A 72089-nucleotide genomic window follows, 5' to 3' on the forward strand; every position below is an offset into this window, starting at 1 on the left:
ACTGAAGAGATCTATGTACTGTACAGTCAATACTGCTTGATCTTCTTGGATCAAGCCAGCTTTTAAAGAGGCAGATATTAAGTGACTCATTCATTAAAAGTTGCAGTGTATTTTCTGCTACATTTCTATGAATTCAAATAGAAGTTTTTAAAGCAGCCTGCTGACCTGGGAAAAGGACCTTCCAGCAATTTTGCTTCCATCTTTTGCAAACTGATGTAAGCTGATGTTGTCAGAATGTCTTTTATAGAGAGAAGGGCTTTTCAAGGAGCAGTGTAACTTCAAAGTACAGATACCTTTTGATTCCCATTGACATCAGTGGGAATTAAAGTTTTCCTGCATTGTACAAAGATCAGGCCAGTGACTGGAGAAGTTTCAATGTATGAATGATTACACATAAGCTTTCTCATGGTTCTTAGGAACTGAAAGTTGTATCATGTCAACCAGGAGCTTAGAGTGACACAACAATTTTGAGATTTGAGGTCTGACCTATCAACTTCACCTATAGTAATCAAACTTTTAGTCCTCTAAGACCATTAGGCATTGAAAGCTTTGGCTAGGTCCTTAGCTGGTGTAAGTTTGCATAGTTCTAGTGAAACTACACTTGTTTATACCAATTGAGAATCTGACCCACTCAGTACAGTGGTAGTTTCCTTTTGAGAGGAATTCAAGCCACAAGCTTTACATAGGGGGAGGGATAGCTCAGTGGTTTGAGCATTGGCCTGTTAAACCCAGGGTTGTGAGTTCAATCTTTGAGGGGGCAATTTGGGGATTGGTCCTGCTTTGAGCAGGGGGTTGGACTAGATGATCTCTTGAGCTCCCTTCCAAATCTAATAATAATCTGGATTTTGAACATCCCAAGTTATGCAGGGTTATTGTTTATGCATTACTTTAAAATAGCCAGGAGCCATATGCAAAAGTTGGAGCTGAAGCCAAGTTCAAATTGAAGGTGTTGTTGTCCAAGACCCCAGTTTTCCCCTAAAGTTGCAATTTAGCCTGGCTTAGGTACCTCTATTTATTTTTATGAAGATGGTGTGTCCCATTCTTTAAAAGCAGAAATCCTTTGCCAGGCTGACAGAAATTTATGGCAAAGCAATCTCATTGCTTATTCATTGTATTTACAACTCCCATACAAGGAAAGTGTTTTCCTGACCCAAGTAAAAAAAGTTTTACTATTTTGACAGTGAAAAAAAGTATATTCCTTATTTTATTTCTGTTTCAGTGAAAACATTCAAAGCGCGATCCAATCTTAAAGAGCCAGGTAACAAAAATTTCAATCATGCTGACGGTTTCGCATTTCACATTAGTTTAACTCAACTAAAACACTGTTTTAAGTAAACTGTAACAACTTTATTCTAATGTTGGCTATTAGTTTAATTCAACTAAAACACTGTTTTATGTAAACTGTAACAACTTTATTCTAATGTAAATAGACTTTCAGGAACAGCCCAAACTTACAGCTGCAGAAAACACTTCCATAAAATGCTTAGGTTTTTTTGCAACACTAAGCATTTTATGGAAGTGGTTTTTGTAGTTAATTTATTCCCTCTCACTGATCAGATAAACACCCTTTTGTGAACTAATTTTACCCAAGGATTTGAGGAGTTTTATTAGCCAGCAGACAGCAACAGATCACATATGAAGTGACGTTCTGTACAATGTTGTGCAACTGCAATCCTTCATCACTGTGACATTGTATCAAAGTTTGCCAGGAATAACCAGACTGAAAACTTTTCATTCTTCCCCAAAAGACTAGCTACTTTAATATCTGTTGAACCATGTAAATTAGTTACTTCAGTCTAGAAGTCGGGGGTCAATGGGCCTTTGTATGCAGAGTCCTCTCCAACTGCCACCTTTTGCCTTTTGAGACAAGTAGCTAAAGTGTGGCTTTAATAATTTCCATTGAAGACATTTACTGTTAATTCATTTAAGAAGGGATACAAATACTTATGTTCTAGCAGAGATAGGTTCATGCATAATTATGCCTATCGCAGGGGTGTTTGGGTCTGCCCTTTGAAGCTTACTCCCATTTTTATAAAGTTGGCTTTGATCTGAAGTTCCTCAGGCTGGGAGCGTCCTAACCCAAAGTTTTAGTTTGGACACATCTTATGTGTCATTGAAAAAAAGGGGTTCTTTCTTCCTTCTGTGGTTGTGTGTGTTCCTCTTGCAGTCCTCAATGGAGGTGTGTAAAGGAGACACATATCCCATAATACAATAATTGCAATTAATACAAGTTTTAAACTCAGAAGCTTTCTCTGATCCAACACACTTTTGAACATATTCTTGATTTAACAAATTAATACAAGTAGACTCCATTTCCGCAGAATTTAATCACTCACTCATTGTTTTGTATGTCACTTTTGACTTCACAATTCTATGTGGACAACTCTCACCCAAGGAGCCGTACATTAGTTTTCTTCTGTTGGGCAACAGTCTCCTTTTAAGCTGACATCAAGCGAGTTCTAAAACATTCCTTTCAACAATAGAACAGCTTAGTTTTCAGTGAATAACTCCTTGTTTACTGCCACATAGAGAAGTGTCTCACCTCCTCTCCACTTTCTCCCACAGGTAGCTAGCAATTCTGTCATGTGGTTAATGGTAGCAAAAAGGGACAAATTCAGTATGACTCTTGATAAATAGCTAACTCAGCTTAAGCTGTTACCCAGACTCCTGGGAAACCAATATGGCCTCCCTGAGTGACTAACAGGGCAAATGTCTGACATACAGTTATTCAGACTGTGTACAGATAAAACAGTCTGTATTACAGAAAATGGAACACAGTCAAACCTGGGAAAACACTGGAACAGAACAGATATGCAAATTCTCCCTTCTAGTAATTTTGGCAGGTAATGGTCTATTGGCCACCTCACTCACCTGTCAAACTTCACCCACAGTTTGGATCAGTGATCAACAGCAGTTCAAGTCTCTTGGCAGGTCTGTCTCCAGTCTCAAGGAAGCTGCTTGCCAGGTTCCTTTTGTAGGCACCAATCACCTAACCCTGTTTAATGAATCTGCTTTATATGGTGTTGGGTAGGTGGAGGCCCCATTGGAGCCCACTCAGTTCTGCTAAACAATGTACCATCTCAGCGTAGAGTTCTCAGACTGTGCTGTGTCTTGCTCCAGAGTCCCCACAGGAGGGAAGCCAGGTGCAATTAGTACTCTTGCAGAGTCCTGGCTGCTTGAAAATGAGCTCTTTGAGTAAGGTAAGAACTCTTTCCCTTTCTTATGCCTTTAATCGCAGAACTCTGGAGCATGGACAGCAGCAGTGCATGTTTCTGCAGCTTGCCTCCAAGCAATATGCCATAAGCATGCTGACAGGCCCACTTTTCACACCATCTCCACAGAGTCTGGAAAGGCAACCCAACAAGTCAGCTAAATATAATGCACATGTATTGGCTATGTTGCATTTCCAATCAAAATTATGCATGGAATCTTGTGCACTGGTAAATTAAAATTGTCTGTTGGCTTCCATTCCCAGAGACAGTAAATCCAATTACTAGTCTGTTTTTTTCATTTTCACAGCCGTTCTTTGAGTTGCTAACCAGAGAACAGATAATTTTAATCTAGGAATTTAAATATCTTCCATATGGTACCCAACTGTGTCATTTTGGGGCATTTGTTTTGAAGATTGAGAGTTACTAGGGCTTTTCAGGAATAGGCCATGGAAAACAGAGCAAATATTCCTCAAAAGTCAGACCCAATCTCACTAGCCATCTGTGGTGTTTAGATGTGCTTGTAATTATTAGAACTGGGAGCACTGGTTACTGGGAGTCTGAAAGGACAGGAAACAGGAGGGAGAGGGGAGGAGTTGAGGAGGCTGAGTGAGAGTTACAAAGGGTGCAGCAGCAGCTTGGTACAGAGGTTTCCACCGTAAAATGAAGTCCTGTTGAAGTTGTTAATAACTTGCCTGGTTGATACAACATCATCCAAGTGCTTTTAGTGCCAAGACTTTGCTAGGGCTACATGGAGTATAATATAGACCCAAAAAGAGTCAAGACTAATTACAGCATTGAGCGGCAGCTGAGTCCTAATAAGATTGTATTACTTGCACCTGGGAAAATGATCAAAAGAATATGAAATACGGTAGCTATGTCAATTTGGGGAAGATGGTCCCTATAATAAACAAGTAGTAGTACTGTAGTGAAACTGCAAAGCAAATGCCTATTTATATTAATATTTCTTTAGCACATTATTTTTAGGTAGAGGAACAAAACCCCAACCACATTTGGTAAAGACTGCATATTTTAATGTCTAAGTAGATTTATGATATAGTGTAAATATTCAATGACATCCTAGGCCATCAAAGCCAAATCTGAGATTATATTAAAGAAGATCTAAACAAAAATTTCACACAAAGGGGAGAAAAAATCTGTATTTGTTTCCACTGGGAGTTTCTCCTCTATTCCTTTCTGATATGGGTATGTACTTCATTCAATCACATTCTAACTTATAGGTTCCCTCTATTTAAAACACTTGTTCTCTGAAAGACATAACTTTTGGACAGGAAATAGTGACACAGAAGCTGAAGTGGTACCATTTTCTGTGACAAAGTGTGACTTGAATGGCTGCTGCATTCTCTCAAAGCACATACATATATTTTTATATCTCTTAAACCATTAAGTTCAGACTGGTTCTGCCTCTTTAGAGACAAAATGATAGAAGTGCTTAATGGGTATTTTAATTATCCCTTTACCCAGGCTTTCTAGCCAGTGCCCAAAGTGAGTAGAAATTGCTCTCTTTAGTAGTGATGAACTCTATTTGGGCATGGGAGGAATAAACACAATCAATATAGTAGCCAGAATGGCTATTAGCGGCTATGCTATCCTTCAACTTACATGCTTTATCTTCCAGATATAGTACTCAAATACCAAGACAAACTCAGTTTCATTAGGAGTATAGACCTGCCCAAGATGCTCACAAAAGACTATTTCATATCAGAAACCTGAACACTGAGGGACAATAACGTCAGGCCTTCAAAGAAAGTTGACTCCCAAAGGGCTCCGTAGAGAACTGTCTGTACTGGATAGTCCCTCAAAAACATCACTTTTCTTCACATCTATAAAGCAAGTCAAGTTACTTCATTGGATCTAAAAGCCTCTGTTCACCAACAAAACAGCTTTCCACTTAGTAAAATGACATTTGCTTCCCCACAGGGAAGGCTGGGGTTGGGTATATTCCACTTGCTGACATGTTTTGTCAAGTTGAATTGAATTTTACCTACAACTGTTCAGAACAGAAAGCTCTAAGAGGGAAGGGAGCTAGACTGTATGAAAACACATTAAAAAAATAGATAAGCTGGCATTTGACACACCACTCATATATGGATAGGATAGTATTCAGTTTTTAAATTTGGCTTCTTATCAAAGATATTTAAGTGGTCCCCATTACTAGGGTATTGGGTCACACTTGTGGGAAGGAAATGCTATTATCTCCATTTCACAGATGGGGCACTGAGACTCTATGGTCGTAGTGGGCAATCTGTGGCCCAACAGGGTAATCCTCTGGCGAGCCACCAGATCATTTGTTTACATTTGCACGGCTGCCCCCAACTTGCAATGGCTGCAGTTCACCTTTCCCGGCCAAGGGGAGCTGCAGGAAGCGACAGCCAGTATATCCCTGTGGCCTGCGTCGCTTCCCGCAGCTCCTATTGGCCGGGAACGATGAACCATAGCCACTGGGAGCTGCAGGTGGCCATGCAAATGTAAACAAAACAGTCTTGTGGCCCACCAGCAGATTACCCTGATGGCCCGCGTGGCACTGGTTGCCCACCACTGCTCTTAGGGCATGTCTACACTACAAAATTCAGTCAACCTAATTTATGTCAGCATACAGCAACTGCACTAATTGCATTGCTTGCATATTTCTACACTTTGCTCCATGTGCCATCTCACCATGAGTATTTGCACCAATTGAACTGTCAATGTGGGTCATTGTGGGACAGCTTCTGAAAACCAGAAACAGTAGATATAAGCACCAGTGTCTACACTGATACAGCATCAACCTAGCTGCATCACCTCCATGAAATGCAGAGTAAATGTTGGAGTTAAGCCAGTGTAATGGGTGAGTTATGTTGGCGAGAGCAAAATTTTAGTGTAGACATTTAGAATTACATCAGCAAAAACTTCCTTGTGTTGGCCTATCTCCGTAGTGTAAACAAGGGCTAAATGAGTGGACCAAGTTCACTCAGCTAGTCTGTAGCAGAGCAAGGAATTGAATCTAGTTCTCCAAAGTCCTAGGCTAGGGCCATAACCATAGGATCATTCTTCCTCAGAAGGGATAAATTAGTGAGAACTTTAATGGTTGTATTTTTTTCTGCAGTGTTGTGCAATGCTCATTTCAGTCTGTGGGAGAAGGTGAAAGAGGAATGGGAGTTCTCTTGAAGATGGGAGGCATGGTCATCTTGCCTAGGAGACATGGCTTTAGAACGCATCGCTACCACTGACTCACTGTGTAATCTTGGGCAAGTTTCTTTACTGCTCTGTTCTTCATGTTACCCATTCCTGGAACCATCCAGGAAATAACCACAGACACTTGAGCAGTACTGAGGGTTAACTTATTGCTTCCCTTATTTGTGCAGTTATACTCACACACACAACTCATTCATGCTGGCAGACTGAAGGCCCGGATGTTGATTTCGGTGACTAAGGGTGGCCAAGCCACAGCTGCCCAGAGATCGAACCGCTAGGCAACAAGAATCCCCTGAGTCCCTTCCAGTCTGCAGGAGGGCGTCCGGTCCGGTCCGGTCCCGAGTTAACATACTGTTACATTTCCTTGTTGGTAACCCGAACTGGCTGCTCATCTCGAAATTTACACCTTCCCCACGGTAATGTCATGGTACCATAAAAGGCGATCTTTGTTTTGCCATTGGCTGTCATTCACACTATCTCACTTATTCCTTACATTAATTGATTACAAATACAACTGGTGATATAGAGCAATACAGCTTTATGCAAGCATCTAACTTTCCGTTGCTGTTTGTGGTTTTGTAACAGCATAACAGGAAATTATGCAGATGGTATTCAAAAGAGAAAATGGGAGTGGGAGGGTTAGGGTGGCTGCATCTAGCTACACTTCATTATCCCCATCTTACAGATGGGAAAATAGAGCTGATACCTTGTTGTACAGAACTTCATTAATACTTTGAGATTTCTAGACTTAAAAGTACAATATATATATTGTTATTAAAAGGAGAAGACAATGCTCTTCAAGGCTGGCCTTAGAACAGTAAGGTACATTCTGGGAGAGGATATCAATGATCTGCCCACCTCCACTGAGTCACACCACCGCCACAGAAAATTAAGCCTGCCTGCTCTTTCAATGAAAAACACTCTGGTCTAAGTAGCCCCACCTCTGGGCTGCCAAACATCCAAATCACCCTTCTCCTAGTCCCTCTGTATGGACGTGTCTCAGTACTCATGGATCTCTTACTTGCTGAGCTTCTTCCCATAGTGATTTCTGAGGTCTAGGCTCCCACACAGTTTACGTTACACAAGATTCCACAAAACTTAGGGCTAACTCTAGAACTCAGTCACTGACAACCAAGCCCACAAACTGTCAGTCTTTTCTAACCAGAGAGCTGCAAGACTCGGTGTGCCAAACAATATTCTTTATTCTTCCCCCTCTTACTCTTACGGGCTCTGTGCAGGAATAAGAGTTCAGTGGACCCAGGAGTGGCTCCTCTGTTTTAGGAATAAATGAACAGTTACCATCTTACGAGTCTAGAGAGATCAGTTTGAAGCGAATTGATGGTCAGTTCATTTTGTCATGGTTAATTGTTCTTTTTATGTCAAAACTATAACCACCACCATTACCCTGGTGGGCAGGTCAAGGACTGAAGGAGCAAAGATAGAACCTGAAATTCCATCCAATCCCTACCTCTGATTCCTCCAGTTCAGGATACTGGTAGATTACTGTAGAGAAGCTTGCACCAATACCAGCCATGTTACACTTGTGTAAACAGAGGATTGTTTTCCAGAGGATTATTCCAGCACCTTTCACACATACTAGGGGCCAGATCCAATGCTCATTGACTTCAATCAATCTTATACAAGGAAGTCTGTGGAATCAGCCTGATCCAAACCTCAATAAAATGGAATAGAGAAGAAAAAAAGCTCAAGTATTTTATTTAGGAGGAGCAGCAATCCTAAAAACAGAGCCTATGCCAGATAAACAAGGCAGGAGCTTCTCTGCTCCCATTAAGACACTTTGTACTTTTCCATTTTAAGCTACTGTTTTGTTTCTGTTGCACAGAATTTTTCTACAGCTCAGAACAAGTCAAACAGATGCAAGTTATAAAAAAATCTTTTATACATACACAAGCCACACCAAAAAGGTCAGCATTATGCAATTACACACACCATTTAAAAAACAAAAACAAAACAGGCATTGATGAGGTTACTTTATTTCACAGCAATGTATTGTTCACGTGACCTGTAACAGCATTACTACATGATTAGGCTATGTGGGTCATTCACAGCTATAAAAGAAATTTACTAATTTTACATATACTGGTAATTTAAGAGAAGAAGTTCTAGAAGTATTTTTGTTTAATACCCAGGAGCTTTGGCTAACAATATGGAATTAAAACCCACAACATTTCTTTCCTGAGCAATCTGTTTTCTTCAAGTTCTGAGAGGGCAAAAATGTGTCTGAAACCCACTGTCTGAAGAAGACATGCCCTGTGGGGGTTCCTATCATAGGGTGGGTGACTGGAGGGTCTACACAATGGCAGAACTCTAGTTCTGCTCTTAACACTCCTTGCATGAAGTCATACATGGAGCCCCTAAAGAATTTGGCTTTGTGCCACACAGCAAGCGACCACCATTTTGATAGTCACTTCCCAAATCCTGCCTCCTCCTTGCACAGTGAAGTCCTCAGTTCTGCTGCCATGGAGCCATTACAACAGTGGTGGGCAACCTGCGGCCCATCAAGGTAATCTGCTGGCAGGCTGTCAGATTGTTCAGTTACATTTGCACAGCCACCCGCAGCTCCCAGTGGCTGCGGTTCGCCGTTCCCGGCCAATGGAAGCTGCGGGAAGTGGCAGCCAGGCCTGTGCCACTTCCTGCAGCTCCCATTGGCTCGGAACGGCAAACCACGGCCACTAGGATTTGCGGGCAGCCATGCAAATGTAAATAAATGGTCTGGTAGCCTGCCAACGGATTACCTTGACAGGCCGTGGGCCGAAGGTTGCCCACCACTGCATTACAGCCGTGGAAGCAGAAGTAATAAATTGCTAGAAGCTTCTAGAATCTAGGATTTTAACCTCTATTTCCAGATGAGATCTGACTACAAATCAACATATCACTTAGCAACATTCTAGGCTCTCTCCCTTCTTTTATTCTCAACTGCTTTCTTGATTTTTTTCCCTTTGTGTGCTGGTTTATAGCTATAGTAAAAGTTAACATCCACTATTGCAGAAGTTTACAATACAATGGAATTACAGCTTTGAACACACCCTGGACATCCCTCTTACAGGATAGTTCAGAATCACCCACAAAGTTCCACAGTTTGGGGGCAGTGCCAGGGTCTCTGGGATGTCTGCACAGAAGGCGTTGCTGCCTGCATGCTGGAGGGCAGCCCATGTGTGGATGCATGCTGTGCAACGACCATCTTTTCAGTAGTGCTCAACTCCTCCCCTTGTGACATTTATGGCCACATTTTTAGACAGTGAATGTTCAAAATGCCAAGCTCTTTTGAAAGTCTGGAAAGTTATTCTGATATCTACAGGAGAACAAAAGCTCTCTTTATATATATATTTATATATAAAAATCTAGCCCTTATTGTGATGCTAAGCACATCTGAAAGTTCTAGCCATAGCAGCAATTTTTTTTCTTCAGTGGAAAGGTATCTGGGACCATGTTTGCATATCTGGGTGCTTTGCAAATCCAGAGAATTTATGGTAATCCTTGCTCTTCGTTTTTTAAATTTTTATTTAAGTCGCTTCCATGATTTGTTATTTCAGAAGACAATGAAATTGTCTTGATTAAATATTCTTCATAATTTAAATTTTTAGGACTGGATAGCATTCCTCTTGGTGAAGACTATACCTCACAAGGAATCTTGGTTCCAAAGTGTTTTAAATTTCTTGTCAAAGGGGCACAAAAAAATTGAGACATGAGTGAGGAGTTGCCAAAAGGATGGTTTAAGCTTATTTGCTGTATCAATTCATCTTTCCAAACCACAATGAAAAGTTCAAAAAAGTAAAAACACAAGTTTAAATAAAGCTCCTGTTAAAACTGAACCGCTAACAGAATTATCAATAGTATGACTCCCACATCACCAGAACATAGTTTATCTGTAGCCTAATCCTTTGACCTGAAGGAGCCTTGGGTATTCCATATAGAAATTGAATATTCTATACCATGTGTCAAACAATACTTTTTGACTAATGACTGAGATAGCTGCATTAATGTACCTAATAGAATGTTTTCCAGATACAATCAGGTGCTGTCCATGGGGAGGTTTGGGTGCATGTCCCATATTGACTACTCTCTTTCCATATCATAACAGTATGTGTTTCTGAGGAGGACAAGACTAAGATAAGAATGGTCATTTGTGGCTTACATAGGAACAGTGTAGCTGGTCTCACCCATTTATAATTTTCTTATAATCCATATCATACCCAGTCTCTTATCAAAATTAATCTCATTAAAGTCGCCTTCTTGATTTAGTTTACTAGCTTGTTACTCTTCTAAGCTTCTCTTGGGTGAGTGGGAAAATCTAGCATGCTTTTTTTTAATACATGTGTAAGTTACATTTTGTGTTATTACTGGGGAATATTTGTTATCTAAAGCCAGCGTGCAAGTGTATTCAGTGTATTTTCCAGACTACTGCTCTAGAAACTAGAAATAGGAAGATGGTGTGATAGTTAATTAAGTTATAGAATTTTAATTCCTATCTTCTCCCACTGAGTTTGAGAGTTTCCTCTAGTAAAAGTTACTGTAATTATTCCCTTTCCTTTGTTTATAAAAGGAGAAATCCTTGAGCTGCAAGTAGAGCGGATGTGAGACCTAGGATTAAGTCAGCAATTGAAAGGAATATCACATTTATACATGCAAAGCCAGTTTATTATGTACTTTCCCTTCATTAGCAAAGCTTATCCTGTTTTGCAGCTGTTTAAATTCAGTGGACGGGTATTAATCTGTTTTCAGCTAACATTCATATCCAATATCATACACCTCTTGAGCTTAGGGTGACCAGACAGCAAACATGACAAATCGGGACGGGGGTGGAGGATAATAGGAGCATATATAAGAAAAAGACCTGAAAATCAGGACTGTCCCTATACAGTCGTGACATCTGGTCACCCTACATGAGCTGATACTAGAGCCCAGGGCCTTCTATTGCAGGAAGAACACAAACTCCTGCTATTTGAGCTAAAGCTATTTGGAGACTATAGATATATACTTAAAGTTACTGTGTAACACAGCCTGATCTGATGAATTTTGTGCCATTTTAATATCTGCTTAACTGGTCCAGTTTGTTTTTATGCAAGATAAAAGTCTGTTGCTGCATACAATAGAAACAAAATGGTTCTAGTTTAGCCACATAAAGATGACTTCCAGCATGTTAACTACGGGGAGTTGGGTTGTTTGTTTAAACTGAACTCTACTTTTTGTTGGCTCCAATTCAATTTCCCATTTTCTCTGGCGCAGGCTTTTGTCTAAATCTTAGGCGTCCCTAGCATACAGACTCAATGTTTTCATGGGAGACGTCAAAAGGAAACCACAGCATGATGCAAAAAGGAAGCAGTTCAGAGACATTTCTCACACCTACCCCCTGCCAGCCTCCATTATAGGAGGTGGAACTAACAGCTATGCCTCCTAACAGGCCACAGCAGCTGCTACCTCTTCTCAACTCAGGTCATTGTCTTCCTTTTGCAGCCAATGAAGAAGCTGGTCATCATCCTTTCATTATCCACAGCAGAACACCTTCAACAGGTGAGACTGAAGAAGCCCCACATCAGAATCTCTTGTATCTCAGTAGTTAGAGCACTCAGCAGAGGATACTCCTCTGCTCAAATCCCCCACCACCCTCACCCAGCAGAGAGGGGGGGCTTGAACCAGAGTATCTCACACCCTATCTGAGTTCTCTAACACTAGCTTAAAAGTTTGAAGTTGGGCACCACCAACTTTTGAATGGGATCCAGCTAGTAGGCAGCTGCTGAGCACACCTACCAGAAAGAGCCTCACATGCAAGTCAGGCGGGCAAAAGCCAATCTTCCCCAGTTCCTGGATTGATCTGGGGCTTAGGTGGGAGATAGGCACTGGACACCTAAAGCGTGACAGCAGACATGCCCCAAAGACAGAAACATAGATGACAAGGGAACTTTTACCCTGAAAACTTGGGCTCCTGCACTCACTTGGTGCCTAAGGTGTTCAACAGGAGTTCTGTAGATCACAGTGGAGCTGAAATGGGGACTTAAATGCCTAAGTGGATTTGTGGATCTTGGTCATAAACCCAACACTTTCCTTCCAACAAGTTCTGGGGACCTCTCCCCCACCACACACACACTTTCCCTTCCACCCAGGAGTCTTGGTCTCAATTCATAAGCATACTCTTTACTTTCGTGAGCATGGGCTCAGGTGTGAAAGCCCTGACTCTTTAATCAAGATTTGAGTTTGGGATTCAATGTGAATATTTAACCTGGGACTAGTGATAAACTTGACATTCTGGCTAAATTCCAGTTTGGGTAACTACATTCTGACCCCCTCCAGTCCCCTCCTCCCCCTCTTCCACCATGGGATGTGGTATTTCTTCATCTCCAGTTCTGAACTGTCAGCAGTGTTACTATTAAACAGCTGCCATGTCCCACCCTATGGACAACTGCTAGAATAATCCCTGTGTACATAGAAGTATGCAAAACTCTTTGGGCATTCTTGGGGATTAAAGATTCTAGAGTTTTAAGGTGCTAGGTTATTAGCTAACTGGCCCCCTTTTATTGAGGAAGAGTTAAAAATCTTGTAGATGCAGTAACTAAAGAGCATTTGAAAACAAAAACTACATATAGGTTATACTAGATATTTCTGGCATAACTGAGTGAGACAAATATTCTGATGGCCAAAAAAATAATCTACATGAAAATGAGCAAAACTGTGTATCCTATGATGAGCTTTTCACCTTTTCCTGAAATTGTCCAAGAGCCAGATCCCAACAGCTGCACTTTTTCTGGGAACTTTTTCTACACTGCTCCATCCCATATACCTTGGCTCTCAGATGCCTTAAACAAAAACAAAAAACACAGAAGAAAACAAAAAGAAAGTCACATCCGTCAGAACTCTCAAAGGTGCTCCAATAAAGGATGGGGTCCATTCATGTAACAGGTCAACCTCCAAACCAGAGATTAAATTTATGAAACCAGGCTCTAACTGAAAATAAATGTCAGCCCAAACTGCCTCTGAACAGGAAAGGCAGGGGATAGACGTGAAGGTCAGATGATTGAATCTGTTTTATGAGCTGCATTTTTGCGAACAGAAAAAGCTCGTATAAGGTCCCCATTTCTCCAAGCTTTTGGGGTGATCTGATCAATGTCATCCAAAAAGTTCTAAAAAATGATAATCATTCTGTGGTTACACTATTATGGGCCAACTAAGAACTAGACACAGCTTATCTGGCACCCTGCCTCCCTCCAACTCGCACCTGCTCCCACTTGTTTATCTGAGCAGTCTGGCTGGCTGTTAGGCATTATCACAAAATAAGTGCTAAAACCTAAATCAAGTGTTCCACTATCAGCCTCTATTCATGGGCACTCACATGCACTTCAATAGCCTACCGTTCCAAAGACAAACGTAAGGGTATGGCCAGTATTGTTCAAGACCAGTACTGCTAGTCATGGTTACTTTTCAAACTGGGAGGAAACTATCCCTGCAAGTAATGTAAGAAATGATCTGGATTATCTTCAGGGATGACATTCTCCTGAAGTAAAAGTCACAAAATGTCTGACAGAGTTGCCCTTTTCATAAGTCACTGAAGTATTAAAACTGAGTTTCACCCTTGAGACTAGAGGAAGAGATCATATCATCCGCAGACAATGCAAGACAGAAGGGCACCTAATCAGAGCTTCATAAATAGCATTAAGGTAAAGTTGAAAATAATCTGTCAGTGGAAGAATCTTACTTTTGATTAACACTGCTCTTAAAAAAAACAACAAAAAACAAAACCCACCCTTCTAAGCTTCCTAATTCTATCCTTCATGAACAGCCTAGACGGACATTAACAAGCTGCTGTACAATGGTATCAAACATTTAAAAGAAGCTGAAAGGTATTTGTTCAAAGTATTAGCCTGAACAGAAAAACTGCTTTTTCAGATATTAGAGGAAGTGATTTATTTAAAATCACTGACTTGCCTAAGGTAAGATCCTCCTTTGACAAGCCCAGTGCATCTCCCTTTGGATTTCTGAACTACAAAACAAGCATTATCAGTAAAATAGGACTTGACAAGCTTAACAACTGCAACATAATTGGAACTTGGGACACATAATTAAGCAATAAGATCCAACATGCCAAGCTTTGCTGGGGAATAATAATATACTTCAAGTAGTATTAAAAGATATGAGGCTGACAGCTGATGCCCTTTAACCACTTAATTCCCTAGAAGGCCACAGTTTATATTATCTTTAATGAAATGGGACAGACTTATTATAAAAGAAATAGTCACAGCCATTATTATGTTGTGCCTTATTGACATGCTTGTGACTGTGAAATCCCTTCAGAAGCCTTCATTTGAATTTTAATTCTAGTTCATTTTTTGTTGCAGAGTCTGTTTAAACTCTCATGGGAGTCAATAGAAAAATCACCCTCTGACTTCAAAGACACTGGATCAGGGCCCAAAGCAGTATTATATATAAGGCTAATTAGACATATATAAAACCAGTATTTTCAGGGTGAAAGTTGGTAGACGTGGTCTCAGTCTGAAGTTCTGATTTGGTCAGATTTGTTTCTAGGAAAACGCCGTTGGAATTTAGTAGGCTCTTTAGTGCCCAACTAAAAAGCTAACTCCATTTTAGAAATTTAAAAGCCAAACACTTATTTCCCTCACTCCTCCTTTTCTATTGTTTTATGCACATCCCCAAGAGCTAGGGAAGAACTATTCCCATTTTATAGATGGAAACTGAGCCACAGGTTACATAAAATGACTTATCCAAGGTGACACTGAGCTTGTGACTGAACTGGGAGTTGAATTGAGGTTTCCTGAAACTCACTCCATTGCCTTATGCACCAGCCCATTTCCAAATTAGCTATGCAATAATTGCATGAATCGCAATACTCATCAATCTCACTGCCCATTTTATCAGCCTGCCTCCTCAAGAGCCAGAAAGAATATTCCAGTTGTCACTCCAATATAGGAACAAATCTGCATTCCAGTAGGACACCTGCACAAACATTGGAATATTCTCATGAGAGAGAGTACTCTTGACCTCTAAGGGAAACCACTGGAAATTCCACATGCAGAGGTCTTACAAAATTAGGGGCAAATTGTTTTAATATGTCACACAAGAAGTTTTCAGCTGAAAGTGAGAGTCATTCACTGATAATCCACAGAAACACTTTCTTGCTCTTCCCACTGTACCTTAAATTAGTGGTGGGGAAAAATCATTACAGCTTTTACATTTATTTTGCTGAGTGTCCAAACCAGAACACGCCATCCTTGTAGTCCAGAACAGGATAGCTACTGACAACACTGAATGTGATATTGAGGTATAATGTATCTGCAGTAACACTTGCAGCCTTTAATTATGTATTAAGCAATTCACAGTCTTCATTTGGTGGCAGTAACTTTCTATTTTTACATCTTTCTGATGTGCGTACCTGTTTAGAGAGCCTTTAGAGTTTGTGGTGTCTAGTTTGGTGTAATTAACAGCCAACCACCCATGGTGGCACTACGCATAGGCAGACTAAACAATTGCTTAAGGCGCTGAGCAGCTTGAGGGGGTCCAGATTTAGCATTACCCCTAAAATATCATTCATCTTATTTAATATGGATTTTTTTGAACAAGTGTATGAGTATGTGTTATGTTGGTATGTTTTTGTTTGTGGGAATAATGCAATTAATATTTTTAGAGTGTGAATGAGGGGTAAGAGGGGCCGCAAATCTTCCTACTTAGTGACCCCAATGGGCTAGCACTAAACCCATCCACTCTAATGCTGCACTAGGAGCTTTCCAACAAACTTTATTCATCCACTTCCATTCAGAATGTAACATGAACAATAGTTCATGTACCCCAGGGTAGCAGCATCAAGGCAAAACACTGCACTAGAGGAATTTGTAGGGACACTATAGTAAAATAGCCAAATTCTGCCATCAAATTTATCAATATTATTTAGCACCTAGGAGCCCCAATGTGCTGGGTGCTGCACAAGTGTATCCCCTATGCTTCCACATTGGCTTTAGCCAAGTTGCATGGATGTAAGTGAGGGCAGTACTGGCTCCATGAGCCTGACCCCTGTTGCTGAGCATCCATAAGGCCAAAGGAAGTGTTCAGTATCCTTTAAGAACAGACCCAATAAGTGTAATCTTAGGATAAATACATTTTAAAAGCCTTGCTTCATCCTGGAGCCAACTTGCCCTTTTCAGCTAGCCTGAGGCTGCAGGGAGCACCAGATATCTGCTCCTAAACAGGACCTTGGTGGGGGTGTGACATTCCCCTCTGATGTTATCTGGACCAGTGATGTGCTAGGTCACTCCAATTCTTGACTCTGGGAGCCAGCCTTACCCTGCTCTGCTGTGAGAGCCCCCACTCCTGGGCTGTTCACACACAGCGTCTGGGGGTGACTCACTCAAGAGTCCAACAGAGTCTTTGTTGTTAAAATCATAGAACTGGAGGTCAGGAGGTCATCTAGTCCAATCCCCTGCTCAAAGCAGCACCAACACCAACTAAATCATCCCAGCCAGGGCTTTGCCAAGCCGGGCCTTAAAAACCTCTGAGGATGGAGATTCCACCACCTCCCTAGGTAACCCATTCCAGTGCTTCACCACCCTCCTAGTGAAATAATGTTTCCTAATATCCAACCTAGACCTCCCCCACTGCAACTTGAGACTATTGCTTCTTGTTCTGTCATCTGCCACCACTGAGAATTGACTAGCTCCATTTTCTTTGGAACCCCCCGTCAGGTAGTTGAAGGCTGCTATCAAATCCCTCCTCACTCTTCTCCTGCAGACTAAATAACCCCAGTTCCCTCAGTCTCTTGTCATAAGTCATGTGCCCAGCCCCCTAATCATTTTCATTGCCCTCTGCTGGACTTTCTCCAATTTGTCCACATCCTTTCTGTAGTGGGGGGCCAAAAACTGATGCAATACTCCAGGTGTGGCCTCACCAGTGCCGAATAGAAGGGAATAATCACTTCCCTTGATCTGCTGGCAATGCTCCTACTAATACAGGCCAATATGCTGTTGGCCTTCTTGACAACAAGAGCACACTGCTGACTCATATCCAGCTTCTTGTCCACTGTAATCCCCACATCCTTTTCTGCAGAATTGCTGCTTAGCCAGTTCCCAGCCTGTAGCAGTGCATGGGATTTTTCCTTCCTAAGTGCAGGACTCTGCACTTGTCCTTGTTGAACCTCAGATTTCCTTTGGCCCTGTCAAGGTATTTTTCCCACTTTGAACTTTAGCATCCAAAAGTGGGGACCTGCATGGACCCTTCCAAGCTTAATTCCTAGCTTAGATCTGATAGCGCTGCCACCAGCCAAAATATAGTGTTTGGCACACTTTCTGTTCCCCCAAAACCTTCCCTGGAGAACCCAAGACCCAAACCCCTTGGGTCTTAAAACAAGCAGAAATAAACCATCCCCCCTCCTTTCCCCCTCCCAGACTTTCCTGTCTCTGGGTACCCTGAGAGGCTACACTGATCCAAACTCCTTGGATCTTAAAACAGAGAGGAATAGACCTTCCCTCCCCCTCCTTTCTCCCCACCAATCCCTGGTGAGTTCAGACCCAATCCCCTTGGGTCTTAGACAAGGGGGAAAAATCAATCAGGTTCTTAAAAAAGAAAAGCTTTTAATTAAAGAAAGAAAAAGTAAAAATTATCTCTGTAAAATCAGGATGGAAAATGTTTACAGGGTATTCAGCTCACATAGACTAGAGGGACTCCCCCTCCATCCCCAGCCTGAGATTCAAGTTACAGCAAACATAGGTAAAAATACTTCCAGCAAAATACACATTCACAAGTTAAGAAAACAAACATAAGACTAATCCGCCTTTTCTAGCTAGTACTTACTATTATGAACATGAGAGACTGTTTCAGAAAGATTGGAGAAACCTGGGGTGCACGTCTGGTCCCTCTTAGCCCCAAGAGCGAACAACGAACAAAACAAACAGCACAAACAAAGACTTCCCTCCACCAAGATTTGAAAGTATCTTGTCCCCCCATTGGTCCTCTGGTCAGGTGTCAGCCAGGTTCACTGAGCTTCTTAACCCTCAACAGGCAAAAGAGACATTAACCCTTAACTATCTGTTTATGACAGGTCCAGTCCTCCAGTTTGTCTAGGTCACTCTTCTGGACCCTGTCCCTACCCTCCAGCGTATCTACCTTGTTGCCTAGGCCCGTGTCCTTTGTTCCTGTGAGGCTGGGCTTGTCCCATACATGCCCTGATGAGGTGTGAATGGCCCCTCTGCATCTGGAGAGTTTTTGCCTGGGCTTGCTTTGAGCCATGAGGATACATTTTCAGCCTCATAACTACATACATGAAATTATAACCTATAACATTACTGTAACAATGACTATAGCATTGCTATACCACCAATGCTCAGTGCATCATGAGCCTTCTGAAGACACCTGACATTACAAACTTTGCATTAGATACCATACAATCATTTTACAAGGATGAACACGGGGGTGCTGGGTGTTCCCCCAAGGTACAGAGCATCACAGGGGAGCTACCTACATTATCCTACTATTCTGTGTGCGGACATGAAGAGCCAGAAAGTGTAGTATTCCAGCTTTTTCTTTTCTCTACATATGTTGTCATCTCTCAAACATTTCCTGGAAGTAAAGTTCCTACACATAAGCATACTATAATATATGTATAATACAGTCATTCTCTGGGGAAGCTATCGATCCTACATACCTACAGTATGGTCCTTCTGTTGAAAAACCAACATGAGGCCAGCCTTAGACCCTAAAGGACCCAGTGCCTTTTGTAAGTTTGACTCAGTCTTTTAGTGATGTTCCTGAACTTCACTAGTCTGAAGTAAGTCTACTGGGACACAACTTCCTGGCTCACTATGCAGACTACTGCAAGTTCTTCCTCCCTCAAGTCACTCAGTTACTCAATATGACTAACACTTGCTGATGCCAAAGGAAATGAGGTACATATTAAACATGAAATACTTCCATGTAATACCCCAAAGTTCTAAACTGTATTATGCTAATTTAAAGTACAACATAACTATAGTATGATGAGTAGAACAAGAGTAAAAGATTAGATTTCTGGAGAGCCCTAAATGAATGAGGAACCCAAGACTCAGCAATGCAGGCAAATAGAGCCTTAGCATTACTCTGGCTTCTCAGCATGTTTCGTAAAGGTTTGTTTCACACAGCTTTGCTTGCCTGCCCCATCACTTTGCTAGTCAACTAGTATTGTTCAGATTTATCTGTTACATAAAGCAGGACAGAAAGCTGAGTTCCTCCATTTTCTTATAGAAGCTGAATCTACAAGTGGACCCAAGATAAAAATCTTGATTCCCAATTTCAAACTGCTCTGCACTGGTCCTAGGTTTTGGTGCTGGCCATTATGAAGATAAAAATCAGCTGTCAAATTCAGATCTAGGTCCAAAATCTGAACTCATTGTCCCACCTGAAGTTGGAAATACTAGATCAGGAGCTTTGGTTTAGGCTTCTTTCTAACTGCCACACATTCTACAAATGCCAAACTTGTTTTAAAACATTTAAGTACATAAATCAAACACTTTCCACAGGAGACATCAATATTTCCTGCTCCAAAACACCACACCGTTTCCTTACAGTAAGTGGCTAATGTTACTGCAGAGTGATTGACAAGTTTGTTGCTTCTGAATAGGAGTTGGTATATTAGCCCTGTACACCACAAATAAGTACTGTAATGCAGTGATTCTCAACCAGAGTACACATATTCCTGGGGGTACGCAGAGGTCTTCCAGGGGGTACGTCAACTCATCTAGATATTTGCCCAGTTTTACAACAGGTACATAAAAAGTGCTAGCGAAGTCAGTACAAACTAAAATTTCATACAGACAATGACTTGATTATACTGCTCTATGTACTTACTTTTCAATGTATAGTATAATATCTAGATTCCAATTGATTTGTTTTATAATGATATGGTAAAAATGAGAAAGTAGGCAATTTTTCAGTAACAGTGTGCTGTGACACTTTTGTATTTTTAGGTCTGATTTTGTAAGCAAGTAGTTTTTAAGTGAGGTGTAACTTGGGGGTATGCAAGACAAATCAGACTCCTGAAAGGGGTGCAGTAGGCTGGAAAGGTTGAGAGCCACTGCTGCGTATGTGTGCAAACACGTCCTTCCCTGTCCCTTTCTTGGATGGGATCAGAACTGCTCAACTGTGTGTCAGACTCTATAGTGTCATGAGTTTAAGAGCAGCAAAGAGTCCTGTGGCATTGGCTGCATCCAACGAAGTGGGTATTCACCCACGAAAGCTCATGCTCCAATACGTCTGTTAGTCTATAAGGTGCCACAGGACTCTTTGCTCTTTTTACAGATCCAGACTAACATGACTACCCCTCTGATACATGAGTTTAAGAGAGATTCCTCCTTAGCTTAGGGGGTAAGTACCTGTGTTTTTTAGATCAGGAATATTTTGCTAGTTGCTCTGAAGGCCTGAGTAGCCATGGTGTGCAACAGTGACATCTGTGAAGTTTCTAGGTAGTGATGGCTCTATTGAAATGACATTGAGCAAAAGAAAGCAAACAGGGAATATATTTTCAAGGATCTTTGGGGGCAGGATGCAGCCCCTCTAACATGGAAGCACATAGCCATTAAGGTTAGAAATATAAATGAGAATATTTGGCAAGAAAAATTGGGTTAAGGAGGGTATGATGGGAGCTGTGAAACATCTATCAACCCATCTGTGACCCTGCCAGACAAGATGCCAGCTCTTCCCGAGGTTTTATGCCTCACCCAAGCACTAACAAATTCATTGCGGGAAACCAGTCTGTTCCATCTGTGCGTTAGTATGGGTGAGATGAATATTGAACCTATAACAATGAGTTTATGACATGCTTGTAAATTGCTACATTCATTAATCTCATTTATAATTTCCTGTATCACCTGCTATAAGGTAAGTTTTTGCTTTGTAATAGTAAGAAAAAAAGAATGTTTGCTTTGAAACGGTGAACCCAGTCTGAAGGGATTGTCTCCTGCCCACCAAGAAGGCTTATCAAAACTAAATGGGCCACCACAATACAAATACTTTGTTAGTTGTCCCCTTGCACCCGCAAGGAGGCTACCTGCAAAAGGGCTGGTCCCAACAGCTTGAATTCTGGAAGAAGGAAATAAATATAGCTGACAAGAAATTCTCATCTCTTTTGCTGTTTGGACCCTCACAGGGCTGGAGCTACAAAACTGACGCCGAGATCCCCAGGGTGAACCTGGCTTAGCCCTAAAAAGACATTCAGAGCTGGCAGATTTCTACATCTGTCACCTTTTAAAACCAAAACCTAACTCATTTGTGTATATGTAGACTTGCATGCTTTAATCTTGATATAACTCCTTTGTTTTCTTAGTTAATAAATCCTTAGATAGTTTACTATAGGATTGGCTGTAAGTACTGGCTTTGGCATGAGATCAAAGATACAAATTGACATGGGGAAAGTGACTGGTCCTTTGGGACTCAAAATAACCTGAATAGTTTGTGATCTTTGATGGATAGCAACCATCTATCAGTAAGTCCAGCTTGCCTGAGTGGCAAATTAGACTAGAATGCTCACAGGGACTGAGACACTCCATGGTAAGACTGTTACTGCTTCAGGAGTTCATATTTGTTACTGGGTCAGTGAAATCCAATTATAGACCATATCACCAATTTGGGGTCTCTGCCCTGCTTCCTCACAGCCTACCCAGAGTTTGACACCCACGATCATGAACCTCTCTGAATAGCACGACACCATCTTTGTGAATCTGCGCTATCTGGAGTATAAATGAAATGAGCCCCACTCTGATTTCAGATAGATTTTGCTAAGCAAACTATTCACAAACAGTTACAAAGAACTGCAGTGGAGGGCAGATTTTGGGGAAGGAGGATGGAATTCCAGTTCAGACTTTTGTGCAAGTGTAATGTCTCATCATTTGACCAGCTGAGTGAGGGGTCCCACTCTAATATGCAAATAGTGCCTATGCACAGAGTTGGTGAGAAACCAGAATTTCTGTTCTGTGGGAATTTCTCACATTTGTTTTTGATCTGCACTGGAACACGATGAAGTTTCCCAGAGAATAAAAAAGTTGATTTGTGACCACCCAAAACATTCAAACACTGAAATGTTTCATTTCAATGATGAAAAAACAATGTAATGTTAACTAATTAATATATTAGAGTCAAAATGCAATTAATGGAAATAAAGGCAAAATTAAATGATTTTACCCCATTGAAATGGTGTACAGCATTGTTTAAACTTGTTTGTTTCATTTCTGTGATTCCTTGTGTCTACCCTGCCTCTTCCAATCAAAAGTCTTGTTGAAATTAGCATGTTCTTGGTACATCTTTTTATTTTGACAGAGCTGTAGTTTTGGACTGAAAACTGTTGACTGAAAATTTTTTGGCCAGCTCCACCTATATGGAAGATAAGCTCTGCTACTCCACCTAGTGGAAAGAGCTCAGAGCAACCCAGCTCTTGTAATGAAGAAGTGACGGGACAAGGTTCTAGATCCTGTGTATTTGGATGACCCCATTAACTTTTAATTCTATTTTATATAAAAACACCACTGAAATGTATCTGCTTCCAGAGAGGAAATAGCAACCAACTGGCAAACAGCACATTGCACAGAAGTGTGAGGAAAGGAATATTTTGCAGAGGACATCAGGACAGTCATTGAGATGGGGATCCTTAATGTATATTCAGGACTCTTTAAAAAAAATAAAAACAAACAAACACTTAAATCAAGGGATCTGATTCCTAAACAAGCTAAGTGTGAAATAGCTGAGCACTTGATTTTCATCTGACTTTAATTAAATATACTAATCCAGCAGTTGCATAGGCAAATTGTTATCTGAGGCCATTTGCACATGCTGTTATAAGGTTTAAGCAGTCAGGGACAGCAACTGTATATTGTATGCTTACCTTGATTAAAAATCATGCCCATGGCATCTATGAAATAATGGTTTCCATACAGAAGTACCAGGGATGCCTTTTGCTTAGTTTTTGTGGAGACGGTCAGGAGCACCAATGAAAAGACTCTTGAAAATCTGATGGGTTCTAAAATATGACACCCTATGAATCTGTCTACTCACATTACAATCTTTCTCCAAGCTCCCCTGAAGGCTTTGCAGCCCTGCACAGCCATTAACATGAGCTAGTGCCTAAATGGAACAATTAGCCCCTCTCTTAGGATGATCAGTTACAGTCACATGCCCCGACCCCCAGATTTGCTGTGGTAAGCATGCTCAGTAACATCTGTCGAAGCCACTGCCCTCACTCTGCTGTCACTCCCCACCCCACATCAGCAGCTACGGGTCATCTTTGGGTTATTCTCAGGATTTCTGAAGCAGCAATCTCTAGAGAGAAGCATGAGGAAGTCTGTAGGAATGAGTTGCCTATGGCCCTGCACAGACGAAGCAGATGTGTAGAAATGAATCATTTTCCAGAGAATCGTGATCAAATTGGATCACGAGGGATATCTGATTCCAAAAGAAATGTCCCTGATTGCCATTAGTGTGTTTCCAATGATGTTTGAGGAACATACAGAGCTAGTATGGAAATAAAAATCCAGCTAGTATGCAAGAGCATACTTTAATCTAAATTACATCATATGGAATCCAATTTATTTCCAATGTAAATAATGAATGACTCCTGCCACCCCACATTCCGCATGTTCCACAAGCTTTGGCTTTAATGGGAAAGAGATAAGGCTCTACATTCAGGGAATGCATGCAGCTCAGTATTCAAACTTTAAAACGGAGGGGCCACATGCTGTTTCCAAAACACTTATTTGCATGCTTCCTCTATGGGTCTCCTGATGACAACCTAAATCCTGACTGTTCTTCAGCAAGCCATTAATCTCCCAGATAGCAACTTCCTTGAATTCCATGTAGCAATAAAGAATAAGAGTACTTTCAGAGTCTAATGTGAAAAGAGGCCAGAGGAGAGGGGCGCAGAGAGGGGCCTTAATTTTAAGAGATGTCCTCCTGGCATCTAACACCCTAGGCCCTAGTGCTGTCTGCATAGTCATCCTATTTAGGGTCTGATCCTGTTCTCACTGAAGTCTATTGGGGCCATTGATTTCAGGGGGGAATGAGATCAGCCCCTATAAAGTCAGGCTCAGCAGAGAAGAAAGGGTAGATTATCTGAAGCATCTAGTTTCCACTGAGCTCAGCAGCAAAGAGGGAAAGAGCAGCAAACATTTTAAGGAGGGAATCTAGAGTTCACGGAAGAACTAAGTCAACAGCCCTGGAAACTGAAGCTCAGCCTCCACAGAACAAACAACACAGGCAGTGGATGAGAACTCTTCCCCATTGATGGGATTCGTCACTTATCTGATTAGACCACCTTTAGGCGTGAGAGTCACTAGCCCCCTTCTGTCCTGGACCTCTCCGCTGAGGCTACGTCTTCACTACCCGCCGTATCAATATATCGATACATGGATATATCGATCTCCGAATGCGCTTATATCGATTCCGGAACTCCACCAACCCCAACGGAGTTGCGGAGTCGACATGGGGAGCCACGGACATCGATCCCGCGCCGTGAGGACAGTGAGTAATTCGATCTTAGATACTTCAATTTCAGGTACGTTATTCACGTAGCTGAAGTTGCATATCTGAGATCGATTTTCCCCCGTAGTGTAGACCAGCCCTGAGCCTGTGAACAAGGGCATCTGCTGTGCTGCAGACACTACCTGTCTAACAAAGGCTGCGTTCAGATCACTGACCCTGTCACATAAATCAGCAAAGAACTATAGATGGTAACTACTACTAGCCTGGTTTTGCAGATGAACTGGTGGCCTGTAGTAGAATTACAATTCAGAATCTCACATTGTGACAGTAAGTTTACCAAGCCCCTGAGCCATCCAGCCTCTTATAAAATTGATGTTAGCCGTATATCAGCATGATCTTTACCCAATAGGTATGTAAGCACCTTCATAATTATTCAAAAGAGGGAATAGCAGTAAGTATTTGAAATGCCAAAGGAATGGGAGGCATTTATGTTCACAGCAGATTGAAATGTCCTAAAACTATACCCTCCATATTGGTAAAGAGATAAGGAGAGGCCTGACACTGAATTCCTAGCCCTACCGCTCAGGAGAAATTAGACACCTCAAGAACACACAAAAGGAGAGACATTCCCTCACTGTACCTTTACTAGTTGAAATTAGTAAAGTTCTCAGTAGAAATACCTGAGGGAAAATCAAGAATATATGGAGGGGAAGCCTCCAGCAGTTTCACCTATGCTCTACCCCTACACACACCCATCTCGCAAGCATCCCTTATAATGGGACACTTGTAATCCCAAAGTTCCACATCAATGTAATGCACTGGGTAGGGGTTACTCCCCAGCTTGGGCAATCCCGCCTGGCCAGGCATGATACAACAGCCTCTTAGACTTTGGTGTTCCTTATCCACAGTCCCGCCAAGCCTACGGTGGTTTTCCCCTTTTCACGATTCATCCCTCTGGCCAGGTTGCTTATAGTCCCAACACATTTTGGGATAATAAAAAGAGTCCCACAAAATAGAAGCTTAGTGACCTTATCTGAGGCCTACAACCTCACCCTGGATTCAAAAGCTCTTCTCCTCCCATGTCCTCACATCAAGTGCACTTTTACATCTTCTTCCTTGAAAGACAGTAGGTGAACACACACACTCTCTCTACTCTGGGTTCAAGCCCAGGGGTACTGTATTAAGCAGCTAAGTTCTGCTTCTTCAAACACACTGCTGTTTCCCCAAACCACTTCCTACCTTCATCTGCAACCAGACACTTCCACAGATCAACTCCTTCTGGTGCTTTCTCTCAGGAAGTTCTAGCTCCTTGGGCCACTTCTTATCAGTCTGTGGCTGATAGAGATGTAAGGGACTATTGTCCTCTTACTAAAACACAGTGAGGGGTTGTTGTTTTTTGTTTTTTTGGTTGTTTTTTTTTTGGTGGGCTAACTCCCAGTGCCAAAAGAAAGGGGAAGAGTTGATGGGAAATCAAGACCCTGAGACTGACAATCCCCAGGAACAATGGGGAGAAGCCAATGCTCCAGATTGCCTGTTTGACAACCTATGAGCTGGAATTGCCAGGGTCGGACAGAGTGGGGCTGAGCTAAGGAGAAAGCAGGGGCCCAAGCTGAGCTGGGGAACTGCTGTGCCAGATCCAGAGGGGCCAGAAAAGCAGCCCAGGGAGCAGATCCTGTTCTGGGAGCAGAGCTGCAGCCACAGAGCCAGAGACACAACACAGAGAGAGCAGACCCTGTGCTGGGAGAGGTCTGTAGCACAGAGCCAGAGGGGCCAGAGAAGCAGCCCAAGGGCTGGAGGCAGAGCAGCAGCAGCAGTGCTGAGGCAGAATGGAGCTGGGGCTAGAACAGGAGCTAGGACTGGAGCTGGAGAAGTCTGGAGCCGGGTACAGTGAGCAACTGGCGCCAGCCAAAGGGGGACCCTGGGCAAAGGGCCCAATGCAGAAAGACACCCCCAGCCAAGAGTCCTTGCAGCTCAGACTGGGAGGGGAATCTTAACTCGATGGGGGGCTGACATTGGGAAGAAGGATCCCACCACCCAAAGCCCAGGAGTGTGTGGCCACCACCAGAGCAAGTGTCCAACCCACAGCATCCCTGCAGCACAGCCAGGGTCTGAGAAGGAGGCCTGGGACTTACAAGGAACAAACTGTGAACTGCCCTCACATTCCAGAGACACTGTTTGTAACGTTCCCTGCCACAGAGCAGCGTGATATGTTTTCCTTTAACCTTTCCCATTTTTCCTTATTCTTTTTAAAATTAATTGCTGATTAAATAAATTGTATTTGCTTTAAATTGTATGTAATGATCAGTGGGTCAGGGAAGCGCCCAGTGCAGAGAGAGTACCCCAGTGTGGGGACATCCTAGCCCCTGTCCTAGGTGATCACAGCAAGGTTAGGGGTTGAGCCCCCCAGGAATCCTGGGCCCAGCCTTGTTGGTGTTACAAGGACTCTGCCAGACAGGAGAGTGAAAAGAGAGTCCTCAAGGGCAGGGAGGCCTCTGGGTAAAAGAAGTGGGAGCAAGGACTCAGATTCTTCTGCTAGCCCATTTCACCAGGGTAGTGCAGAAGCCAGGAAAGTTTCCCCGCAATAGCAGGCCCATTCCCCTGCTCACACAGAGGCTTTTAAGGTTCCCTGGTAGCACACAGCTCCTCACAGGCTATGTCCTCAACAGATACCCAGAAGGCTTTTTCCTAAATGCCTTTCCCTAGCAGCTCCTCTTCTTAGGAGCACCTCAGTTTAGTAGCATCTGAGCTCTGGTAGCTTTCTGTCAAGTCCAGGTGCTCGTTAGCTGCTAACCAGCCACAGAGGCAGTTAAATACATCTAGGTGGGCCAAGAAGGAGTCAATCTCCTTCAAGAAGCCTGTCATGAATAGGCTGGGCCCTAACTGCCCTTAAAGAGGCCAGCCTCCCTATGATCTGTCCCTTCACTTTTATTGATAAAAATGATTTACATGAGAAATACAGAACCATGCAGATGAGGCTATAAAAAGAGTCTTTTGCAATAATGGAAGGAATTCATCAGCATTTTCAGTTTCCTCCATTAATAATTTGTGTCCCTCTTATTATGGGTCTTTGTCAAACACCGTGTCCCACCTTTGGGCCTTCACAAAACAAGGGGTATGGGTGCATACACACAATCAAAAGAGTAAGACAAAGAATAGGGTAGGTCAGAGTACAAATCAGGCCGTTATCCATCTAAGTGCCACGTATGTGTAACCCACACACATTCTGGGTGTGGTGTTCTGTCCCATCTGGTGGCACCAAGACCACTTAAAGACAGAGAAAATGAGTCTGCTCTGCAGCCTTAGCTAACAGCCAGTTGGCTTTTAGCTCATGCTTAGAGGCGCATGCACTAAGGTCTGGAGGCCCGAGGTGCGATCCTGACCGGGGAGTGTCGATGTTATATATACACCTACAATCCATTGGCAAATGCAAAAATTTGAGCACAAGCAATATGCCCACAAACCAGGAAGTTGGGCCAAGGCCTAAAGCATCACTATTACTTGCTAATACAGTACAGTGGCCCTCAATGACAGTTAACTGCCACCAACCATGTTTTCCTCATGTAAAGACTCACAGCAAATACAGAGCCCACCTCTTCAACCTGAGTTACATTCATTCCACCCACAACTTGCTAAATCCAGATAACATTTCATAGAGAGACTCAATCCTCAGTAATTCTACTGGGCTAAGAACAGTTAATAATAAAATGGGGAACAAGTGCCTCAGAGCAATATTGTTGCTGTTTCTTCAGTGGAAAAATATTATTAATGTTCTTTAAGAAAATAGCGCTTCAGTGACTATAACTTATGTGCCATGATTATGTATCACCCATGTGTCACACTGGAGCTGCAGAGAAAACGTTACTCCTGCTGATCAAACCTAACAGCTGCATGACAGATTTCTTGGTATTGCTCAATTTAGAATCCTATGTATGTAGCAATGGCTCAGACAGTAACATATAGGAAGACAAAGCAGGGCGATTCACAAACCTTGCACAGGAACATCATGTAATGGTGTATGTGTAGAATCACATGGGGAGCATTGCAGCAAGCAGGGATGCTCACTCACCTTCCCCTACCGCTGCTGCCAAAGACTTCTTTGCTGATTGTTACAGGAGCAGCAAAGTTCTAACCCTGCTAATAGGCTGGATTGTAATTTATCAGCATCATTAGACTATAGCTGCCGCTGTGATAGAAAAATGGCAAAGGGTCACTTTATAGTGTTATGTATCTATACGGAAAATGCCTACAATGATGCCCTGTTAAGGTCTTAAGAGAAAGACTGTAATAATCAGTGCAGCCAGCACCTCTACCATAACAAGTATTACAGGGCATTTTGGGGGGCTGTGTGGCTAATATTCTAGAATAATATTTGTCTAAATATTTATAGGGCTTCATTCACCATAGTGTCTGAGCACCTCCAATGGATTTAAAAATAGAATAATAACAACAGTTGCTTTCTGATTTGTCCTTCCCAGACTGGAGGAAGCCTGGCTTGATAGGTTTACAGTTTTGTGTGTTGAGTGAGTGTGGTGTGTAGGCATGGGATAGAGCACCTCTTTGTGGGAAAGCAATGTGAAGCAATGAGATTTGCATTTAGTTCCGAGAAGAGTGAACTCTGTGGTCATTCTGACATCATGCAGGAGTGAATTCAAGAGCTTCCTGTGAAAGTTCTGTCTCCCACATTCACACCTCCTTCTACTGATTGGCACTTTCATTGTTTCAGTGGAATACCGCTGCCATGGGAAGGGAAGATTCTAGGACCAGTCCCATGGGAGATTTTGAATGTCACAACCCATCTTAAACAGAGCTCTGTGATCAATGGTGAGCTGAAGTGATGTGTTCATGTGCAGTAGTGTTGTTAAGCAGTTGAGTTTGAACCAATTGGAGGTTTTTCAGAATGTGTGATTTCTTTGCTAGACATAAAGAGTGTCACTCTATTTATCTTAGGTAATCCTCTGGCAGAATTACTGTATTATCTGAGCACCTCACACTCTTAAATGTTTTTATTCTCATAACACCTCTCTGAAATAGTGAAGTGCCATTACCCTATTCTACACATGGGGAAGGGAAGCATGGAGGGTAAGTGACTTTCCCAAGGTCCCACAGGAAGCCTGTAGCAGAGCATAGAATTGAACCTGGGTCTGCTAAATTCTAGTCCCTGCTCTTTCCCACTTCCTCCAGCAGAGGCCCCAGGTCTCCCTTGGCTGGGGAGTCCCTCCTCTCTCTTACAGCATATGAGCTGATGCCACCAGGAGTCAAGTTCTCAGCGGACCCCTCTGTACTCCACTACAGAGGAACAGACTCCTCGTGCACCAGGTTGAAACACTTTTTGGCCTGGTAGCTCTTCGGTCCAGATAAATGGGCATTTCTGTGGCACTGCAACCCCATGTGCCAAGTTGCAGCACCACTCATTAAAATTTGACCCAGCTGCCCCTCAATGGCATTGCAACTGCACAGCTGAGGCAATACTCCAGCCTGCTCTGGTAGCAGCTATACTGATTTAGCGAGGGACCACTGCTTAAAAGTGGTCACATCATGTCCCCTTCCCTCTCCAATACGGCAGCCTATGTAGGGTGACCAGATGTCCAAATTTTATAGGGACGGTCCCGATTTTGGGGTCTTTTTCTTATACAGGCTCCTATTACCCCCCACCTCCTGTCTCAATTTTTCACACTTGCTGTCTAGTCACCCTAAGCCTATGGGTCTTTGAGCAAATACAAAAACCTTTGGGAGGTATTTGCAACCCTTAGACCACCCTAATTGGCTAAAACACCAAGGGTACGTCTAGACTACCCACCTTATCAGCGGGTAGAGATTGATTTCTTGGAGATCGATATATCGCGTCTCATCTAGACGCGATATATCGATCCCCGAATGTGCTCCCGTCGACCCCGGAACTCCAGCAATGCGAAGGGCGGTAGCGGAGTCAACAGGGGGAGCAGTGGATGTTGATCCCGTGCCGTGAGGACGAGAGGTAAATTGATCTAAGAGACTTTGAGTTCAGCTACGCTATTCACATAGCTGAAGTTGCGTATCTTAGATTGATCCCTCGCCCTCCCCCCACTCCGTAGTGTAGACCAGCCCCGAGAAAAAGGGTGAGTTTGCTCAGTGCTTAATTTGTAATGAAAGAGGTGCTGGAGCTCAGCAATTTTTTTACTGTGATAACTGACATGGCAAGTCCAGAAGTGCTGGGGCTCAGCCCTGGCACAAATTAAGCATTGATCTGGCTATTATTTCTGGCCCAAGTGTATGTGAAGATGGAAAAAAATAGCAAAACTAATTTATCAAATGTGTCCATAGGTAAAATACACTCTGTGATTAAACAACCAATGGTTTGGTCAGCTCTAGTCATTCTTCTGGCTCTCCAGTCCAAGAATTTGCATTTCTTACTCGGAATAATGTGGATCCAGACTAATAACACTGCTTCTCTGAGAAAGAAAAGAGCTTTCAGATGAAACCACAGCATCTAAATAGTTTAGCCAATACATGTCTGAGCAAGAAATAACATAGGGCCACTGTATGGCCCAGCTGTGCTATCGTTTTATTCCATGATACTGGGCAAATTGCTGAGGTGTCCTGTGCCTCATTTTACCTAGCTATGATAACACTGACTTACCTCAGAGCAGCGCTTCCTTCATATTTATAAATGCTCTGAGATTCTTGGGTGAAATATTCTATATAAAGGCAAAGTATTATTGTACTTTATCTTGACTGAAAGCATCAGTGAGGATGCCTCTGTTACACTCTTAAGAGAATTATATATTTGAGGCCTGTGTATCAAATATTCTGGAATAATGTATTTATGCAGGTACTTACGTGGTTGCCATCATGGTCGCATCTGAGCACTATGTGTTTAACAATAGAAATAACATTCAGAGTCTCTCCTAATCTCTGTTTCCATCCTTCCCAGCCTGTAGCAGAATGGACTTGATTAATTTATAGCTTTATCCTCATATCCCCCCAGGCAATTGGAAGCAGGAAGCTTCCGCAGAGCTGGACTCCTGATGTGCAGGGAGCATATGGGGCCTGTGCAGATTGCAAACATCCTGTGTCCCAGTGCAGTAGACCTACAGCAGCACTGCTCCAGGTAGGGTTCTCTATGTTGGCAGAGACACCGGCAGGATTTCCTCCTTAATTATTACCTAGATTGTATCTGTTGCAGATGAGAGAATTACCTATATGGGGTGAGTATAACCCATTCTTTGGCCTTAGGTCCCAACATCCGTCAAGGAGCATTACAAATCCGCATGCTGAACTTGCTGCTGTATTTTATTCAACAGGTGATCCCTGAGCTAGTTTATGAATAAAAACCACACATTGTTCCCTATAGCTAATCCAGCAAATAGATGACATATAGTGCTGCCATGAAATGTGTGCCTAATTAATATGTTCATTTCAGAGAGGAGGATACAAATAACTAGTGTGTTGGGCTAGAACCTTCTACATTTGGTCAGATTATAAGCCATTTATCATTATCTTCCAGCTCAGGCATATTAGCCATGAATCTGACCTAACTGGCTTGCGGGAAATATCCACACCATTGAGGAGTATAACTAAATCAGTATTTTTTCCTCTAGCTGCCTGTGGACTTTAAAAACTAATTAAACTGAGAAAATATTCTCTCTTTAGTTCACAGTTTGTAACGAGCTTCCTTTATTTTGAACCAATAATGAATGGTAGCCTTAAGGTCACCAAGCAGTCTGTGAAACATCTTTTCTTTCTGTGTCATTGCCAATTAACTTTTTAAGCTAGATGCTTGTTTATTAGCTTTTTCCTCGGCAAATCTAAGTATTAATTTAAACAAAGACCAAAAGCAAAGGAAGTAGATAAATGTAAAACTATAGAGTATATTTTCCCCCTAGTTCTGCACAGTACCAGGATAGGCTAGATGTCTATCAGGTCTTTGTCAAGGTGGTCATATTATCCTTCACACTTATTAGCTGGCTTCAGTATAAACAGATCCCAGATATCTTTATATCTCATTTTCATTTTTCAATTTATTGTACTGCAATTTAAGCCCAGAAACAATCTAAACTTTTGTTGCCAAAGTTGAGCTGTATTTTTTTTTCTTTCTTTCTTATCTCCAGGGCTGTCAGAAGTCATTCATCAGGTTCACTGATGTGGCCACAGAATAGTGAGAACCAGACACTGCAATATGGTTCAGTATGGAAGCTGGAACTTTATTTAACTCGTATCTAACAGGGGAAACCTCGCCAAACTCCCCAGTTCCACTGCAACTTTCAGCAGATACCAGTGGCCCCGATGCACTATTAGCCGGAGGATAATTGTGATGGCCAGGTCTGATCTATTCCCTCAAGCCTGCCAGAGGACCCTGACTTGACTCCAGAGTCCTGACCAGCTCCTCTCCTCCAAGCTGGAGGAGAAATGAGATGAGGAGAGCCACAAGCTGCACGGGACAGATGCAAATACCCTCACTATGCCATGTGAATGCCCAACACCAATGCCCAGGCAACCCACTGGTTTACCAGGACCTCAGTCAGATCCTTCCTAACCCCCCACCATCACAGTGGAGCCTGCCAAAGTTGAGACAATTTTAATGTAAACCTCCCAAACCAGACCTACATGATGTTGAGTGGAAGGGGAAAAAACCCACACTGCAGTTTGCTGCTTTTTGCCAAATGATAAAAATCCCTTCCAGCCCCCCAAACTGTCTATTAACCAAGCCCCCCTCACAGTGTCTCCTGAGCCCCAGCAAATAGATGAAGGATGGGGCTGAAACAGGGAAGCCCACAATATCTATGCCACCGAGGTGGAAGACTGTATGAACACTTCCTCTCTGTCCACTAATACCACACAGGAGCCCAGCACCTCCCCCGACGGCAGTAGCTGTGAATGGGACAGGTCCAGAGGCTCAGCCCACATGCAACCTGTGATGCTTCCCTCCTCCTGTGCCAGTCACCACAAGGATGGTACAGAGGGGAAAAAGAGAAGAAGCAGTCCCCAGAGGCTGAAGGTGAAGGGACGGAGCTATGAAGGGAGTGTTTCCACTGCTTCCAGCCCCACCATAGCTAATGGAGTGAGCAATTTCATAACATGCTTAGCTCATAGTAGTTTACTAGCTGCATTTACAGTATAGAAACCTGTAACTCTGCCTTTACCAGCAGGCATCACAGTGAAAACACAGTCATTTCTAGGGGTTTTGTAAGATAAGCATGTGTGGCACTATCTCAAAGGGCCAAACTGTGCCAACCTTCTTCACCTGGAGTAGTACCTTACTCTACGAGTAGCCCATCTGGTTTCAGTGGAGCTACTTAGAAAGTAAGGTCCTGTTGAATGTGAGTGACACAATGTGGTCCTAAATCATTAGTGAAGTTATCTTAATTTGAAGTGAACATTCCAACTACAGTACAAATTATTGCTGAAAAATATGGAATAGCTGTTGGTGTTTAATATTCCTGTTTAAAATAGCAAGCAAATCTCAGTCATTAAAATCAAAAAGTAATGTAGTCTGAGCAGTAAGATATAGTAGAAAAGCATTTAAAACCAAAACTGCATATTAGTTTGGAGATATCTGATAAAGTAATAATAATAAATAATACAAATTTCCATTTAGATGTATAGTATCTGTGGATCTGAAAGCTCTTTGCAAAAGGTAGGTACAGAATTCCTATCCCATTTTGTATGGGGGGTGGGTGCTTCAGAGGTGCAGACAGAATGAGTTGTTCAAGACAATATCAGAATCAGAAAAAGAACCTAGAATGCCTGATTCCCAGTTCTGTGTTCAGTCCACTATCTCCTTCCACACACGGAGATATCGGAACTCAATTAAACAAGAAGCTAAGGAAAGGACCCATTACTGGACATCTGTTTGGAGTAGTGAACAAACATTATTCCCAGGAAAGGTGTCTTTTTATTTAAATAAAAATTAGTGCCAGTAAAAACAATAAACTATAAATATATAAGACAATTATATACAACTCAGTATATACACCATTTTTACAGCTACAAATACATTTATACTAAAATGAAAGGATGGAGGAGAAAGCAATGGAAAATGTGACAACTCACGTCAGTCTCAGTTGGAAAGTTTCAGGATTCAAGTGATTCCAGGCAAAGTGCCAAACTTAATTTGGCTTCTTACAAACTTAAACAGCCCCCTTTGGAGTAAATCTATCAAAAGTTTTTATGGTCTGATCTAAAGCTCAATGAAGTCAATGGAAAGAAAATCACTGACTTCAAGAGGTTTTGGATCAGGCCCCTAGTGACCAATAGAGCTTTTTCCAACCACAGATATCCCCTGCTGTATAAGAAGGCAGAAGTTATATGTCTGTATAGCCTCTCCCATTATATTAACCCTTCAAAGTGAAAACAGAGCTCCCACTGCTAAACAGCAGGAGTATAGAGGGCTTTTGCCTCAGTTAATTTCTGCTGTTGTGTTCATGTTTTTCAAACTGTCTCTCAAGCTCTAATGCCAATGGATAAATCACAGAGCTATTTTAACTCAGGAAATATGTAGGGACATTTTATAAGCATATTCCTGTGCAGTGCTTTAAGATTTCAGTTCTTTTCTGTTCTGCGTAAGAACTAATCTATGCATAATGTTATAATAAAATTTCATGCATGACTGAAGTAATCATACTTTGATACAATATTAACCTTTGCTTATTTAGAAAAAATGAAATAATTTAGTAGCTAATGCATTTGTAAAACCACACTGCCATTTGCTGAGGAAAAGTGTTACAACAGTGGTTAAAAAAAATTACTGATCACAATATAGAAATGCATGTGCCACATGCAAGCCAATAGTGAAAGAAAAAGGAGCAGACAAAAAATGCAACCTGATGTTATCTACATTGGTTTCAGTGGAAGGGTCAAATTCTCTGATGGTGTAAATGGGCACAGCTTCCTAGACTTCAATGGAGAATTTCGCCCTGAAGGCTTAGGGTAAAATCCTGGTCCCCTTGAAGTCAAATGGGAGTATAGCCATTGACTTCAGTTCGGCCAAGGTTTCATCCTTAATAGTTAAAATTCTGCTCTGAGTTATACCCCTGAAAGACCATTTATTTCAATTCAGTGCAACAGAGCAGAGCTAGCATTTCTAGCTCTTACAGTTTGTAGCAAAGATCTTTTAACGTGTTTTGCACTGAAAGATCTCTGACTTTTGCAATCAAATTTATATTGCTAAATGCACATTTCTAATTGGTCATGTGAAGTCTCAGGCATCTTCAAGTAAAACTGCAGTGATCTGTGGCTTGCCAGAAGGAAACACAGTAAAAATACTTCTAGTAGATCACATATCTCTGAGAATGGACATTAATAATGATGATTCAAAACTAGTCACTTACACTTGGATAACTACTCTCAACATTTCCCAGACATTTGCAGAATTTTGAAATATGCAGAGGATATATCAGTAATAGTTACCTACTGAGAAAAATATTCTCCATATTCTTAGCACTTACAGTAAAAAAACAGCAGTCAATTTTCTAATTAGTTTAAAAAAAAACTAATTTTTAAGTTTCACTTTGATGTTTGTGTATTTGATTCCTCATCTTGCCGGCTTTCAAGAACATATTAGGCTCTGGAGCACAGCTATCTGTTGAGAGTTCATTGAGCAGGAAAGTAAAACTGCAAGATCTTAACATTAGTTCCACTCACTCTTTTGCTAGCTGTTGGGGCTGCTTTTCAAAGGCCTGCAAGTGCTAGGAATTTTGGTGGATGTTTTCTGAAGACCCTTCACTGCTCTCATTGAGAAGGGCTTCTGACGCTTCCCCCAGCTCAGCATCCAGCACTTCCTCTTGAATGGTGAAGTGAATATCAGGTGAAGAAGACTCCGAACTCACACTGCTTCCCTCCATGGAGCAGACAGCACATGACAAAGATGGTACCATACTCTCTTGCAGCACATTTAGCATCATGGGGATCTGGACGGACCTCAGTCCTGACACGGCTGGCCGAGGTTTCATGGCTTCTCCCCAACACCTTTCTTCATCTTTGTAGAGCAGAAGCAAATTGGATTTCTTTTCTTTCCTCTTGGATTTCATGTAGCCCAGCATTATTCCCATTAAGAAGATCCCATAGAAAGACATGACAATCAAAATGTAAAAGTACTCATTGCCGCTGCTGTTGTTCTTCTCCGGAGTCTGAGGTTCAGCAGTCAACATGGTTTGGGTCATGTTTGTATGATCCATCTTCAACATCAAAACACTTTTGCCAGAATTTAAGCCTAGAAGAGAACATATGTGTTAGGTATCAAAACTCCAGATCAGATATTTGAAAACAAGCCCCTAATGACATTCATGAATTAAAAACCCAGGCTGTTCTTTGTCACTCACAGTGTGATCTTTTAAAAGCTGGCAGAACCCAACAGACTGAAGTTTGCATAGTCTACAGTGTTTGGGCAATAACTAATCTTTTAATCTAATGAAATATCATTCAAATACAGAGAGTATTATACAGAGAGTACACAATATTAAATTATAATAAATACAACTTTAAAATATAACAAAACCCAAGTATGAACATTTAGTATTATGAGTAAAAGTGGAAAATACTCTACCAGTCACATTTATGTAACTGAAACTGGCAATTCTGCTGGTTGCCAGTGTTTCAATAGCAAAAACAAAGTTAGAAGTGTTATTGCATTGAATGGTGTGGGAGAAAGAAAAGGGACGTGAGCCACTTACGTGACTATGCAAATAATTCCTTACTTCAAAAGCTCAAGAGATCCTTCCTCTGCCAAATGCTGGGTATTCTGAAAACTTTGCTCTGCTGCATTCAGAATATATAGTCTCTCAAGAAATGTGTCATCACGTGTCCTGGAGCCTAAGTTTATAATAGTTTTGGGTTGGAGTCAACAGATGAACTCGAAGGTTTGCAGTTCAACCCACTGAACTCTTGACAGCTGTGAAAAGAAAAAGGATTGGGAATTCAGAGTTACTTTTTCTTAACCAGCACAGCACCAGATCTTTCAGGTTGCAAATCTGTTCCCTCTCCACCCAAAATACTAAATTTGAACACCGAAAGCTGTTTACGTAACAAAAACTCCACTAATCATAAACTCCCCTTTGTCATAAAATACAGAAAAATACATTTCATGGTTTTATAATACACTGTGGATAAGGTCTGCTGCAGCCAGGTGCAATGTTACTGCTTTCCCTGAAGTCTGTGGGGGGCCAGATTCTCTGGTGCCCTGAACCTAGTATAGTTATTTAAACCCTGACAAATGGAGAGCAAAATGCTTCCACATTGGAATGGTGGTGGCATCCATCTACTTTGCTCTAACTTTGCACAAAGAGCAGGGAAATGAAGAATCAGGACTTAGATCCTGAATGAACCTTTCTCGGTAAAACACTCTTGTGTATAAATGGTAGTTTTCAGTAGGATCAGTAAGCTAATAATACTTAGTATTACGGCATCATGTTCACCCTGAAGCAGAGATTTAGTGATAGGCCCTCTGCACTATTGAAACCGATGGCTAGGCTGCCATTATATATTGCTTCTGTTACTCTGCATGAAAATCAGGGTGCATCAAGGTCTCTGTGCCAGCCCCTGATAGCCCAGCATGGAGGACAGCACAGGGAGCAGACTAGTGAGTGAGTCCACAGAACCTACAATTGTACTGATCAATTGAACCTAACTACTATCTCCTATAAGTGGCACAAGGGACCTGTGACTATTATGCCACCAGAGGCTTCAGTACATGCTGCAGGAGGCAGGAGGCCCTTGCTGCATCTTGGACTTTCACCTCTGCATGGCCCCCACTCCCACACAAAGCTTGATTAGCCAGGCCCCGTGCATATTATGTGAATGTCTCCTATAGTGGATCACTTCAAGGATGTTTATGTAACAGGATGCTTCCGTTCCAGACAATATTTTACCACGGTTGTGGAATTTCCCCATTGAAGGTTCTGAACTTTTGCACCGTAAATTGTGGCTTCCTTCAACAGGCTCCAAATGCTTTACAGCATCATGTCCTCTCAGCATCCCTATGCTATATTGGTTTATATTATTGTACCCATTTTATAAGTGGATAAGCCAAAGTACAGAGAAGGAAAGTGATTTTTAAAGAAATTCTTAAGTCCAAGTGACACAGAACACAAGCCCTATCCATTTTCTACTTTGATGTGTTTCCTTTTTCTAAAAGGCCCATAGATAGAAAGACTAAACCAGCAGGAAGGATTCCCTTCCCTGTCCCTTGAAACTGAGGATCTGCTCTCTAGGATGTTGATTTTATTCTCTCCTCACACATTCCCATATGATAGCTCAGGAGATGTTGATGTTGGACTAATGTCTATTGGGATTTCATGTGACAAAATCTGTCTGCAGCACCCTCTTGCCAAGTCTGCATTTTTTCTCCCTGTTCCCTACAGATTACTGAGCAGAAAGCACTAACATAAGAGTGGACTTAAATGCCTATCATAGAATATCAGGGTTGGAAGGGACCTCAGCAGGTCATCTAGTCCAACCCCCTGCTCAAAGCAGGACCAACCCCATGTCACTCCAGGACTCCCATTTGTCTGGTTACTTTTGAGAATTTTATTTGATATTCCTGTCAGCTTCATATCACAGCCACCTCCCTCCCAGCCAAGAGGGCTAGATGATATCCTGCCCCAATAAGCCTCCCACCTGGCTGTGGGAATTTAGAATTCAACACATTAAAGCCTGTGGGTTATATTTTTTCCCTCAGATAAGCATGCAAGACTTCCATGGACTTGGACAGAAGACACAAAGATGCATCCAAGGTTAACATTTGGCCCAGTGCAATGCATCCTAGCAGGGTAAAATCTCCTCCCCATGCCCAAGTGGGCTTTGTGCAGGGAACCAACTGGTAGTTGGGGGTAGAGGGGCACAGAGACAGGGAGAAGGGCAGCTGCTCTTCAGATCCTCTGCAGTCACTGTTCCAGCTCCTGAACTGAAACAGGGACATGTGAGAACCCCCAGTGCAGAGAACTGTATCTACCTACATACTTTTAGCCTCTTATTCCACCTAATCTATCATGGTCCCACACTGTCCAGTCCCTGATCTTCCCCCATCACACCCTAGCAGACATGGCATGGAGTCATATGCAGAAGGTAGAACTCCCTTTTGCACCTGCTCCATAGCCTCCCATTCCCCATGTGGTGAAATGGTATGTAAAATAATACCGAATTGCTGCAGCCAGTCAGAGCACAAGAAAGCTGTGCAGGTACCACAGCCCAAACAGTTATGTAATTCCTTGAATTTTGACTGAGAGGGGAATGGATGTGCATAATGAGTGAATGGGTATTTCTCAAAAAACATTGTAACCATGGTTACTAAGACTGGCTGCTGCCCACAGAATTCCCCCATCTGTTACACTATGTGGCCCCACATTAAATACACTTGAATTTCAAAAGAACCATTTTTGCTAGAGGAGGAGACACTAACCCCTTTTGAAACAGTAAAGAGGAAGGGTAGAGGGACACTGAGGTGAGGCTGGGTAACAGGGTGACATGCTGGAGATGACATCAGATGTTAGATGGCTTGTGGATGAGAGTTCTGAGGACAATAGTCAACTACTGCAGTGGATTTTATAGCAAAAAAATTTATAGATTTTATAGAGTGCAGGGATAAGAGGATGGAGAACACCTTCCAGTTGAGTGATGGCAAGTTTAGGGTGCTTTCCTCAGTCTTTACACAGTAATAATTTAATCCTTGTCTTTGTGTTATCAGCTCAGAAACAGGAAATACCTCCAAGTTATTTGTTGAATACAAAGCTTGTATAGAATCCAAAATTGCACCAACATCAGTGGGAGTTGGGTCTGAGTATGGGGCTTGTCCTAAAGAGGTATTACATCATTCTGTTTAATTAGCAACTGTTACTAGAGCTGGCTGAACAATTTCTGCCTGAATTTATCTTTCCCATCAAATCAGCAGTGTACACCACACTAACCAGTGGGAAATGAGGGTGCTCAGTATACAGCGTCATGTCAGTTTTGATTTGGAAAAAAACTGGAATGGATCATTTTCATAAGGTTGACAGGGGACATTTAGTTTGTGTTTCAAAATGACTTCATTTCAATATTTTTATTCCATAAAATTTAAATCAGAATGAAACTTTTTGATAAATCCAAAACATTTTTTCCAGAATTTCATTTTGAGGGAAATTTCAATTTTTTTTTGTTCCATTTCAAAACAGAAAAAAAATTGCAAAAATTACAGAATTTCCTGTGGAAACAACAGCTCTGGCTTCTGCACAGCTTTAGTTATTATCCATCTTCACTCATCTTTGTCATGAGGAGAATCTTACTCCCAGCATGAGCTACAAAAATTAGTTTATGAACAGTTCACTGTTGCGCCTCCTATTTCCATCCCCCGGAGGTTTCCAGGGCTACCAAAGGAGAAGAGAGGAATGGCCAGCCAATCAAGAAAAATTATAACATTGAAAAGGTCACCTCTCCTCTCCTGGATTGCCTTTAGTAGCTAGTCCGGAAAAGGCACTCACATCTTAATGAATCTTTTGTGACAAAAGTAACATGAATGGAAGCAGGGCTGGCTCCAGGCACCAGCAAAGAAAGGGACAGTAGTCCATCAGTTGTTGGGGCAGCAAGCCCAGGTCTGCAGCGGCACTTCAGCAGTGGGTCCTTCACTCCTTCTTCCTCTTCAACAGCACTTTGGCAGCCACTTAATCGGGTTTTCCTTTTTCTTTCTTCGCCGCTTGGGGTAGTAAAAAAGCTGGAGCCGGCACTGAATGGAAGTGGCATATCTTTAAGAATAACAACAAGACTTTGTTCTTCTTTAAACACCCTTCATCCAGGGACTCAAATATTCATTAAGGCTCACAGCATCCCCATGGGTAGGTATCTATCTGATGACAAAGACGGCAAGGCCCAGGGGATGATAGAACATGAACCCACACTCAAAATAAAGGTTAGGAGAGATGAGAAAGGGAAATGGCACAGACAGAATCCATTATCAGTACAACGTGAGCTGCAGCAAGCAGTTTCCCCCAGAGAGCCAGACAAGTTGCTGCAGGCTGAAGTGGAAAATACAGGCTTAACCCTTTGGGGACCACTGTGTTCCCAGTGCTGAATTTGTGTGTCGGTTTCTATCTAGTAAGTCAGAAAGACTGCTGTTACATAATTACCCGGGCTTGATTACATGAGCTGCTGAAGCACCCTCAACTCCCATTAGTCCATATGGCATATTTACAAAGTTCTCTAATGATTTTCTTCTCTGAAGCAATCATTTTAAAATTGATGTGAAAGAAAGGGAAGAGAGTCGGGGGAGTATTGTGAGAAGTGGAACTTTAATGGGGATGGCAGGTCAGATATCTACAGTTGAAAGAGGAAATGGGAGACCTTTCATTCTTCAAATATTTACTAAATTGTGGCTCAGAACATTTGGATACTACAACTGAGAAGGGAGAGTAAAGGATAATTAGTATCTTGGGTTTACATATATGATTTCATTTAAGCTAAAATTGGTGATCGTGAGGTATCTGAAACCTGAAAGAAGCAAGCAAAAAGAGCATTGATGTTTGACTGATTGTTCCTTTTAAAAAAGACCTGCCACATTAACATGTGTGCTGACATTTGGGCCCATCATGAAAGCATAAGCCTGTCTAAAGATATGATCCAGATCACTGAAGTCAATTTCCATTCACTTCAATGGGCTTTGAATCCGATCCAAAGCAAATGTCAGAGGAGAAGTGATGGATATTATAATAATAGCTGCCAAACTCTCAAAGTTGGCATGAGGACATGATGCAATAAAGCATTCAGGAATCCTTTCCTGAAAAGACACTGACTGCTGCATAAAAGTGCAAAACCATTATTAACCTGCCACATATAACATCAGAGCACCTCTCACATTGCTCTGTGTTTCAATGTAACTTTCCCTCTCTCTCAGTTGTCTCTCATCATACCATATAAATGTATAACTTTTTTTCCTTACATGCACACCTTCCCCACCTCCTTTTCTGGAGCAAAATAATCACCTGCTCCTACAGCAAAATTCACAATGCTGCACACATACCCATTGGCAAGAAGTGACTTCCTTTCCAGTTAATAGCTGCTAAAGGCAAACATTACAAGCCCAGTGTTCATAGCACCAATGGGTAAAAAGCAGCATTAATACTGATCTGATGAAACAACTGAAATGTTCATATAATATACAGTGAACTCTCCGTTCTCTAAGTCAAAATATATTTTTAAAAATCAGGAAAGTCTTCCAGTGTTCTGTCTTAAAAAAACAAAAAATAACTACATTAAGAATGTCTCTACATTATATTATACACAGTATGCGAGGCACTTGACAAATATATATAAAAGACACCACCGCTGCCCTGAATACCTTCCAATCTATGTACAGAATATTCAGACCTAAAGATAGGAAGGGAGGCAACACAGTCCAGTTTGACAGAGGAGTAGAGTATGACATATGTCCTGTGTTTCCACATTGGGTTTATTTTTTGGTTTGTTACTTAATTAAAATAAAATTACAGTTAATTTTCAAAACGGTGTTTAGAACTACCTGCCACTGTTCCAGAATCACCATGGGGTGAATGGAATTCTAGTTTCTTTGGCTTTGTCTTTACAAGGAAAATTAGGATTTATCATTCTTAACTGGTGGTAGCTAATATGAAGTCAGTACAATTTTTACCACTGTGTCCTCTAATACCGCTCAGGGTAGTTCTAATCAACCTGGTGGTTAAAAAAGCAGTGGCTTTCCACACATGGTAGGGTAGTTGTGAAAAATTGTCCAAATGAGTCTGGTGTAGACATGGCCATGTTAATGATATTATATTAACTTCCCAGCAGGAAGCAGAGACTTTTGAGGTAGATTAGGTTCCTGAACTTAGGTGTTTGACTTAACAGCAGTATTTTAGAAAGAAAGAAAGAAAGAAAGAAAGAAAGAAAGAAAGAAAGAAAGAAAGAAAGAAAGAAATCTGGGTTTTTTCTGGAAAAAATGTGATTTAAAAAAAAAAATCAATGGCTCTACTATATATATATGTGTGTGTGCAATAGAAAGTGCTACAGATACCATTGTAGGTTTGACTATGCCTATAAATGTTGATTTAATAGGATAGCACCTACTGTTTATTGTTATTTTTCTGCACATAAAGAATTTAAGATGGCTGCTATCCTCCTTTAGTTTTAGAGATGGACTTTTTCTGTCTCAAATTCATGCAGAAAAACAAAATATAAGTTTCTGATCTTTTAGTAACAGGAATCTAGTACAAATATTTACTTCCATCAGTATAAAGAAGACTTATGATGGGACATGCACATGACCTGTGAAGCTTTCCTGATTCTAACATACTCAGAATCAGCATCGTAATGTGACACTGGGGAAGGCTTCTTTCTCAACATGTTGTGGATAAAGAGATTGAGTTTTCAAGAATCCCCTTAAACATAAAAGATGCTTATCCAAATAAACGACTGAAACTAAGGCCTTGTCTACATTAATGAGGTAAATCAATCTAAATTACGTAAATTATGTAACTTATTTCGACGTAGCTTAGATCACTTGAAGTGATGTAGACACCACGCTATGATGATGGAAGATGGTCTCCCATTGATATAGCTTCTGCCTCTCATTGAGGTGTAGTACTGAAGTTGATGGGAGAGCGCTCTCCTATCAACTTATCGCGTCTTCATCAGACCCATTAAATCGACGCCACTGCATCAATCGCAATAGCGCCAATTTAGCCTATAGAGAAGAAGACAAGCCCTCAGGCTGAGTTTAGCTTACAACTCGACTTTGTCGTCTTCAAACAAAACAACTTTCTGTTAGCTCATTTCTTGTTCTGCAGTCATCATTCATTTACAAATCTGATTGCACTTATCGCTTCTGCTTTTCACTTCTGCTAGCTCAGTGGAAGCCAAGCATGGTTATTTGGTGTTTTTTTAGAAATATCATTTATAACAAAGACAGAAGAAAAGTGGATTGATGCACTTTATAAGGCTATATTACACACAAGCCATGAAATGATATGTTAAGGACTGGGGATCCAGTGGCTTTAGAACTGCCTTTTATTGATAAAGATAGAAGGGAATTCTCGTGGCCTATAATACTTCAAAAAAGATTTTAAAAAATAGACAGGAAATTAATCACTGGGGAAATCAAATACCCTGAAGTCAAAGAGACAGTTGTTGCTTAGTTTTAACTAAAGTCAGCCAACTCAGTTACTGTTTCTTGTAACATGAAAACTGTAAAGAAGCTAATGTTTTAGACCAGCGTTTCTCAAACAGGGGTTGCCGCTTGTGTAGGGAAAGCCCCTGGTGGGCCAGGCCAGTTTGTTTACCTGCCCCAATCGCAGGTCCAGCTGATTGCGGCTCCCACTGGCTGCGGTTCACCACTCCAGGACAAGGGGGCTGCTGGAAGCGACACAGGCCGAGGGATGTACTGGCTGCTGCTTCCAGCAGTTCCCATTGGCCACGATTGGCTGGATCTGTGGACGGGGCAGGTAAACAAACCGGCCCGGCCTGCCAGGGGCTTTCCCTACACAAGCGGCGACCTCTGTTTGAGAAACCCTGTTTTATATCAATTAGTGCCAGGGCCGCCCGGGGGGGGGGCAAGTGGAGCAATTTGCCCCAGGCCCTGGGCCCCACAGGGGCTGCCATGAGAGTTTTTTTGGGGGCCCTGGAGCGGGGTCCTTCACTCGCTCTGGGGGCCCCGGAAAACTCTCGCGGGGCCCAGGCCCCCGGAGCTTCTTCCGCTCAGGGTCTTCAGCGGCAATTCAGCAGCAGGGGGTCCTTCCGCTCTGGGACCTGCCACCGAAGTGCCCCGAAGACCCACAGCAGGGCGTCCTTCCGCCCCGGGACCCGCTGCCAAAGTGCCAGGTCTTTGGCAGCAATTCAGCAGTGGGGTGCCCCCTCCGCCGAAGACCCCAGGCTCCCTGAATCCTCTTGGCAGCTCTGATTAGTGCAGTGCTGACTTACTCCTATTGAATTAAATGGGAATTTAGGGTGTGTAAAGAATACAGCATAAGGCTCACTGTATGTTTTCTTCATAGAACGAGTAAGCGTTCTGCCTAGTTATCTGCCTTTCTGGAATCTAAAATACCTAACAACATATAGGAAATATTTCCTGTTACTAACACTGATTAATAATAATAATAATAATAATATTGGTGAAAGCAATATTGGACAGGTTGGACAAAGTTAAAATAAACCACTCCAATAAGGGCATCGTGGTGCCTTCACCAAGGTTGAACCAGCATAATCTCTCTCCAGGACACCAGCAAGCAACTGTGCCTAGCTAACAGCTCAACAGGAACATCATCCTGACCTTCTCCTCCCCCCCACTGAAGCAAGCCGTGAGACGAATCTTCAGTCCGCTCTCCCAGAAAATGGTGCTCAGTAAGGGATGGATAGGATAAATTGTGCTTTCTCAGTTCCACCCACAAAATCCCACTGGTTCATTGAGGGAGCATAGCCATAGATGAACAAGCTGCATTATCTTTTCTTTTTTTCAATCCTGGATAAAATGGTTTACAAAGTAAAAAGCTATTCAAATTGTTTCACAGCTATCTCAGTGTAGCATCCCAGGTCGCTATGACCTTAATAGCGTAACAGATGTCATTTTCACACGGATAACAGATGTTGAACTATATCTTCAACATACAAAGCGCTCGGGCTTTCCTTCAACATCAGGCAGACACATCACATGCATTTGTAACATTTCCTCCAAGATTTTTTTCTTGAGATAGTCACACTATTGCAACTGCTGCAAGGAAAATGCCATACTTCATTAATGTTTGAACTACACTCTGATAGCCTCTATCTTTGAATGATTATAAATGCAGACCAGCATTCTGCAGTCCTTTTTGTATTGTGTTCCCTTTAAAGCCCAGATGTTAAAATGGTGGCATTTATTATTCTCCAGTTTTGTAGCTCAGGTGATTGAGTCTAAGGACTGTATTAATTTTTGGCATAAAAATATCCTCAGAATTGCTCTTTGTACCATTATCCCGAAAGTCTGCATTAACACCAATAGCAGGAGAACTGAAGTCCACAGAAAGGAGGATGTGGGTGAGTAAATTCAGGTGTGTAGGAGAGAGGGCATATATAAGTGTATGAATTAGGCCCATTTGCAAGGTGACAGTCTTTTTTATTTTAATTCTACATGCCAATGAAAAGGGACTTAAATAGTAAATTCCTGATTCCAAGGCTGAAATTTTGGCCCCATTGAACTTAATGGGAGTTTTACCATGGGCCCAGGATTTCCCATCAGGCCCATGGACAGCAAGAGGAGTTTAGTAACTAGAATGCACAGTGGGTCCTAAAAATGGGCTCTGATCAACTCATGAGTTTGACCTCACAAAGCTCTAACGAAACAGTCCAATGAGTCCATTCACTTCTAGTCAATGTGGCTATGACACAGGGCAGCTGCTCTTTATGGGGAATTAGGGCCCAATCTGGCTGTGACTGCCTTATGAAGGCCCCACCTGGGGGTAATTTACTGCCCCAAGTGGCTCATTAATGAACAAACACCTGGACCTAAAAAGCTTCACCAAGTTCAGTTAGAGGGATCTCTGAAGAGAGACAGGAGATTTCTGAGGGGGGGAGTTCCTAAGAGAAACCTGAGCCAGAGAGCTATGCAGGAAGCCTAGAAGGTAAGCTCCCTAAGGAACCTACTAGGACAAGGAACCTGTAAGAAGAGAAAATAAGAGTCTCCTAGATAGAGGGCTGCAGCTAGCAGACATCCAAGAGGGCTTGGTCTCAGTCAGGAGTTCACCAGACATTGGCCAGAAGCCTGGCCTGGCAAGGGTCACCCACTGTCCATGGAGAAGAGTTGCAGTGAATGGCCTTCCAGAGAAAGGATATTATTCCAGTAGGGGCAAGAGGCCTGTAGACGGGTTCTGCCGGGGCTCAACCCTCCCTGAGGGGTAGGGGAGCCACACTGGCCTCGCTGTCGTAGCTGCAATTACAATCAGCTCTGGCCCTTTCGGCAGGTCAGAGCAGTGGCAACGTCAAAAGGGGCCCAGCTCTTGGTTCGGGCAGGGCACCAAACACAGTTACGAGCAGCTCTGGCCCTTTGGGGCAGGTCAGAGCAGTGGCAAAGTCAAAAGGGGCCCAGCCCTCAGTTCGGGCGGGGCACCAAACACAGTTACAAGCAGCTCTGGCCCTTTGGGGCAGGGCAGAGCAGTGGCAAAGTCAAAGGGGGCCCAGCCCTCGGTTCAGGCGGGGCACCAAACACAGTTACAGTTAGCTGTGGCCCTTTGGAGCAGGGCAGAGCTCTTGGCACTAGGCTGGGAAGAGGGGGAGTCTGCCACCGGTTACGGGTGGCAGGGGGAACGCAGGCCCTCCCACTCCTCTGCGTTCCAGCCCGGGGTCTGGTAGCGGCCGTCACCGCTACCAGTGGTCAGTGGGGATCCTGACCGAAACACACTGACATCGGCAAGGTTAGCTCTGCAGCCTGACTGGAATCTGGCTCCCCCGGGCTACTTCCTAGCTCCCCCTCTACTCCTACCTGGTCCAGGGCCTCCGTTCCGGGGACGTCCAGGACCATCAGTTCCTCCCAATCCGGGCTGGGCGGCAGGTCCAGTAGGGTTTCGGGGAATGCGGGCCAAGCCTGGTTCGGGGGCTCCTCGGGGCCATAGTAGGGGCGAGGCAGCTCTGGCAGCTCCTCATCGTAATAGGGGAGAGGCAGCCCTGGCAGCTCCTCGTCGTAATAGGGGAGAGGCAGCCCTGGCAGCTCCTTGTCGTAGCGGCCTCGAGAATGCTCCGGCGGCTCCTCGTCGTAATAGGGGCGAGACAGCTCTGGCGGCTCCTCATCGTAATAGGGGAGAGGCAGCCCTGGCAGCTCCTCGTCATAGCGGCCTCGAGAATGCTCCGGCGGCTCCTCGTCGTAGTAGGGGCGAGGCAGCTCTGGCAGCTCCTGGTCTCGGCCTCTGGCTCGGGCTCGGGCAGCCTCCCAGTTACGGGCGTCGGCGGACACATCTGCTCCTGCCAGTGGCAGACCTGCAACTGAAGTCTGGGGCCCGGCTTTTATTCTTCCGGGTCGCCTCCTGACCCTCTGAGGGGCGGGACATCCACTCAGTGGCCCTGCCCCCCGTGGATGATTGACGGGGCTCGACCTTCCCTGAGGGGGAGAGGAGCCACACTGCCTCGCTACAAGGCCTAACACCAGAGGCAGAGACTGGTACCAAAAGAACCCTGGAGGAAGAGCCTGGGTAGTGGTGAACACTGTGTTGACTGTTTGAACTTATTGATACCCTCTGCGAGGGGGGAAAAAATCTAGTAAAGGCTCATCCACACTATAACTGCATGCTGGATCCGCCTGGAATCGTGACAGGTTGCAAGAGTGTAAATGAACAGAGATTTTGTCACTACATGCAAAATACAGGTCAGAAGACACCACCACCCCCAGTGACAGACAGGCTCTTTTACCCATACCTTGAATCACCACAACCCCAGACAGTCTCCATTGTAGAAGTCCATTGGAGTTCCAGGATCAAGTTAAGTCTACTGACCTCCATCAGAACTGCTGAGCAGGGGTGGCAGGGCAAACATTTCTTTCCAGTAAGGTGGGTAAGTTTCCCCCTCTGAAAAGCTGACAACCGGTAGCAGAATTTCAAAATAAAGGCCTTGACTACTCTAGAAAATTGTAATAGCAAAGTGCAACTGACACAACTATTTCGACAGCGAGTTCAAGCTTGTTTGCTTCCCCTGGCACACTATAGTTTGCACAGAGTTAATTTGTATGGGCAAAAGCACGTTGCATGGTGAGTAGGCATCGCACTGTCCTCCGCACTATCTTCAAGCACCCTCCATTATGGAAAACTGTCACCCAGTATTGTCTCCCCTCCTCCCCCAAAAATGTGAGTTATGCTGATTACATTAAAAAAATGTAGACCAGATCTATGCAAATAGGTGGATAGAAAATTAACTAAGATTTGTAAAAATTAGTATTTCATAATGCTGTAAGAGAAAGTAAAACCCAGTCTGAAAGATAATACAAAATCTGAATCTCTGCTAGCAGCAGGAAGGTTTCTCTGAGTGACACATAGCCTTCCCAGGTTCCTTTTTCTCAGGCACAGATATTCACACTGAAGCATTTGGTGAGAAATAATCACTCCTTGTATATTTTAATAATAATATTGTTAACCCAATGGAATCATTATTTTCCCCATTTTAGTCTTAAATTGTATCTGTTGGCTAAAGACATGCAATTAGCCACCCAATGTAAACAAGGCACAGCTGATATACAAAATGTGTGTGGTCTTTTTTGCTATACATGCTAGAAGTGAGTTCTTATTTCACAACCAGCAAAAAGAATTCAATGAAAGGAAGTGATGCAAGAACAGAGGATTCTGCAGTTTCGCAAGAGTCTCTTGAAGTTAAGCACATCTGTGGAAAGATATTTTTATTCGACTGGAAATATTAGAGAATAATATCCCCAGAGATATGTGTTAGAGGTGAACAAAGATACATGTCAGAGGTGAACAAAGACTAGTAACATGCTCAATTCATATTCACTTGTATTATAAAGAGAATTTTGATATGTCCCCAATGTTCATGAATATTCCTGTGTCCCATTTCATGAATATTTGAATGCTCAAGCTTCAAATCAACTGCTAGTGAATAGAAAACATTAAATGCAGGGTTTCTCAAACAGGGGTCACCACCTGTGTAGGGAAAGCCCCTGGCGGGCCAGGCCGGTTTGTTTACCTGCCCCGTCTGCAGGTCAGGCCGCGGATCACCACTCCAGGCCAATGGGGGCTGCTGGAAGCGGCGCAGGCCGAGGAACATACTGGCCACCACTTCCAGCAGCGAACCGTGGCCACTGGGAGCCACGATCGGCCGGACCTGCAGACAGGGCAGGTAAACAAACTGGCCTGTTCCGCATGGGGCGACCCCTGTTTGAGAAACCCTGATTAAATGTAAGTGTTAATACTTTCTGACAAAATTTTGAACTGTATATTTAACTGTAAAATCAACATTTCAGGTGTTGATTACTTACATAAATCATCCAATCAGGGAACAAACAATACTAATGTTATGTAATTGTCCAACACTGCATGACAAACTCTTTGCTAGCATGCTACTGATCAGGAATCAATTTGCCGATTTCTTCAGCAGCCATTCTAAAGAAAGTGCCATGCTTGAAAGTATTCTATCTGTTTTCAGACAGTTGATGAACAGAAGAAAAGGTCACATTTGGATATTTCTTATTAATTGCAAGTTATTCATTCAGCTCCCATACATACTACTCACGCTTGCAGGGATGAAAACCACAAGAAAGTACACTCACGTAATAAATGAATTTACTCGCCATTCCTTTCAAGCTACCCACTCTTTTCATTCTGTCCAAATTACTCATCCATGTCCTTCTCTTCTAATGTCTTTTTGATAATTAACCTCACATTACCCAAAATGCTGCTGCTAGAACCATGTCTCACCTGTCACATTAATCATTTCACCCTCCCTCTGAGTCATTTCAGTAGCTCTCTGTTGGGCTATCATGTTAATAAATTTTAAGGGCACAAGAGACCATTAGCATCATCTTGTCTGACCTCCTACACAATAACAGGCCATAGAACCTACCTTATCCACTGATACTTGTACTAAGCCCACAACTTCTCGTTAAAAAAACAAAACAAAACAAATCCCATGGCTGTGCTTTCAAGACTTTACATCATGCAGTCCTAGCTTCCATCTCTGACCTTGTCACCTTCTATGTGCCCATTACCCCCTCAGTATCTTAATACCCTGCCCATCTCCCCCTCTCAGAAATATCTCTGGGTTTTCTTCCATGTTACCTCTTATGTTTGGAATGCCCATCACAGATGTGGTTTCTAAAGTGCCTTCTTCACCCCCTTCAAGTCTCGTCTAAAAAAAATAACCACCTTCTTGCCTATGAAAAGGACAGGGCTAAATTATTTAAAAAAAAAATAGAGGTCACGATGTATATATCTCATTGAGCAACCACATGATCTTATTCCTTGTCCTTCTCTTCCCTTGCACCTTTCTCACATTTCTGGTTCTGACCCTCATTCATTGTGTCATATCAAATCAAGGTAATGTGTTTTTCTGGGCAGGGACCATGTCTTTGTTTGGTGAGATAGTTACCAAATTTCTGGGCACTCAGTAATATGGTATCATGCACTTGTGACTGTCTCACTCACCCTCCATCCCTAAGCCATTTAGTTGTGATTCTTTCTAAGACTGCAAACAGCTGACTTTTAAAAGAGAAAACTGCCCAAAAAATACGTCCTCCTTTCCCCAAAATATGGAATTTCCCTACCACTTTTCCCTGAGAGTTATTAACCTAATAGATTTTAGCTTTTTACCCTCGGCACTTTTGGCACTTGAGCTGGTGAAATAAAACATTCCAAGAATGTTTAACAGGAATAGAGTGCTCTTGTTTTTAACTCTTCACATACTCCCAAATGGCTGAGTTATTTTTTTATCAGACTTTTCACAAACTTTCACTCTCAAACAGAGACCAAGGCATCTATTTTAAAAGGTTCTCATTGCAAGTAAATCTGTGCATCCTCACAGCATACCATTGACAGGTACATCTTCCAGGACCAGATCCTCAGTCTGGAAAATTTCCACCCAAAATAATCACCATTTGAGAAAATTGTGACCATCTGAAAACAGGAGCTTAGAATGGAAACTTGTACACAAACCTAATTACTATTTAACAGTCATTATTGCTCTAGACATAATAATCTTAGCTTTAGCATTTTCTACATGTGTGTGCAAGAAACAGTGGTTCACTTTGATTAAAAAGTCTTTACAATTAAACCTTAGGAAGCCACTGAACAGAACAATATGCCTAAAATTAAATTGACCACACAGGATTTTTCTCCAACCCAAGAACCAACAAGTTAGAACTAGGCAAATTCCCATCAGTGTTTTGAGTAAGCATTGATATAAAGTAGTCTTTTAAATATGAAAATTAGTTAAAAAGCAGAAATTATGCAGGCAGCCACTGCAAAATTGGACAACAGACTATCAGCTGTTTATTTATCAGAATATCAGCTGTTTATTTATCAGAATAAAAATAAAATACAGCACAACTTATCAGGTGTGAAGTTATTCAACAACAGAACACATCTGAAGTTACTTAGGATATACGGTATATTTTGAATAATAGCTGTTCTCCCAGGCCAGAGGAACACCTTTGGGAGGAATGAAGGATGTGGGCGCAGCTGGACCTTATCCTTATGGAACACCATGTGTGGGGGCTCAGAAGTCAAGGCCCTGAGTTCCAAGACCCACCTTGCCGACACGAGAGGTGCGACCAGAAGCATGTAGCTAGCAGCTCAAAGGGGGAACCCTTCAACTGGACCAGCACCTAGTTCAGATCCTACTGCAGGACTGGGGGCCTACTGTACAAGAAGAGATGATCCAATCCCTTAAGGAATCGGCCAGTCATAGTATGGGAGAATACTGTGTACCCCTACACCAGCGGGTGGCAGGCCAATATGGCCGCCAAGTGCACCTTGATGGATGAGGGCGCCAGGCCTTGCGCTCTAAGGTGAAGGAGATTGTCTAAAATGAGCTGGATTGGGGCAGCTGGATTGGGAAAATGCCCTGCTCAGCCGCCTATCAGGAAAACCGAGACCACTTAGCCAAATAAGTACAATGCACGGAGGGTCGCTTGCTTTCCAAGAGGATGCACTGAAACCCTTCCAAGCATGTCCTTTCCTCAGCCTAACCATTGAACAGCCATGCCGTGTGGTGGAGTGCCGCTAGCTTGGCGTGGAGGAGGCAGCCATTTTCCTGGGAGAGCAGGTCTAGGTGGAATGGAAACGGCCACGGCAGAGCAACTGTCAGGCTTGTGAGGGTACCGTACCAATGTTGCCTGGGCCATGCTGGGGCAATCAGGAGGACCCAGGCCCTGTCTGTCCTTATGTTTTCCAGGACCTTGCCAATCAGCAGGATCGTGGGGAAGGCATAGAGAAGCTGGCCTGACCAGGATAGGAGGAAGGCATCGGAGATGGCACCCATTCCCAGCCCTCTCCCTCCGGAGCAGAACTGGGGATGCCAGCTGTTCTGCTGAGTTGTGAACAGGTCCGCCTGGGAAGTTCCCCAGTCTTGGAAAAGTCTATGCACCACCTCTGGGTGTAGAGACCACTCGTGTTGAGAGGAGAAATCTCAGTTCAGGCAATCCACCCATGAGTTTCTGGCACCCAGTAGGTGGTAGGCCTGTAGGCAAATGTTGTGGGCTATACAGAAGTCCCACAGCTTGCGGGCTTCCTGGCAGAGGGCAAAGGAGTGGGCCCCACCTTGTCTGTTGATATAAAACATCAAGGCCATGTTTTCCGTGAGAACCCTGACGACTCTGCCCTCCAGGTGCGAGCAGAAGACCACGCACGCCAGCCAGACCGCCCTTGACGTTTATATACAGGGCAAGGTCCGGCGCAGACATCAGACTTTGGGTCTGAACATCCCCCACATGAGCTCCTCACCCCAGGCCAATTCGTCAGACATCTGCTCCACCGACGGGAGCATGCCCCTGAACGGGACCCCGCGGAGAATGTTCCCCAAGGATGACCACCATTGTAAGGAGGTGATCACCGGCTCGGGCACAGTGAAGACCTTTTCCATCTTGTCTCTGGCCTGGGAGAACACCGAGGCCAACCAGAGCTGTAGAGACCTCATCCTGACTCTGGCATGGCGAACCACATATGTTCATGCTGACATGTGACCCCAAAGCTGGAGACACGCTCTGGCTGTCATCCTAGGAAACTTTGCGACTGTATCGATGAGCACTTTCAGGGTCTCGAATCTGTCCAGTCAAAGTGAGGCCCTGTCCGATGTTGCATCCAGGACTGCCTCGTTTGTCCCAGTACAGCACATAGAGTTTAATGTGGACTTGCTGTCATTCACTAACAGGCCCAGGGTTGCCCGTGTGGACAGGAGGAGCACCATGTGATCCCCAACCTGCGACTGGGAGCTTTCCTGGACCAACTAGTCATCCAGATAGGGGAAGATCTGGACCCCACGACATCTGAGGTAGGCCGCCATCATAGACATGCACTTTGTAAATACCCTGGGAGCAGTGGACAGGCCAAATGGGAGGACCGTAAATTGGTAGTTCTCCTGCCCAACCATGAAATGGAGGAAAAGTCTGTGCCCCTTGAATATATGAATGTGGAAGTACGCGTCCTGCAGATTGAGGGCGGCGTACCAGTCCCCGGGATCCAGGGAGGGGATGATGGAGTCCAGATAGACAATGTGGAACTTGAGCTTTGCCATGTACTGGTTCAGGCCTTGCAGGTCCAGGATGGGCTTGAGCCCCCCTTTGGCCTTCGGGATAAGGAAATAGTGGGAGTAGAAACCTTTGTGTCTGAACTCTGTTGGCACCACTTCCACTGCTCCTAGACCAAGGAGCCACCCCACCTCCTGCTTGAGCAGGGCCTTGTGAGGGGGTCCCTCAGGAAGGTTGGAGGCGGAGGGAGGTTGGGTGGAGTAGAGGTAAACTGGAGGGTGTAGCCTCAGGAGACAGGGTTGAGGATCCATTGGTCTGAGGTCAGCTGCAACCACTCCAGGAGAAAAGCACACAACCAGTTGGAGAAGGGAAGCTTTACTGTGGGTGGATCCCTGGTGTGAATTGGTAGATCGCCCCTGGGCATCCCGTCAAAGCTGACGTTTCCTCGCCTGTTTATCCTTGGAGGACCCAGGCTGGGGGGCAGACCAGGACTGCCTCTGTGGGCATTTCTTATAGTCCCATGACTTTTTATAAGGGGGCTCGTATTTACAGTGAGTGGCCTGGGTGGGCGCCTGCTGCAGCTTAAACTTAGGTCTAGCCAGAGCCAGAACATAGAGGCCAAGAGTCTTAAGTGTAGTGCGAGAATCTTTCAGACCGTGCAACTTCATGTCCATCTGTTCAACAAACAGGGCTTTGCTATCAAATGGGAGGTCCTGCAAGGAGTTCTGCACCTCGCTGGACAGCCCAGACAGCAGGAGCCACGATGCCCTCCTCATGGACACCACGGAAGCCATGGACCATGTAGCTGTCTCTGCAGCATCTGATGCTGCCTGCCATGTTGCCCTGGCAGCTGCTGTACCCTCCTCCACCAGAGCTTTGAACTCCTTCCTATCATACTCCTGGAGGGAGTCCTCGAATTTGGGTAGAGAGCCCCACAAATTGAACTCATACTGACCCAGGAGAGCCTGATGGTTTGCCAACCTTAATTGGAAACTCAATGATGAATAAACCTTTCTCCCAAATAAATCCAGCCTCCTTGAGTCTTTATTTTTCGGAGTATGGGATGGTTTGCCCTGCCGCTCCCTGTGGTTGACGGACTCAACCACCAGGGATTTGGGGGCAGGGGAATATACAGGTATTCATGCCCCTTGGCAGAAACAAAGTACTTCTGTTCAGTTCTCTTAGAGACGGGGGGCAAGGAAGATGGGGTTTGCCACAAGACGTTTGAAATGTTTGCCACCCCTTTATGGCATGGGAGAGCCACCCTACCCAGTGCTGAGGTGGACAGGACATTGAAGAGGGAGTCCGAGTGTTTCTCCACCTCCTCAGCCTGAAGGTTGAGCTCGATGCCACTCTTTTCAATAGTTCCTGGAGAGCTTTAGAGTCCTCCTGCGGGTCAGAGGGAGGAGGGGCCATTATCACCTCATCAGGGGAGGGTGAGGATGCAGGCATGGTACTCTGCGTACCTACCACTACCAGGGGTCCCACCACTTGGTCGCCCTCTGGGCACTGAACCAAAGATGCACATCCCACCGACTCCTTCCTAGGAGGCTGGGAAAGAGAGGCTGATGGCCGTTCCAAGGCTCGTGCCAGTGAGCAAGCCCCCACTGGGAGCTGCATCGAGGACCAAGGGCCCATTGATACCACGGTGCCATCCTAGGAGCCTGGTGTCACTGCATCTGCTGTGGCACCGGCAGAGCAGGCTGCTCAGACTCATTGGCCTGTCTCATCAATCTACAGCTATGAAGGGAGGCCTGGCTGGCCGGAGACCTGTCACTGTCCCTGGACCTGGGGGAGCAGCAGCGGTGGGACCGGTGCCAACCACGAGACCGTGATCCCGACATGGAGAAACAGTACTGCTAGTAGCAGCTGCTTTGCAGTCGGCTCAAGTGGGTGGATCTGCGATGGAGAGGTGCTGGCGATCAATGCCCAGGACGGCAGGAGTGGTACTGTAGCGGGGACCTGGAGCGACACAATGAACGGTAATGGCGTCAACCTTTGTGTCACAACTGGCTATGGTAACCCCTCGGAGACGAGGACCTCCGGTGCATCTGTCTCGGTCTCGACAGGGCCCACTCCTCTAGGTGGAGCAGTGCCTGGAGCCCCTGTTGGTCGGAACCCAGCCAGACAACCTGGCAGGGGTCAACGGTGCCCGGTGTGAACTACAAATGGGGCAGTCGCTGAGTGGTGAATGGCATTGTGAACATTCCCTCGACCATGAACAGTACCGAGCAGGGGGTGACTGCTGAGATCCCAGCAGTGGCTTGCCTGTGGACCAGGGAGCCAACGTCCACTGATGTCAATGGTAAAATGTCCCTTGAGTTGAGCAAGGATCAGGCCTTTAGTCAGCTAGCTACTCATTTTTCTTCTGTGTCACTAATGTGTGCACACAGTGGAGGATACATGTTGGCTCTGCAATGCAGGAAAAAAATAAAGTAAAGTAAGCAGATGAGACACTGAATTTACCCAGGAAGCAAATCTTTTGATTAAGAGGGTGCCATTTTACTTAGTCTTTTTTTTAAAATGTAGAACTGCATCCACAGAGTTATAAACATGGGTAAGTTATACTGGTATAACATGGAAATGTATACTGATATCATTACACCAGTATAGCCACCCTCCTCACGCCCCCAGCAACCCGTATAGACACTCTTATTCCAATATACCAGTGGCTTTTTTGGTGTAGCTTAAACTTCATTACCAAGTGACATAAAGCTAACTGAAAAAAGGCTTTTATAGTGGAATAAGGCTACATCTACACTACTAGCTAGGGGTGTGATTCCCAGGTTGCCTTGGAGTTTCCATATGGAGAGTTATAATACCAGTATAACTATACTAATTTAACTGTATTGGTATAACTGTGTTGGTCAAATTTCCCTGTGTAAATAAGCCCTCAGGTCCATTTCTTTTCCCAAGCCCAAACAGATTTAAAGATTTCACACAATAGAAAGGTGTTGTAGGTGCAGTTTCAAAGTTGAAAAGATCACACTGCACTTCCCTGGCATCCCAACAGAAATCTGACAGCAAGCAACCTAAAAAAGAAATGCAATCTAGGTAACAGTCACAATAGTGATTCATCCTTTTAGAATTGCCCATGAATGGTTTCTTTGGTTCATCAAATGTAGGAAAATAATTTACCTGAAGGTGTACTGAGGACAGTATCCTGCCATCATGCACCCTTAGCAATATGTCCAATTTCTCTTAATACTGTTCAGATAACCTAAGGTCAAATCTTGCTCAACTTATGCACAAGAACAGTCCACTAAAATCTTCTGAGTAAGGCAAGCAGAGTTTGGTCACTAATTGTCTTTTCACCTGCCCCTCCCCTGCATTTAAGAAGCAAAAGATTTTAAAACCATCACTCTCTTTGAAGAGTTTAGATGCAGACTGTACCATAGTCCTTATAAAACAGTAATAATTGTATTGGACTAAGCTGTCATATCCCTAACAATGGCCAGCTTGGACCTTGCTAATTGCCTGTTGTCATAGTTACCTGCAATGCATGGAAAGAAATGCTGCTATGTAAAATAAATTTGTCAGGGAACAGAGGACATCTGGATGTTACTGCATAAAGATATCACATTCAGGGTGCTGGATGACATTCTAATTAATAAAGAAATCAGTTGCAATCCCTCTCATCCAGCTAATGCATGGCTATGAAAGAATTGCCATGAAATTAAGATTAAAGATGTGTTTTGCATGGGCTGTGCCAAAAAAAAAAAAAAAAAGACAGAGGTTCTTCTTAAGTAAATATGAATTACAGAGAATAATTCTTTCAAAATATATAAAAAAGAAGTTTATGTAGGATTTATATATAAATAACATATAGTAATTTCCTGCTTTGAATTAGTGTAAACGAAAAGAGAATCAGGCCCCATGTGTCTAGGATACACAGTACTGCTTTCCCAAAGAAGAAGACGAGAAGCTTCATAGAAGGAAATTACAAAGCAAGGGGAGCCACATTGATGAAGCAGTGAAATTGTCTTGAAATTGCCAGTGCTTTCGGCAAATGTCAGATGATGCAGTGGGAAACGAGATGCTGTGGTCAGCAGACTAATGCTCAGTCATCTATTCCTGAAATCAACAATGTGCCTGAGTCTGTATTGGCAGAAAAGCACATGGCCATTGAAATTAGTGGGATTTTTGTCTGCCTATGGATTAGAACCGAAGTAATTCACAAATACGCCTAATAAACCCCAGAATTGCCAACTCTTGTGATTTAATTGGGAGCCATATGATATTGGGGAGCTGATCTTTGGCTGATGTAAATTGACATAGAGCTCTGACAATCTACACCAGCAGAGCCTCATCCCCTTGTTATTTTGTTTTCTTTTCCTTGAAGTCCCGGCTGCTGGCATCTGGTTATGCCATGAGAACCTCAGCTTTCATTTAAAACAAAAACCACTTCGTTTCTAGCCCTCATGAGTGTGGGGAAAATTTGAAAACATGACCCCAAAGTGCTCCAACATGAGATGTCAAATAAAAAGACCCCCCAACAATATTCATTTTTAAATCTCAACTTTTAGAGCCCTGACTCACAATTTCTGAATGTTTGTGGTTGGCAATAACGCCAAACAATCCCGCTTGGGCTTCCTTTCCTCCTCCCGAGTATTCAGTAAGCTTTATTTTTCATTTGAATCCCTCCTTATTCCCTGAACAGAGCCTTTACATTTGTCAGCCACATTTCCCTTGTGTTTCAGGAAATGACCAAAGCTTTAGGCAAGGGCAGGGGAATCAGTCATTCTAGGAAAAGTTGGGAGCAGAGGCTTTTCTTTAGCTGACTGGGAAAAGTTTACCAGAGCTGTGGCCAACACGAATGACGGCATGGCCTAAAGTACAGTGCAGCTGGCTGTGCTGTGACACAAAGCAGCGTGTGATGTACACTGAACAGACCAGAGAAAGTTGGAAATTCCAGCCCGATACTACTGCATTACTTTGCCCTGACTGGAACTGTCAAACTTTTATGTTTTCTCTATTTTTCATAAAGGGTGCACTGAAAGTGTTTTTTCTGCTGCTGTTAACCCTCTTAGGTAGAGATCAGCAGCACTGATCTGAAAGTCTGAGCCAAGAACAAGGGCCATTAGCATTCAGATAATTTACACTTATATAGAACTTCTATTCAAAGGCCCTTGAGGTGCTCCATGAACATTAATGAATTAGCCCCTACACCCATATGATGCAAGTATTATTAATACTTTTCTATACAGTATTGTTTTTTGGCCAATATAAAGACACTGAACACATTTTAAAGTAACTAAAACAGGATTGGGATGGAAATATTTACAAGTATTACTGTAAGGACTCTGCGTCAGTTCTTCATCACAGGGGGTAGCTTGGGAACAAACATGAGAAAATAAATGAAAAAAAAGCTTAAACAACTCTTGGAGCATTTAAGGCAATGCTCAAATTGAACTCTGTAACTGAAGGGTGGGGCTGTCTGTCCCCCCTCTGAAGTAAGGATGCATTAAGGTTAGACATCTGGATCATTTTTATTAAGAATTTGACCTAGTTTTTTTATCTGGAAGATTCTTCCTCTCTGGGTCCAAAAGGAAAAAGAAGGAGGTGAGAACTATTGTTCGTATCATCAGAACATACAGCTTCTTTGCTCTTAGTCTGAGCTGGTTCAACAATACAAAAACCCAAGAATTTACAAATAGAACCACATCTGTTGCTCATGAGTGTTTGTATGACTGTTGTTTGATTCTTGAAAATGGTCACAAGGCACAGACACTTAGCACAGCTGGTTATTCCTCTTACAATTCTAGTCAGAAATGCGTTAATCTTCTGTTTTAAAAGAAAGCCTCATACAAGAAGCAAAAACACTATAACACAACTGAGAGGGCAAATCAAACCCTATGGATGGCAAATGGCAAATTGTGGTAGATATGTTCGCAGTGAATCACATGCAAACAACTTATTGGCTAAAATTTGTTCATATCAGTCAGCAAACATTTGTGAAAGCCAAATTCACCTCTAGTAATTAGGATCAGTTACCATATAATCCATGAAAAGAAGATTAAAAACACAAACAATTTGACTAGCTCTCTTTTCAATAGAGCATGTGGTTTGGATGGTAAGCATATGTGAAATACTAACAGTGTCTCAATACCTATCATCAAAAATTTACTGGCTCAGACACAAAAATTTACCCATCAACCCTGATAATCAAATGAGGGGGAGAAGAGGGGAAAAGAGTGCCCAAATGTCATTTCCACTAAGGCTGCTTCATATTTTTCTGTTAGGCCCCTTCACATTGTGAGGTGGCCACAGCATAAATGAGAATCAAGTCTTCAGTTTGTGCTCACCTGGCTAAAAAAAAGTTACCCCAAGCAAGTGGAATTTAGTAAGAACATATGAACAGGTTCATTTAGACTGAGCCTGACCCTCTGCCTTCTTACTCCAGGTTTACAGCCAGAGGTAACACGTAACTGTTGATAGATGGGGGGCACAATTTAAAGGTTTGGAGGGCACCTGACCACCCCATGCAGCACCTTTGGGTGCAGGAACCTTCCAGCCCCCTCTCCCTGTGTTAGGGCAGCCAATCCTGCTGGCTCCTGGGAGGCTGGGCCTGCACATGCGGGAAGCACATGCCACCAGGCCAGCCCCTGCCCTGGGTGGGGAACTCACAGGAACAAAGTTTCTCCCCATGGCCTCCATGCCCTTGCTGACACCTCAGTGGAGGTAGGGGTGCAGGCAATGCCCCTAACGAGGGCTAAGCACCAGGGCCAATGGGGGGGGGGAAGCTGGTATAAATTACCAGGGCCCGGTGGTCCAGAAAGGGCCCAGAGCCTGGCTTCCCCAGCTTTGTTGGCTCTGTTTAGCTGGTCCACCCTTCCTGGGGGGCCCGAAAAAAAATTTTCACCAGGGCCCAAACCCACTGTCAGCAGCTCTGCTAAGCACAGGGAACCTGCTCCTGACACCTCCCCGACTGACTCCCTGCCCCGCACCCGGCCAGGGCCGCAGCTGTGCTCTCCCCGCCCCGCCAGGGTTACCTGCTATGCGGGCTCTTGCTGCCTCCCCAGTCATCCTCTCACAGGCAGCCCTGCGCTGCACAGAGACAGAGACCTGGAGCAACCACCCTCACCTAGCAGGAGAATTGGCTCCATCCCCCTCCCCCGAGAGACAGCTCGTGCTTGCCAATAGTGTGGGGGGTTCAGAGTGAGGGCTTCAGCAGTGTTATTGAGCATGCTCAGTACAAGCCAAGAAGCAAAACAGGGGGGACATGTGACCCCAAATTCCCCCCCATGCATCACCTCTGCCACACACCCCCGCTGCCAAACCAGGCCTGGATGCTGGGGAGAAGGGCCGAGCGAGCTGGAAATGTATCTGGATGGGAGTGGTGCAGTGTTAGGACAGAGTCCCCCTGTCCCCCGGCAAGCTGAGAAAACAAGCCCAGGAACAGCCCACAGGGCTGTGGTGAAGGGCCTGGAGCTGGCAGGGGAGCAGCAATGGACACATCAGGCTCACGTGGCATGTCACACAGAGCCCAGCCATGGGATCTTTGTGGGGCCCCAGGGTCAGTTCACTGTGAGCCCTGCAAGGGCAGCTTGGTGCTCGCAGAAATCTTGGGGGGAGAATGCAGGACCTCCCAAGCATTGCTTCTGTTTACAGCAGTGTAACTCTATACACTTCAACACATTTACTCTGGGATTTCTAGTGTTTCCTGTGCAAAGAGAAAAAGAATCAGAAAAAGATTGTGCGTACAATCTCCTTTTTCTCCTCATATGTTCTGTTTGCATCAAGTGCAATTATTCAGTATAGATGTTAAAAAATAGAAAAAATATATTTAAAAATAATTAGGTGACATCTCTGCGTGTAGTAGCCTTTACTGCTTAAGTCTCTGTAACTCTTATAACCCGAAATCCTCCAGGAGCTAGTCTCCCTTTTTTAGCATTCACTTCATTGTAACAAATTCAGTTCTCAAGAATGATATTTTTATTGGGGGGGGAGGGTAGAGAGGGGTGTATTAAATATACAGAGTGAACTAGCAATTTGCTAGACTTCCAGTGCCCTTAACCTTTCCATTCACCATCATGATTATTGTCATTCATCCTTGGAGTCCTATATATTTCCTGTGTGGAGGCACCAGCAGTTAAGAATGACAGCATCATACTAATTTATACAGCCCAGCTAGCTGCTTACTGAATATTTAGTGTAGCAGACAAAAGTGTTTAACAACTTTTGCACAAAAAAGGCTATACAGCCATATTTAAAAAAACACACTCTATTCTATGCTGAAGTGTTCTTAGAGGTCCTCTGGGCATGATTTACTAAAACCATGGGATTTCTAAAAGCCTTATTTAATGGACTACTTGAATTCATGACAATATTTGGTGTATAGACTTTTAAAACAAAGATGAATACAAAGCTTTCCTATAAATATAAAATATGTACCCTACGGTTTAGGATCCAAAATTGTGTGTTTGTGCATGTGTGTATACATGCACAGACACTAATGAATAAGCAGTTAATTATAAAAAATACCTGCCCCCGAATGACACCACAGTGCATAGACCTATAGACTCTCCAAAAGAACAAAGAAGAGAGCCTAAATGTGTCTGGAACAGACCTGAAATGGACTTTTTCAATTCATAAGGATTTCTAAAAAATTTCATTTTTTTTTTTTGGAACTGCCAGTAAACTGAAAACACAGATTAGTTGCCCAGCTGAAATGAGCATAACTTTTTGCATGGGCTTTCTGGTATGAATACTTGTGATTATGAATTTTAAATTTGATTTCCACAAATATTCAGCAATATCCATATACAATTCGCTGTTTTGGCAAACATTCCTGCCAGTAAACTTGTTCACTACAATATTTATGGAAAACCAACACAAAAAAAGGTTCAGACACAACAAAGCAAACTTGTTGAAAAATTCAGTGACATGTTCATGAATAAAATTTCCAGTGATCACCCAGCTCAATTATCCCAATTCAGCCAGATGACGCTTACAAATAGTAAATTTCAGAAACAAAAATAATTATCCATCCACCAGCTAAGAGAAACTTCAAACTTTTCTCAAGTGAAGGAACCAGCAAAGAGGATGATCCAGTGGTTAGGAAAGTAGCCAGGGAGCTGGGTTCAAATCACTGTCTTCATTACAGACTTCCACCATGTCACTTTGGTGATATCACTTAAGGCTTGGCTTCAATGGAGCTATGCTAATTTGCACCAGCTGAGGACCTGCCCCATCTGTAACAGTAGGGATACTAGTACTTCCTTACTTTCTCAGGGGTGTTTTGAGGATAAATACATTAAAGATTGTGAGGTTTTTAGTAATTATGGTGGTGATGGGGATGGGGGGACATAGAAGCACTTAGGATAGATGATAAAGCTGCTGCAGTAAATGATGAAAATCAGAAGGGGAAAAATCTCATGGCTTTGTGATCTAGTTCTGAACATGACTGTTTGGATGTGCATGTGCAACTAGCCAGAGACCAGTTTAGTACAAATAGAAGGTGAAAGCAGGACAGGCTGTGTATACAAACACTATAGATTGCTGGTGTTCTTGAAGGTAAAACAAATCAGAACAGGTTAGAGATAAATATTTAGCCATGACGCATGGAAGTGGGTTGAATCAAGTAACCAAATTCCAGGCATCACAATGAATTACTCCTTGGAGACTGTAAGCCCATGTTGGGTTGTTGATTTTTACTGGACACACTGTGGTATGTACTCAACCAACTGAGACTAAAATCAAGACCAAAACAAAAAAGAGGAAGGAGCATGACCCCTTCAAATAACATTTTAAGTGTGTCTAAAATACATGCACACAGAGGGCTAAATTCAGGGTATTTGCGACTGAAGTCCCAAGTGATCATCCTTAAAAATGCTTCTGATAAGAAAAAAATAATAGGAGATCTTTAAACTAAACAGAAATGAGGAGTACCTACTCATATCTGCCTCCTAGGACTGGAAATTTACTATGGAAAATAATCTCCCTTAAAAAAAATGCTCAAGCTACAGGGCACAAAGATGCTCAGATTGTGACCTAAGCTTTTCAAACAACTTCCATTTGAAATGGTCACATGCACCACTACGGGAAATCAATAGAGGTGATATGCTTCTAAACCAACAAGGCTTGAGATCATTACCCTGGGAAATATAAATCAAGTTAATCATTTTAACCTCAGAAAGATTTAGTTATTGATTTTCTTTCCTCTAATAAAACATTGTTTACTTCCCTGGGGAATTAACTTTACGATAGTCTTCATGATGCTAATTTTCTGATCTTCCCGACATCAAATATTTACTGGGAATGTTATTTACTCAGGCAGCTGGTATTTATTATTGTGAAGGAACTGGCCGGTTACAGCTCAGAACTACAACCATCTCAAGGTTCCAGAAGTGACGTTTTGTGTCGTCATGGAAAACTCATTTGTGAGGCTTGTTAGGACAATGGGTGTATCTAACCTACAAAATTAGGTTGACTTAATAGAAGTCAATTTTTTACAAATGGATTTGATACAGTCAATTGTGTGTGTCCCACTAAGCGCATTAAGTCGAGGGAGTGCATCCACAGTACCAAGGCTAGTGTCGACTTTTGGAGCGTTGCACTGTGGTAGCTATCCCACAGTTCCTTCAGTCTCCGCTGCTCATTGAAATTCTGGGTTGAGCTCCCAAAGCCTGATGGGGCAAAAACATTGTCAAGGGTAGTTCTGGAAACATGTTGTCAGGCCCCTCCACCCCCCAGTGAGAACAACAGCTGAGAATTGTTTCGCGCCTTTTTTCCACGCAGACACCATACCATGGCAAGCATGGAGATCGCTCAGAACGCCATGGCAGTTATGAGCACTGTAAACACCACTCACATTATCCCACAGCGTATGCAGCACCAGAACCTGCAAAACCAGGCGAGGAGGCTACGGCAACGTGATGATGAAAGTGATGAAGACATGGACGCAGACTTCTCTCAAAGCATGGCCCCTGGCAATTTGGACATCATGGTGGTAATGGGGGAGGTTCATGCCCTGGAACACCGATTCTGGGCCTGGGAAACAAGCACAGACTGGTGGGACCGCATAGTATTGCAGGTCTGGGATGATTCCCAGTGGCTGTGAAATTTTCGCATGCGTAAGGGCACTTTCATAGAACTTTGTGACTTGCTTTCCCCTGTCCTGAAGTGCAAGAATACCAGGATGAGAGCATCCCTCACAGTTCACAAGCGAGTGACGATAGACCTCTGGAAACTTGCCATATGCCAGACAGCTACCGGTCAGCCAGGAATCAATTTGGAGTGGGCAAATCTACTGTGGGGGCTGCTGTGATCCAAGTAGCCAACATGATCACTGAGCTGCTGCTATCAAGGATAGTGACTTCAGGAAATGTGCAGGTCATAGTGGATGGCTTTGATGCAATGGGATTCCCTAACTATGGTGGGGCGATAGACGGAATGCATATTCCTATCTTTGGACTGGAGCACCAAGGCAGCCAGTACATAAACCGAAAGGGGTACTTTTCAATGGTGCTGCAAGCTCTGGTGGATCACAAGGTACGTTTCACCAACGTCAACGTGGGATGGCCGGGAAAGGTACATGACGCTTATATCTTTAGGAATTCTGGTCTGTGTGAATGGCTGCAGCAAGGGACTTACTTTCCAGACCACAAAATAACCGTTAGGGATGTTGAAATGCCTATAGTTATCCTTGGGGACCCAGCCTACCCCTTAATGCCATGGCTCAGGAAGCCGTACACAGACACCCTGGACAGTAGTCAGGAGCTGTTCAACTATAGGCTGAGCAAGTTCAGAATGGTGGTAGAATGTGCCTTTGGACATTTAAAAGCACGTTGATGCAGTTTACTGACTCGGTTAGACCTCAGTGAAACCAATGTTCCCATTGTTATTACTGCTTGCTGTGCACTCCATAATATCTGTGAGAGTAAGTGGGAGATGTTTATGGCGGAGTGGGAGGTTGAGGCAAATTCCTGGCTGCTGATTATGTGCAGCCAGACAACAGGGCGGTTAGAAGAGCACAGCAGGGCCTGCTGCACATCAAAGAAGCTTTGAAAACCAGTTTCATGACTAGCCAGGCTACGGTGTGAAAGTTCTGTTTGTTTCCCCTAGATGAAAACCCACCCCCTTGGTTCACTCTACTTCCCTGTAAGCCAACCACCTTCCCCTTCCCCCTTTGATCACCGCTTGCAGAGGCAATAAAGTCATTGTTGTTTCAAATTCATGCATTCTTTACTACTTACACAAATGGAGGGATAACTGTCAAGGTAGCCCAGGAGAGGTGGGGGAGGAGGGAAACACCTGGTGGGGTGGTGGAGGAGGGGAGGAGGGAAGGATAAGGCCACACTGCACTTTAGAACTTATTGAATGCCAGCCTTTTCTTGCTTGGGCAGTCCTTTGTGGTGGAGTGGTTGGGTTTCTGGAGGCCCCCCCCATGTTCTTGGGCGTCTGGGTGAGGAGGCTATGGAACTTGGGGAGGAGGGTGGTTCATTACACAGGGGCTGCACAGGGGCGGTTTGTGCTCCTGCTGCCTTTCCTGCACCTCAACCATACGCCGGAGAATATCAGTTTGATCTTCTAGTAGCCTCAGCATTGCATCCTGCCTCCTCTCATCACGCTGACGCCACCTATCATCTTGCTCCTGCCACATGTCCTTGTGTTCATTTTGTGATTTCCTGCACTCTGATGGTGTCTGTCTCCACGCATTCTGCTGAGCTCTTTCAGTGTGGGAGGAAAGCATGAGCTCAGAGAACATTTCATCGTGAGTGCGTTTTTTTCACCTTCTAATCTTCGCTAGCCTCTGGGATGGAGATAATACGGGGAGCATTGAAACATTTGCAGCTGCGGGAGGAAAAAAAGGGAGAGTAGTATTTAAAAAGACATTTTAGAGAACAATGGGTAGACTCTTTCACAGTGAACCAAGCTGTTAACATTACATGGTTTCAAACAGCAGTGCCCTCATTTCCCATACCAAGCACCTGTTGGGTTGGCCATTTAAAAGGAGGGGCTGCAGTTTTCAGGTTAACGTGTAGCACAAACCCAACTACCCTCCCCCCCACACACAGACCTTATTCTCTGGGATGATCGCTTCACCCCTCCCCCCACCATGTGGCTAACAGAGGGGAACATTTCTGTTCAGCCACAGGCAAACAGCCCAGCAGGAATGGGCACCTCTGAATGTCCCCTTAATAAAATTCCCCTATTTCAGCCAGGTGACCATGAATTATATCACTCTCCTGAGGATAACACAGAGAGATAAAGAACGGATGTTGCTTGAATGCCAGCAAACACTGGGACCATACGCTGCCATGCTTTGTTATGCAATGATTCCAGACTACGTGCTGCTGGCCTGGAGTGGTAAAGTGTCCTACCATGGAGGATGGAATAAGGCTGCCCTGCCCAGAAACCTTTTGCAAAGGCTTTGGGAGTACATCCAAGAGAGCTTCATTGAGATGTCCATGGAGGATATACACTCCATCCCCATACACGTTAACAGACTTTTCCAGTAGCTGTACTGACTGCAAATGCATCCCAAGTCTTCAGGGCAAATTAATCATTAAACACGCTTTCTTTTAAACCATGTACAATATTTACAAAGGTTCACTCACCAGAGCTCCCTTCTTTGCCTTCAAGGTCTGGGAGCCCGCTTTGGATGGGTTGGGAGAGTACTGGGTCCAGGATGATAAACAGTTCCTGGCTGTGGGGGAAAATATTTCCTCTGCTTGCTTGCTGTGTGCCATCTTCAATGTTCTCCTCATCATCTTCGTCATCCCCAAAATCCACATCCCTGTTGTGTGAGAATCCACTGACGGAGTCGAGACACAGGGGTGGGATAGTTGTAGGGGCACCCCCTAAAATGGCATGCAGCTCATCATAGAAGTGGCATGTCTGGGGCTCTGACCAAGAGCAGCCGTTTGCCTCTCTGGTTCTTTGGTACGCTTGCCTCAACTCCTTAAGTTTCACATGGCACTGCTGCGGGTCCCTGTTATAACCTCTGTCCTTCATGACCTTGGAGATTTTTTCAAATATTTGGGCATTTCATCTTTTGGAACGGAGTTCTGATAGCACGGATTCGTCTCCCCAAACAGTAATAAGATCCAGTACCACCCATTTGGTCCATGCTGGAGCTCTTTTGCGATTCTGGGACTGCATGGTTACCTGTGCTGATCAGCTCGCCACGCTGGCCAAACAGGAAATGAAATTCAAAAGTTCGTGGGGCTTTTCCTGTCTACCTGGCCAGTGCATCTGAGTTGAGAGTGCTGTCCAGAGCGGTCACAATGGAGCACTCTGGGATAGCTCCCGAAGGCCAATACCGTCGAATTGCGTCCACACTACCACAAATTCGACCCATCAAGGTTGATTTCAGCGCTAATCCCCTTGTCGGGGAGGAGTACCAAAATCGATTTTAAGAGTCCTTTAAGTCGACAAAAATGGCTTCGTCGTGTGGACGGGTGCAGGGTTAAATCGATCTAACGCTGCTAAATTCGACCTAAACTTGTAGTGTAGACCAGGGCAATGAGTACAGATTAAGGAATGGGAGGGACCAACAGATGTAAAGAAGGACTTGAAGAGAATTCAGCTGGAAAGCAGACATGTAAGGGATGGCTGTGTGGTACTGGACCTTACTATTCCTTGATTTACTGCCTTCAATACTATTTTCCCCTATGTTTCCTGAAGATACATTTACTCTCCTCCCTCCCTCAACCCATTTCTAGGAACACTGGGAACAAAACTATGTCCATATTTTTCATTTGTGTGTAAAGTTATTTTGGAGTGTTGTGTTTTTATTTAGCAAATAATGATGTAAGTAAACATTAATTTTTATTTTACTTGTAGGTCTAGATATCTATTTAAAAGAAAAGAGAACATTGAAGCCAAATTCACCATTGGCTCCAAATGGTGCAAACCCATTGACTACAATAAAAGTTGCGCCTATTTTCATCAGCAATAAGCTTGCCGGATTGGCTGTAAAATAAATCAACGCAGAAGGGAACAGAGAGAAGTAAATAGGCTGTGGCTGGCTTAGATAACCTGTCACTAGCTACAAGGTGCACGAACAAATGGCCAAATTACACACTCGGTGAGGTGTGTACAACTAATGTTGACTTGTGACTAAGGACTAAGGACAGAGCGTAAAGCTAATTTAGGATGAGGCCAGCTGGGATGAGAGAGAGAGAGAACAGATTATAATGCTGCAGAGTGAGAAGAAGAGGAAGGAATCCCATCGATAATGGAAAAGCAAGGGAACAGCTTGAGTAATGCAAAGGAGGCTTTAAAACAGAGTTTGATAAATTCATGAAAAGAATTATGTGAGGGGGTTACCTGTGATAGTGGGGGACTGGACTCCATGACCCAGGAGCTCCCTTCCACTCCTATATTCTTATGGTCATGCCCCTGCAGCCAATGGTAGATATCATGGACTTCATGCACTGCTTCCATCCCATGGATTTTCCTGCACAGTGAATGAGATCCGCATGACAAGAGGGAAAATTATACTCATTTGATATCTTATGGACATTAAAGTCTATTGCCTTTTATCAATTTTAAGGAACATTGTTAATGGACATCGCCTTGAAGATTTTGAAATATTAATTATGCTTCTGAGAATGACACATACTTGGTATCCACCAGTATTAGACTGATTTAATCTGGATTTTGTTTTGTTTTTTTGATAAATTGAAATCATAAGCATAAGTAATTAATTTTGTATTAACTATTGTTAGTTTTTAATCTTTATGTAGCACATAGAGTGTCAAGTAGAACAGTGGATGAAATTCACTCTAGTGCAGAAAACCTTCACAAAATCTGTACTCCGCTTAAGTCTCCCTTAATGCATAAAAAAGTAGGTTGAGTAGGACCTTCTTATGCAGCTAGTGTTACTGAAGTCAATTGGACTATTCACATAGTAGCTCACTAATCGGCATGTGTATGTGTGGCAGAATTCAATATTAAATAAACATAGTAATAATTGTAATGGAAAATTATTAAAAAGATTACAAGGTATTTATAGATAGAACGTACTGTACTATGTGCCTCTGAGTGCTATTCTTCCAAAGTTAGAGAGATTAACCAAACACAATTTATAAATCATTCATATGTTGAGAAATATCAGATGGTCTGAAGGCATTTGGTCAGATTATTAACGATTAAGCCTGGTTGTTTGTCACTGCAAACAGTGGCCAAAAAAATGCAAAAAATCAAAATTTTAGTTGAAGAATAAAAAGGATAATGGCTTGGTAACCAGTACAGTTATGAACATTAAGTTGTTCTTTGTGAGGAATTATGACAAAAATCAAGGCATAGATTTTCAAAAGGAGTTAGGCTGAATGGCAGCTGAGGGCCTAGCCTCCTTTGAAAGAGCCCCAACCCAAATAAATATCCTTCATTTTACAAAGAATATTGTTTAAACCATAGACTAACATGTACATAATAATGTCAAGGCTTTTAAAAGCCCATACTCAGCTACACTAGACCACTATCGAGGCAAATTTGTGATGACAAAGAACATGTCACTTCTTATGGGAAAAAAATTCTAAAAGTTATGGTTTTTGTCAAGGAAATTATGTCATGATAAACATATATTCTCATTAATGTTGGATCAGCCTGAACAAGTTTGGATGCTCAGTTCAGTTAAGTACTCCAAAGTTGAGATGCTTCTCCAAATCTCTTGAACAGGTGATATTGATCTGAAAAATCTTACACCAACAGACAATCTTGTGAGATTTTCAACTTGCTTCAGGTTTGACGAGAAAAACTTCAAGACTAGAAATACTTCCTTATGGTATTTTATTGCTTAGGCATTCACAATTCCAATCTCTAGCAAAATTTGGAACTGCAGTAGGTGCAAAAATGAAAAAAGTAATGGAGGAAAGGGAAATTATCAAACTTTTTTGAACCTTAAAAAGATTTTCTTCCAATCTGGTAAGTTGAGGAGATTGAGGCAATTGCCTATTCTTATGATTATGTAACCGTTCAGAAAGGATATAAGTTCTTGGTTTTCCTATTTAAAACTGTAACGGGAAACTTTAGAATCTCTCACTTTGTGGTCTACAACATATTTTTCATGTTCTGGATGTATTTAATCACCAGAGGGACCTGAAAACCACAGCTGGCTGGAATATTTCAAGTACAGGAAAATTCCTGCATAATAAGGCTATGCTAAGAAGTCCTGGAGCTTTTTT

The 72089-nt window shown here is 43.2% G+C and overlaps 1 protein-coding gene across 2 annotated transcripts; it reads right to left on the reverse strand.

The window, feature by feature from the left end:
* Positions 1–34412: 34412 nt before the first annotated feature.
* On the reverse strand, positions 34413–37599 carry KCNE4 (potassium voltage-gated channel subfamily E regulatory subunit 4). Of its 2 annotated transcripts, none has more exons than XM_030575316.1 (2): positions 37529–37599; positions 34413–37044 (listed from the first exon to the last, which is right to left on the reverse strand). In XM_030575316.1, the coding sequence occupies exon 2, from the start codon at positions 37016–37018 to the stop codon at positions 36521–36523; it is 498 nt and encodes a 165-aa protein (XP_030431176.1). In that variant the 5' UTR covers positions 37019–37044; positions 37529–37599; the 3' UTR covers positions 34413–36520. The 2 variants fall into 2 exon arrangements, with proteins under 2 accessions (XP_030431176.1, XP_030431177.1); XM_030575317.1 differs by having other exon boundaries at positions 37505–37565.
* Positions 37600–72089: the final 34490 nt, after the last annotated feature.

This window comes from Gopherus evgoodei, chromosome 9 (genome assembly GCF_007399415.2).
Source record: "Gopherus evgoodei ecotype Sinaloan lineage chromosome 9, rGopEvg1_v1.p, whole genome shotgun sequence".
Taxonomy (NCBI): domain Eukaryota; kingdom Metazoa; phylum Chordata; order Testudines; family Testudinidae; genus Gopherus; species Gopherus evgoodei.

What these genes read in the sequence shown, in the direction of transcription:
- KCNE4 (XM_030575316.1), bottom strand. Translation starts at nt 37,018, where the DNA reads ATGTTGAAGATGGATCATACAAACATGACCCAAACCATGTTGACTGCT.